The sequence below is a fragment of the Poromitra crassiceps genome (genome assembly GCF_964638095.1).
Source record: "Poromitra crassiceps genome assembly, chromosome: 4".
Classification (NCBI taxonomy): Eukaryota; Metazoa; Chordata; class Actinopteri; order Beryciformes; family Melamphaidae; genus Poromitra; species Poromitra crassiceps.
In genome coordinates, this window is record NC_139626.1 from 34,973,663 (window position 1) to 35,045,751 (window position 72,089).

General features: G+C 43.7%; 2 protein-coding genes across 2 annotated transcripts in view; one reads left to right on the forward strand and one right to left on the reverse strand.

Annotated features, from left to right (window-relative positions):
* Positions 1 to 3,724: 3,724 nt before the first annotated feature.
* Positions 3,725 to 51,674, forward strand: LOC310774404 (Na(+)/H(+) exchange regulatory cofactor NHE-RF1-like). The gene is made up of 6 exons (XM_083634471.1): positions 3,725 to 4,359; positions 41,161 to 41,331; positions 41,619 to 41,772; positions 44,514 to 44,548; positions 48,695 to 48,820; positions 49,160 to 51,674. The coding sequence occupies exons 1-6, from the start codon at positions 3,901 to 3,903 to the stop codon at positions 49,316 to 49,318; spliced, it is 1,104 nt and encodes a 367-aa protein (XP_083490597.1). The 5' UTR covers positions 3,725 to 3,900; the 3' UTR covers positions 49,319 to 51,674.
* Positions 51,675 to 59,130: 7,456 nt separating this feature from the next.
* LOC310775758 (protocadherin-15-like) overlaps positions 59,131 to 72,089 on the reverse strand; it is a gene marked incomplete at both ends in the record, with an annotated part of 239,416 nt that continues 226,457 nt past the window's right edge. The window contains 2 exons of the mRNA XM_083635894.1: positions 59,131 to 59,919; positions 67,075 to 67,204. Coding sequence (XP_083492020.1) covers positions 59,131 to 59,919; positions 67,075 to 67,204 — 919 coding nt within the window. The remainder of the gene's footprint in view (positions 59,920 to 67,074; positions 67,205 to 72,089) is intronic.

Here is a 72,089-nt window from a genome sequence, read left to right on the forward strand (position 1 = left end):
TCTCAAAGCGGTTGTTGTTTATTCCAGAGTTTTCCCTACCTGTAGTTGCCGGGGCGTGGCACCTCACATTTCACTCTTGAATCGGTTAGCCAATCAGAACAGAGGAGTCGTTAATATTAATCCTTAAAGCCCCAATCAGTAACTTTTTCACTTTAATATAATATATACATATAATATATATGATTGGCTCTGAGAGGCTATTTACAAATGAGCTGCTAAACCCCAGCAACTTGTCTGAGCTGCAGACGGAGTATTTCCATCTCTAAATACCTTAGATTCTGTTTATTTAACATGGCATAATGTAGAAAATGATTGTTCAAACAAATCTATGTTTAATGTATTTATTTATATTGTTTATTCCTAAAACCACAGATTAGTTGACTCTAGTGCAGTGTTGACTATAGTGGTTTTGGTACTCGACTAGTCTGTGAAACCCCATGTCTCTGTTGTGTCGTTTTGAAGTATGCACTGTTTCCTGAAGGATCTGAAAGTGGATTTCCATAAGCTTGGAAAAAAATCTGCTGCTGCAAAACTCAAGTATCATGCAATGTACCAACCGCATCCAGACAAAGGCCGTACGTACACTGTGTGATGATGCGTTCCACTCAGAGCCAAGTAAACATAGTTTCTCAACTTATGGAGGAATGGGGAATGCATTCCACCGTAAATTCATCATAGATCTTTTTTGAAGTGAAGGTTTCTAGTTGTTTTGACATGTTTCATTTTTGTTTGTTTATTTGTTTTTGTTTTTTATCCCAATAGTTTCGATTTTGCTGTATTTATAGACTTTTCCGGGGTGATTGTGAGCTTTATTTTGAAGGTCAGTTGCATGTTTTCCACATGGCATGGTATCAAATCTGTAGTACCTCCATAACCTATGAAACCCCTTTATATGCATCGATATAAATTAAAATGCAGGACTAAATTCTAATTTGGATTTTGTAATTATATTTGAACTCAGTGCTCAGGGTTTAATTTTACTTTTTCTAATATGGTTAATATCTAATATGAGTCTTGTCTTGTGTCGCTCAACTGGCTGCTATATACTATTAATACTATAACACATTGACATTGAAAATTACATGAGGCACTAATGATGTCAATGCAACAGCTCCATGTTCAGGTCTGACTGTATTATGTCTGTTTTCTAGTAAGCAAGTTTATGAATACCATTTGACAATGGTATGCAATTACAGAAGGGAAAAAAAAGCTCCTCTACAAATATTTTAACTGGGATTTTTTTTAAATGTGTTGAGTCAGTTCAGATTGCTGCCTGCTGCAACAGTTTGTATTAATCTAACTGTATTCAGATTGCAGCCATTTAGACATTGTATACAGTGAGCTTTTATTTGTTGTCAGAATACCATTGCCAAAAGTGATCTTTGTTGTACTGTATGCATAAATAAACTATTTTTTCAAAGTCAGAACCCTTTGTATGAACATTTGTTTCTTTTTCTTTTTCTTTCCCAGTTTTTTCACCAGAGGGCACTTGACACCTGGACCAGAGCTCATTTTTTCGGTCATTGATTGTATAAATTGTATTTGTGTGAAATGGTTTGATATGTACATGTATGATGATGTTCTCTTGCTGTATATTCACACAAATTGTTACATTTTTTTGTGGTTCATTATAACGTATGACCGAAAATAAACCATTCATTCATTCATTCATTTAGATCAGCTGCATATTATGCTTAGATTTGATTGGTTTAGGCTGAATCAACTCACAAACACACATTTCCACTGGAAAAAGTGATGATGTGGAAAGAAACAAGCTTTTTTATTATTTTTTCTCAAATCAGATCACTGATTGGTCCTGTCACCAAGGAAATCCATCAGTAAACTAGACTGAACCATGGATGTGAACTAAACGTGAGGCAATATTACCTTCAAAATAAAAGCACAATACATTACTTAGTGGAACAAATACATTAATTGTGTAGTGAAACCAAAGCTGTAAAACAAATATTGGAAGGATCATATTGCATTATGTTGCGTACAATTTCGTAATGAATGAGTGCCGTATAGACTGGCAGACTTAGGGAGGGTTAAAACATAAGTCTTTTGATCCCATATTATAAGTGCCACACGTGCAAAATAAACGTGCAAATAAATGTACTGATATCTGTCTAATATCATTTGAATCAATGTCAACTGACTTGTAACAAATTGTGTGAATACTTTGTTTATTAGTGGGGCGGCATAGCTAACCTATCATTCATTTTGTAAGAAAAACGCCAAATTTGGCACAGATATGACAGGGTGCGAATTAAGCTTAATACTATATACCCTGCAACAGGAAGTGAGCTGGGGTTCAATTTAGAATGTTTTTGTTGTCAAGTTAAAATCATCTAGCCTAGACCAGGGATTGGGGTGTCAAACTCTTTTTAGTCCATGGGCCACATGCGACCCAATTTAGTCTCAAGTCGGCCAGACAAAGGAAATCAATGAACAATAACCTATAAATGAGAAGACCTCCAAATGTTCCAGTTTATTTTTAGTGCATTAAGAATTACAGATATTTTAAGAACAAACAAATGATGATGATGATGATCAAATCTACTGTCTGTGTTCTTGGGAAGAGAGAGAGGGAGGAGGTTTCTCTGATCTCCTCAGAAGGGATAAACACTGAGTTCTCCTGTCTTAGCTGAGCTCAGGTCAGGCTAAACTATGACACTGCAAAACATTGTGAACAAGGGGCCTCTACAGCAGTGGAGCAGACAGAAACTAAATAGGAAAATAGGAAGGTAAAAGTAAAGTGTTCAGACCAGTAATAATTAATAATCATGTTCTGATAGAACTTTCATGGTTATTCTATTAGTTGAGACATTGAGAAGCTAGCTGCTGACCAACACTGCACGCTTGTAACAGAAAGAGACACATTCTGTGTATGCTGCTGATCATGCAACAATGAAAGACATTCGCACCCTGTCATATTTGCACATTTCCTCATGCTCTTTCAGTCTTATATAATCTTATACGTTTAAACACAACAGAGAGTGAGACCATCTGAATAGTATAGTCCCACTTGCTCTCTCCTGCTCTGTCTCTGCCTACACTGATGTGCAGCAGCTGCTGTTATACTACTACAGAACAAGTTGTTTGTGTAAAAAAAGATGTTTCCTCTTTTCAGCTGGTGGAGGCTATCAGGGTTAGTTGGGTGAAACTTCCCCCAATGTTTGGTCCGTCTGGCTGTCAGAGAAGCTCTGTTCTGCTGAAAGGCCTCATATGGGCCTAATAACTAAAAAGGCGTAGAGGCTGCTGAAGGACATAGAACATGCTGCCAAGAGAGAATGCCAGTAAGCCGCTCTTCTTATAAGGTCAAACCGCTTTCAGAGATTGTCTTCTGAAATGTCATGAGCCTGCCCTTGACATTTCAATATAGGCTATATATTTTTTGGCTTTATTTTTGGACATAAAATGCCAAATGCGTCGCTGCATGCTACTGTATGGTAGTAAGAATGACCTAAAAACAAGAAGCCGAGCTGACAGAATCCAAATAATCATCAGAGGAGCAGCATGGGACAAGAATGTGAATCCTTGAAAAATGTTTAGTTTTATTGTGAAAACCCCACCGGAAATGTTGTGTTCTTCTCATTCTGGCTAACTTGACAGTGGTGCTTATGCTTTTGAACGATTAGAGCTGTGACTGTGTGAGTGTGAAAAACAGAAGATTGCAACATAGTTTCGGGGAGGATCTGTGAACCGGGCGGTACGAGTAAAAACCATAACGCAACTTTCGCAGCGGAGAGAGTCGAGTCAGTTCTGCGGAAGTGGAGGCTTTCTCCCAGTAACAAGACAGCTGTCACTGTTTCTGCATGGTTGTTGTCTCGACTATTTGGAAGTTTTGACACAGTTTGGACAGTGGAAATAGTCTGCTAAAACAGCGCCGCAACCAACATGTCAAACCTCCGACCCAGACTGTGTCTCCTGGATAAGGGCACCAACGGCTACGGCTTCCACCTGCACGGGGAAAAGGGCAAAGCCGGGCAGTTCATCCGGCTCGTGGAGCCCGACTCTCCCGCAGAGTCCGCGGGGCTGCGCGCCGGGGACCGGCTGGCTTTCGTCAACGGGGAGAGCGTGGAGGGCGAGAGTCACCAGCAGGTGGTGGCCCGGATACGAGCCACGTCCGGGGCTCTGGAGCTCGTAGTGGTGGACGACGAGACGGCGGAGCTGCTGAAGAAATACAACCTGCCGTGCCAGAGAGAGTACGCCACGGAGGGCATCCCTCTGCCCGGGGAAGACTTCGAGGAGGACCGCGTGGTTGACGCACAGAGCAACGGTACGCCGAGGGAGGCGAGCCCTGCCCCGGGAGAGAATGGAGAGGTCCCCATGGAGAGGCTGAGTGTCAGCTCCAAGGTAAACTACAACTCAGTCATGTTTAAAGTCACTTCAAACTCCCACTATGTGACGTCGTCGTGAGTAAAGTGATGTAATTTTCTGAACTTACCAAACTGTTAGCTGTTCTATTTGCCTTTGACCCACTTATATCCACATTAGCTATTGCTGATGTTTATTTAGGCTCAAACATTGAATTGTGTAAATATTTTTGTGAAAGTACCAATAGTCATGGAAGGAAACCCTTTGCATTTTATTTTGATACGTGCATTTTTTAATAAAAGAGCTTGTGACATGACATCTGGCTTTGACTGACAACTGAACATTTAGCCCACTTCTAGAAAATACGAGATAACCATTGGGCCTTTTTTGTGTCTTAAAGGCAGGGCAAACACAGCTACAACCAAAACATTAAAGTCGAGCTGAAATGAAAAAAATACTTTTCTATTTTAGATCACATCCCACATTATACCAGTACACCTATAATTTATGCAAAGAAATCACACAAATCCGATTTCTTGGGGTTTTCCACATTTCACATGAAAAGCTAATTAATCAAGAATGAATTCATAACATAGTAGTGATGTCACGGTACCAATAATTCAGTAGTCGGTACAGTACTAGTGCATTTCCACGGTACTCGGTAGTTTCGGTACCACGGTAAAGAAAACACTGATATTTCTTCAAAATATTATTCTCCTTTATTAAAGTATGCAACCATTTCCAATGAACAAATGCCATGTAGCCTTCAACTTTAAAACAAAACAATGTGCTTCTGCTTACTTCTTACATTCAACTCTGTATGGCAGTGAGTGCAGACAGTGCAACACCAGTGGCATGTAGCCCTCAAGTATTGTTTATTGAAAAAAAAAAACAGATACCCTCTGTACCATGCAAAAACAGGTACCGAAGTACTGAAAACAATGTAGTGCCGACTAAGTACCGAAGTACCGAAAACCGTGACAACACTAACACACACACACACACACACACACACACACACACACACACATGCGCGCATGCAGGAGTCAGACTGGACATGGAGAGATGTCTGAGCCAAAACAGCAGTGCGTCCGGCTTATATTTTCCCATCTAATCTGTAGCCATCTGTGCCTGTGAGCTGCAAAGGTTATGTGGAAAAAGATCCCCTATTAAGCAGCCACTTTTGGTGGCAGAGCCAATGGAAAGCTATAAGCTAGGACTGAGTGGTGACACGGCATAGTGAAGTGCCTCTACCCATTCCTGTTCAACAGAGTCTTTGTGATATAAATGGCTGTCAGACTCGCTGTCCCCCCCCCCTCTTAAGTTCCTGCTCAGGTTTGGCTTGTCGGACTAGAATCTTCACTGCTTTGATGCATGTCAACGAGACAGAACATCTTCATTATCGGTTAGGATTTGTAGTGATTATATGAGTTGATACAGAATAGCTCTCCTAAGTGTCTTTTTGAAGAAACAGTGTTTGTTTCAGGTCCCAGGTGTTTGGACGAAGGTGCATCACTCTATCTGCCGTTCATGTTCACCCACCAAATATGCATCCAGCTCCTCAGGCATCAGGAACATTTTGGATGCTCCTGCGAAGGGCCTTCCCCCTCCTCGAAATCGAAAACTTTTTTCCAGACAATTTCTTTCCTTGGTTAAAACAGCTGTTTTCCCGTCTCCTCCTTTAAAATACGTGGCTCTCCTCTTGCTGCTGCTTATGAAATCATCTTTATCAGGTTATTGTAGCGTGGGTGTGCAGGGGTCACAAGACACACCAAGGTTTTTCCAGGCGATGTAACTGTGCAAAGTGCAAAGTCTGATTTATGTTGTGCAACAGCAGTGGAAAATAGCTTTATTCTGGAAGGTGCTTTGCTGTGTGAGGCTCTTAGAACTGGAAGTTGTTTTTATTCCTTGCTTATAATATGGCTGTATTAATATGATATATATTATATATATATATATTAATATTAGTTAGAGAAATCTGCTTTTCTCATGCCCCCCTCCTCCCTCTCACACAGCTGAAGCAGATCCACCAGTCGATTTCCCGCTCAGTGCCTTTTCTCAATGCTCTTCTCTCATCTGACCATAGATGTGACTGACAGGTTGGTCAATGCTCTTCTCTCATCTGACCATAGATGTGACTGACAGGTTGGTCAATGCTTGTCTCTCATCTGACCATATATGTGACTGACAGGTTGGTCAATGCTCTTCTCTCACCTGACCATAGATGTGACTGACAGGTTGGTCAATGCTCTTCTCTCACCTGACCATAGATGTGACTGACAGGTTGGTCAATGCTCTTCTCTCACCTGACCATAGATGTGACTGACAGGTTGGTCAATGCTTTTCTCTCACCTGACCATAGATGTGACTCACATGTTGGTCAATGCTTTTCTCTCACCTGACCATAGATGTGACTCACATGTTGGTCAATGCTTTTCTCTCACCTGACCATAGATGTGACTGACAGGTTGGTCAATGCTCTTCTCTCATCTGACCATAGATGTGACTGACAGGTTGGTCAATGCTTTTCTCTCACCTGACCATAGATGTGACTGACAGGTTGGTCAATGCTCTTCTCTCACCTGACCATAGATGTGACTGACAGGTTGGTCAATGCTCTTCTCTCACCTGACCATAGATGTGACTGACAGGTTGGTCAATGCTCTTCTCTCACCTGACCATAGATGTGACTGACAGGTTGGTCAATGCTCTTCTCTCACCTGACCATAGATGTGACTGACAGGTTGGTCAATGCTCTTCTCTCATCTGACCATAGATGTGACTGACAGGTTGGTCAATGCTCTTCTCTCACCTGACCATAGATGTGACTGACAGGTTGGTCAATGCTTGTCTCTCACCTGACCATAGATGTGACTGACAGGTTGGTCAATGCTTTTCTATCACCTGACCATAGATGTGACTGACAGGTTGGTCAATGCTTTTCTCTCACCTGACCATAGATGTGACTGACAGTTTGGTCAATGCTTTTCTCTCACCTGACCATAGATGTGACTGACAGTTTGGTCAATGCTCGTCTCTCACCTGACCATAGATGTGACTGACAGGTTGGTCAATGCTTTTCTCTCACCTGACCATAGATGTGACTGACAGGTTGGTCAATGCTTTTCTCTCATCTGACCATAGATGTGACTGACAGGTTGGTCAATGCTTTTCTATCACCTGACCATAGATGTGATGTGACTGACAGGTGACTGAGGATTGGCCTACCCTAGTCCCTAAATCAAACACACCTACTGTACACTTTCCTCAGTGTCAGTTCAATTGTACCTCCATGTAACAAGATTCCAGACACAGATTGTGATCATTTACTGTGATGTGGTTTGGCAAGTAGATAGTAGTTTCAATTTGGGAAAGTACTTTAAAACTGTAGTTTGCTTATACCCACTGTATGTGTAGCTCAGCTGGGCATTTGGCCATGTGTTGCTAGTTGAAATGGTGCTGGGCAATATATCGATAATCGTTATGGTGATATGAGACTAGGTATTGTCTTGGATTTTGGATATATCGTAATATGGGGATATGGTGGTGATATGGTATTAATGTTGTATTTTCCTTTTAAAGGCTGCATTACAGTAATGTCATTTTCTGAACGTACCAGACTATTTTAGCTGTTCTATTATTTGCCTTTACCCACTTAGTCGTTATATCCACATTACTGATGATTATTTATCAAAAATCTCACTGTGTAAAGATTTTGTGAAAGCACCAAGTTACAGGACAACTGAACATTTAGCCCACTTTGTAGAAAATATATTGTGTATCGCCATTCAGCCTGAAAATATTGAGATATGATTTTTTTTGGCCCATTATCGCCCAGCCCTATGCCCAAGCCTCTGTCTCTCTTGACTTGTTGACTCTTTTCTCTTCACTGCTGCTCTGGCCTAGCCTGATATTCAGACTGAATCTACTGCTCTGGCCTAGCATTATATTCAGACTGAATCTACTGTCTGGCCTATCCTGATATTCAGACTGAATCTACTGCTCTGGCCTAGCCTTATATTCAGACTGAATCTACTGTCTGGCCTATCCTGATATTCAGACTGAATCTACTGCTCTGGTCTAGCCTTATATTCAGACTGAATCTACTGCTCTGGCCTAGCCTGATATTCAGACTGAGATCTACTGCTCTGGCCTAGCCTGGTATTCAGACTGAGATCTACTGCTCTGGCCTAGCCTGATATTCAGACTGAATCTACTGCTCTGGCCTAGCCTGATATTCAGACTGAATCTACTGCTCTGGCCTAGCCTGATATTCAGACTGAATCTACTGCTCTGGCCTAGCCTGATATTCAGACTGAATCTACTGCTCTGGCCTAGCCTTATATTCAGACTGAATCTACTGTCTGGCCTAGCCTGATATTCAGACTGAGATCTACTGCTCTGGCCTAGCCTGATATTCAGACTGAATCTACTGCTCTGGCCTAGCCTGATATTCAGACTGAATCTACTGCTCTGGCCTAGCCTGATATTCAGACTGAATCTACTGCTCTGGCCTAGCCTGATATTCAGACTGAATCTACTGCTCTGGCCTAGCCTTATATTCAGACTGAATCTACTGCTCTGGCCTAGCCTGATATTCAGACTGAGATCTACTGCTCTGGCCTAGCTTGGTATTCAGACTGAGATCTACTGCTCTGGCCTAGCCTGATATTCAGACTGAAACTACTGCTCTGGCCTAGCCTGATATTCAGACTGAATCTACTGCTCTGGCCTAGCCTGATATTCAGACTGAATCTACTGCTCTGGCCTAGCCTTATATTCAGACTGAATCTACTGCTCTGGCCTAGCCTTATATTCAGACTGAATCTACTGCTCTGGCCTAGCCTGATATTCAGACTGAGATCTACTGCTCTGGCCTAGCCTTATATTCAGACTGAATCTACTGCTCTGACCTCCAGTGAGTGAGAAGTCCTGGCTGGCTGGCTAGGATGCTGCCAACCTCCAGCTACATTCCTCCCTGATGGGAGACTTGGCAGAGCTGGGCTCATGTCCTGATACTGGCCTCCGATACTAGCCTCCCACAGGGCTACACTTGAATGGGCTGGCTGATGATGACGTGAAACTAGCCCAACTGGGCTCAACTGTGATTACCCTTCAAATAATAGCTCCTTTCACGCACCTCTCTTTAATTTGACTGGCTTCAGCTTCCCGGGCAAAGTCCCCAAAGGGCGAATAATGCGTGCATCTCACCCAAAGTATTTGAAAGGAAGGCCACTGAACTTTTCCCCACACTAAATTAACCAAAATGGTCATAGTCACATTCTTCAGAAGGACTTCTTATTCCAAAGATGTTGCTTTCCCCTGTAGATGAAAGCATGTCATCATATTATAACATCCTGGCCAGCAGCGACTCGGTCCCTTCACCACCCAGAGGGCCGTCTGTTGGTCACCATAGCGACCCCCAGCAGCAGAAAGAAGCAGTGTTTGCATGGGGGGAACGGAGAGAGGCCTCTCTCCCCGCCCTCAACAAGGAGGCCACACCCACCCTGAAATACCTGCACCCCCTCTTAACACACACTGTCCATACGGTGTGTGTGTGTGTGTGTGTGTGTGTGTGTGTGTGTGTGTGTGTGTGTGTGTGTGTGTGTGTGTGAGGTCGCCGGCAATTTTGATCCAATCAGAGAAAAGTTGAAATTTTCTGGGAAACGGAAGGTCGGATCGCGATGCCTCTAAAGGACTATGTATCTTTAAAGGACCTCTAAAGGACCTATAAAGGACTACCGGTATGTATCTTTTCACCCTGAATCCAACACCCCCAACCGTGAGTCTCTACGACTTACGGTTGTGGAGATACGTCCGCCCTGCATGCAGGACTACAGGAGAGAGATAGAGGACAGCGGGGGGTCGGGGTTTCAAGTTACTGACCAAACACTCTATTTCAGTGATTGCTGTCAGAATATAGAGCCATTTAACACTTATTTGAACACAAAAACAGCTGAGGTTAGATGTTAAAAGCGCTGAGATTAGATGTAATTTAGGTCCACGACTAAGGATGCACAATGATATCTGCACATCATCGAGGCTTTAAAATGAAATATCAGCATCGGCCTGATACAGATATTTCTGCCGATATGACAGGCCGATATTGGGCTGGGTATTTCTGCTGTCTAAATTGATGATGACAAGCACATTTAGCTTAAAAACCCATGAAATTTAAGTATGGTCGGACATTTCATATTAATAGTTCTGTTTTGTTTGAATCACCCCTAACTTTACCATTCGGTTCAAAGAGATGAACATTAATTTGATTATTTAACGTGACGTGAACCATATTGTGATAGAATTTATATTCATATCGAGAAAAATCCTTATGATTATTTTCATATTGATTTCAACCATATCGCCCAGCCCTACGCCGGTGAAATTACACTTTAATAATCATTCTGCCCAAATATGGCATGTTTTACATAACTGAAGTAGTTGTCTTATTTTGTCCAGTACATGTGTACATTTTGAAAAGCATTGTATTTATGTTTGCCTCTGGCAGTGGTAGAGATGTAATGATACTAGAATTTCTACTTCCATACCGATACCCAGGAAAATATTGATACTCGATACCATTTTCGATACCACAATATCACAGCAGATTACCCCTGCTCTAGTCATTAGCCTATCAGAACACTTTTAGCTTGTTGAAGCAACAGATACCCACCAATGATATGGACCGAAAAAAACAGTAGTTTGATTGATTTTTTTTTCATTAAAAGAAAGTACTGCTGGTATCATACTCTTGTAAATGAGTATTGTATCTATTTCAAATGTTTAGTATTGATAGTTATCGATACTATCGATGTTGCAAATGAGTATTTTATCCGTTTCAAAGTTTTAGTATTGATACTTATCGATACTGTATCAATACAATAGTTGACAACTATAGCCAGTGGGCCATCACGATAAGCGTAGGCATAATAATGTGTCAATTCCACTACAGGAGAGACTTGATGCTCTCTGAAATTAGGTGGGGAAAAATGCACACATGGTATCGCAATCAGCCAAGTTGGAAAATATATATGTAAAGTGATTGCACTGCTGCTGTTTGCATGGCAGAGAAAGTGATCGTTGTCACCGTAACTTGAAACCTCCCATGGACAGTGCTGTTACAGAAGACATTCACTCGTTATACAGGGACAGTGCTGTTACAGAAGACATTCACTCGTTATACATGGACAGTGCAGTTACAGAAGACATTCACTCGTTATACAGGGACAGTGCAGTTACAGAAGACATTCACTCGTTATACATGGACAGTGCAGTTACAGAAGACATTCACTCGTTATACATGGACAGTGCAGTTACAGAAGACATTCACTCGTTATACATGGACAGTGCTGTTACAGAAGACATTCACTCGTTATACATGGACACGTTTCACCCTGTGCCCTCCTTGCGTCCACTGCCTCCCATTTCCAGGAGAACTTTCGACCTCAGAGTCACGGAGTCACCAAGGCCTTGAGGCAGCTCTCATCATTCCAAGGGTTCATTCTCTTGGTTTCACAACATCTCTTTATGTGAGCCTGGCTGATAAGAGCTTCTCTTATCAGCCAGGCTCAGGCTCACATAGTGCTGGAAAAGAACAATTGATCTGGCACTTTATTGGATGGGGGGTAGGCGATGGATGCAAGCTATAAATCAAAGATTACTTTGGTGTTACTCAATACAGCTGCACCACTTTTGCTCAGGTTCACTTGCGATTCAGTCGACAAAACACCTTTACCTAAAGTACTGCGTTTATAGATTAGAGACAGTCGGTACTTAAGTAACACGCTACAGTACATTTAGAAGTTTCTTCTAAAGTGCTCTCAATGCCATTACTATTATTCAGTGGACTTGATCTTGGTGGCCTTTGCCCGTGCCAACTAGTTTCTATGGAGATCTTTATAAGGGCTGCCATCCAAAACAAACTCAATAAAATGCTGTTTTTTTCCATGACATACTGTGTAGGCCTACTCAAAATCCATACACTCCCACAGCGTCCGTCAGTAGTCCAGCTTCCCATACCTCTTATTCATCATTGAAGTCCATTCATTGATATGCACTGAACAAAGCACATGCAGCAATCGTTAGGGTTGTGCTACAACCCGGGTTTTACGAGTGAGAACGAGAGCTCTCACTCTAGTGCCATCTTCGCTGCATTGTTGGCATGCTTAGAGTGCCCTTGTGTCATGCTTAGAGTGCCCTTGTGTCATGTTTAGAGTGCCCTTGTGGCATGCTTAGAGTGCCCTTGTGTCATGCTTAGAGTGCCCTTGTGTCATGCTTAGAGTGCCCTTGTGTCATGCTTAGAGTGCCCTTGTGTCATGCTTATAGAGTGGTGCCCTTGTGTCATGCTTATAGAGTGGTGCCCTTGTGTCATGCTTATAGAGTGGTGCCCTTGTGTCATGCTTATAGAGTGGTGCCCTTGTGTCATGCTTATAGAGTGGTGCCCTAGTGTCATGCTTAGAGTGCCCTTGTGTCATGCTTATAGAGTGGTGCCCTTGTGTCATGCTTAGAGTGCCCTTGTGTCATGCTTAGAGTGCCCTTGTGGCATGCTTAGAGTGCCCTTGTGTCATGCTTATAGAGTGGTGCCCTTGTGTCATGCTTAGAGTGCCCTTGTGTCATGCTTATAGAGTGGTGCCCTTGTGTCATGCTTAGAGTGCCCTTGTGTCATGCTTAGAGTGCCCTTGTGTCATGCTTAGAGTGCCCTTGTGTCATGCTTAGAGTGCCCTTGTGGCATACTTATAGAGTGGTGCCCTTGTGTCATGCTTAGAGTGCCCTTGTGTCATGCTTAGACTGCCCTTGTGTCATGCTTAGAGTGCCCTTGTGGCATACTTATAGAGTGGTGCCCTTGTGTCATGCTTAGAGTGCCCTTGTGGCATGCTTATAGAGTGGTGCCCTTGTGTCATGCTTAGAGTGCCCCTGTTTACAGTAGATGCCAGGAGGGTTTTAGCCATCACTCCCACAGTCATTTCTCTGCCTTCAGCTTAAGACCAGACCGAGAAGGTAAGCTGTCTAAAAAGACTTCTAATTGCCATTTTGGTGCAAGTAATTATGGAAATGTCTTTGAAGCCCCCCCCCCCCCCGGGGGTCTCTCTCTCTAAAAACCGGTTAGCGAATGCTTTAATGTTATATGCAGGGTTTTGTCTTTAAGGGCCTAGAGATCTGATGTGACGTCATCAGACACTTGTGATGGCTAAAGCTGCGTTCACACCGACCTATTCAAGTTTTTCGCTGGCATCGAGTTTACATACAAAGTCAATGCAAACGAGCGATTGAGCGTATATTCGTCCGGGAGAAAAATCGCTGGGCGTCCGAGCGACAGAGACAGAACGATAGGGAGAAAATACGCTCGTCGCTCGAGATGAAATATCTCAACTCGAGCGAAATTACGCTGGCATCAGTCGCTCGCTGTTCAACGCTGATTGGCTGCCGTGTGAGAGTGAGTCAAGGATCACACTGGCTTGGAGCAAACCGCTGGTTTATTGTGTGGCAACAAACCACATTGACAGGCTGACAGCTGACATGAAGTGACATCTGTACTACCGGTATGGAGCTCGCGTTAGGAGCACGCTGATAGGCTTAGCTTGTAAACATCTACGGTGGCTCGTAGTGGACAAACATCATGACATTGCATAACGTTATAGCCCCCACATGTCCGTCAATTCGTGTGCCTGTTGATGAGCGATTTAAACAGAGCGACAGAGCGATTCCAAAGGGTTGAATCAAGCGACAGAGCGAAAAATAAATATCTCGGTGTGAACACAGCTTTAGTGGGTGGGACTCAGTGATGTCATCAGACACTTGTGATGGCTAAGTGGGTGGGACTCAGTGATGTCATCAGACACTTGTGATGGCTAAGTGGGTGGGTGGGCCTAGAGGTCTCGCGCACGCGTAGTCTGCCGTGGACGTCCAGTGATATAGGACAAAAGCTGGCTATGACAACTATGATGTCACTCAGTATTGAGTGCAAGCAGAGGGAGGATAGGGGGTGCGAGCAGGGTGACTACTTTCCTTGGAAAAGAGTTGGCAACACCGTGCGTCAGCTATAGACGGTTTTAACTTGACAACAAAACATTCTAAATTGAACCCCCGCTCACTTCCTGTTGCAGTGTTTGCTATGGACATAAAAGGAAAAAAAACATTCAAGTGCAGGACTGACCATTCCATGAAAACCGTCTATACAGCTGAGCGGCGAAAACAAAAGTAACGATGTCGAGTGAATATTTCTGCAGTTTGCCGAATGCTAAGAAAAAGGTGTGTGGGGTTGCGCTCTGGTGAAAACCGTCTATATATTTTTATATTTTATATATCTATTTTTACCTTGTTTTGTAATTGAAGCGTGTAGCACTGTTATTAAGGAGATTATCGAGATAATGTTGGCAAAGGTAATCATACTATTAACATTTCATATCTATCTGTACATGCATCAGCCCGTACTTGACACCCCGTTGAATCATATATCCTCTCTTCCTAGTTTGCACTAATGCACTCTCATCAAAATCTAAAGAAAATACCCTTTTTCTCGTGTTCGTGTTCTATTTCTTTTCGTAGCCCCTCCCTGTTACATCATCACAAGGTGGTCACATGACCCCTGTTCCATCATCACAAGGTGGTCACATGAATATTGTCTGGACTCTGACCCTTGATCTTCTTACTGTTCATTCTTTGTTCGTATGGTTATCTAGGAAGTGAGGGCTTTACTACTGCTACTTTACTACTGCTACTTTACTACTGCTGCTTTACTACTGCTGCACTCACCGCAAGTCACCCTGGATAACAAGTCACCCTGATAACAGCATCATCTCAATCTAAATGATTCAAATGTCAGCCTGCCAGAACACTTCAGTGCAGGCTTTAGGCCGAGCCCAGAAAACAGAAGGTAGTGACATCAGACTCTTGCATCAACTTTGCAGAATGTGTGTGGGTAAAGACACACACACACACACACACACACACACACACACACACACACACACACACACACACACACACACGAGCTCTCGGGTGGAGTGCACTCAGCCTAGATGAGGAAACCACTTCCTGTCCTCTCTAGCTTGTTGCTAGTGTCCTCTAGTAAGAGAGTGGCGTCAGCGGAGGACCAAAATGCGAGACTCATTAGCCCATGAACAGCCAGGAATGGGTCTCGCGCTACTTTTGCATGCTAAAATTAAAGCTGATAATGTACAATTTGATTCAACGGATGAAAAACCCTTTCAGAGTACAACACAAACTGTCTATTTTGCTGCAACTCGACAGTGCTGCTTTTTTTACTCAAGAGTTCCACTTTCTACTTCCTGGAAAAAAACGGGTCCATTGGAGTGAATGGAGATGTCGGAACTCTTCTATTATACGGCTCTGCTTGTTGCTATATAGAGCCAAAGTCCCTCCCCTTCCGGTCAGACCCTATGCGAGCTCCAGCTGCAGCCATGGGTTTGTTTTTGTTCTAGACACACAATGATAACAATAATACTACATGTGATGATGTGTCTATGTAGTCTCTGTGTTGTTGACTGTGTAGCTGATAACATCCTCTACATGTGATGATGTGTCTATGTAGTCTCTGTGTTGTTCACTGTCAAGTCAAGTCAAGTCAAGTTTATTTGTATAGCACATTTCATACACAGAGGCAATTCAAAGTGCTTCACATCAAATGGTTGACAGGAAAAGAAAAGAAAAGAAGAGAATATTATAAAATGGACATTTAAAAGCATCACAACAAAACTTTAAAAAAGAGTATAAAAAGTGCATTAACTCATTGAGTGCCAGCCACTTTTGGAGAACGGAAGCTCCCAGTGCCAGAGTTTCAGAGCATTTTCAGTGATTTCTCGAGGCCCACAGAATATTGTGTGATATTACTATGTAAACACCGAACACGCACAAATAACGAGGAGACTCTCTTCTATCATCTGCAAAAAAAGGTTTATTGATCCCATTTTCCGTTCTTTAGTTATGAGCCGGAGAAGATAGGCTGTTTTGAGCAAAAAGACAGTTTTCAAATTATAAGCTGAGATATTCAGCCTTTTGTGAAATGCAGCATTTCAAGCACATTCACTGACGCTAGCTAATATTTTCTGATGTAGTGACGTGGTGTAGTTCTGTGGAGCCTGCGTGCCCCACCCCCCTCTCCCCGCCTCAGCTGCAAACTCCTCCCCACACGCACCCAGTCTATTTTCGGAGCCTCCGTTTTTGCGCCGGGCGGCTCCCGGCCGTCTCCCAGCGCGACAAGGAAATGCCAAACGGGACTGCAGGGATAGGTTTGGCCCTTCGGCGTCGGGTGCTGCCTTTCTGGCGGGTAATCGTGTGGAGAAACTATATGCAGACAGACAGAGGCAGAGGAGCTCAGTTGTGTGCGTGGATTGACTGATGTTCGCAGCCCGACGTCAGCTGCAGACAGAGCAATCTATATGGCTCTGGCTGCAGCATGCATCGGCTTCTCTTTGATCACGGCTTTTTGCTGCAGTTTGCGGGACCTTTCTGTAATCTGGAGAGCACTGTCGCCACCTAATGAGTCCGTAAAATAGGTTATACACCTTCAATAGCTCCCATATTTGTACAGGAGATGCCTGATGCTTTGATCCACGTCCCACCGTCAAAAAACGCAATTGACGAACATGTTCGTCCTTGGCACTCTACGTTACTAAACCAATTGACGAACATGTTCGTCCATGGCACTCAATGAGTTAAGCAACAGGCGCAGCAGTTGCAGAAAGAGCTAAAAACTTATAGAGGACTCATTGGGTTTGCATAGTAGCTGTCAGCAGTTAAAAGCGACGGTAAACATAAAAGTCTTTAGTCTATTTTTAAAAGTAAGTAAGGTTGGGGCAGATCTGAGGTCTTCAGACAATTTGTTCCAGCTAGCAGAAGCATAGTGGGTAAATGCAGCCTTCCCATGATTTGATTTGATCCTAGGGACAGTTAATAAGCTGGACCCTGTTGACCTAAGAGTTCTAGACGGTTCGTAGCGTGGGAGCAATTCAGCTATGTATTTTGGGCCTAGGCCATTAAGTGATTTATAGACTAATAACAGTATTTTAAAATCTATTCTATGACACACTGGCAACCAGTGTAAGGACTTAAGAACTGGAGTGATATGATCAGCTTTCTTAGTCTTCGTCTCTTCTTCGACTCTAGCAGCAGCATTCTGAATGAGTTGAAGTTGCCTAAGTTCTTTTTTGGAGAGACCAGAAAAAAGGCTATTGCAATAGTCTAACCTACTATAAATGAAGGCGTGAATTAGTTTTTCTAGATCCTGTCTGGACATGTATCCCCTAATTCTTGCTATATTTTTAAGATGATAAAAAGCTGATTTTCTAATTGACTTAATGTGGGAGTTAAAGTTGAGATCGGAATCAATAATAACGCCAAGATTTTTGACTTGATCCTTAGGCTTCAGGGATAGAGACTCAAGGCGTACAGTGATTTTAAGCCTTTGTTCTTTGGGGCCAAAGACGATCACCTCTGTTTTGTGACTGACTGTGTAAGCTGATAACATCCTCTACATGTGATGATGTGTCTATGTAGTCTCTGTGTTGTTGACTGTGTAGCTGATAACATCCTCTACATGTGATGATGTGTCTATGTAGTCTCTGTGTTGTTGACTGTGTAGCTGATAACATCCTCTACATGTGATGATGTGTCTATGTAGTCTCTGTGTTGTTGACTGTGTAGCTGATAACATCCTCTACATGTGATGATGTGTCTATGTAGTCTCTGTGTTGTTGACTGTGTAGCTGATAACATCCTCTACATGTGATGATGTGTCTATGTAGTCTCTGTGTTGTTGACTGTGTAAGCGGATAACATCCTCGGGCAATAAACACAAAGCTAAATGTTATCACGTTCATCAGACAGGCACACAAGTCAATCAGAGACCCACTATATCTGCCGGTCTGATTAGGCTAGACACACTAAATCAGTGGTTCTCAACTGATCTACCCTCACAAACCACATTTTTCCTTTGTCATTAAGTTGCGACCCAGATTTCAGATTTGATATGGCCAGTCGCCTTCAGATATCTTGAGGTGAGAGGTCTGGTCAAGCGACCCCTTTGAAAATAGCCATGCCAGGTTTTCTCTCGCCAAAATGTAGCCTAACTTTGGAGTGTTAAGTTAGCCTTTCTGACAAGATAGCATGACATTTTTGATATACCAATGGCCGGGTGCCCTCTTAGTTTCAGGAGATACCAGTATATTCACTCTGGCTTTAATAATGGGCCTGCTACAGCCTCTGAAAGACAGTCATGTTGGGCACGGACGCCGAGATCCTTAACTCATTCTCTGCCAAAGACGTACCCGGACGTACTTTTAACAATGGCGTTCTGTGCCAAAGACGTACTCGGACGTACTTTCATGTTTTGGCTGTTTACATTACATCAGACACTTTCCCAGCCTGTGACATTGTTTCAAGTCAAACTGATAAAAGGAACCCGCTAGTTTAGTATTTATGGGTGGAGCCTGTGGTCGAAACAGAGTCCGATCCAGAGTTCTCGGCTGGCGACGATGGCGAGGAAGACGCCAGCGTTTTTGTTATTGCTCCACGACGGAGCGCCATGGCGACGAAGGCTCCCCTTCACAGCGTTCTGGTCTGACACAGATGAATCGGAGGAGGAGAAATGAGTGCCACTTGGAGAGAGCGATGACGATGGTAAAAAGTAGCCTATTTTTTGTATCGCGTTTGAGATGAAATGATCACACACACAACATTCGAGTATAATTGTCACGCATTGTTTATAACTTATGCCGCCGGCATGACTCGCTTCACGTTTCCTCTTGCCAAGGGAGAGCTCCCTTCACACTCAAGGGAGGGGGAATCACATGGATACGTCAAACGCGTCAAACCGCGTCACACACCCGTCCCCAGCAACCAAGGCGAAACATGTGTCACATAAACATTTCAAAGTTTACAGCACTAACGTAGCTATTGTGTGATCTTCTGTGCTAACGTTAGTTATGAGAGGTAACGTGACAGCAGGTAACGTTACAGCACTCGTTATTCCTGTGTGTGTGTGTGTGTGTGTGTGTGTGTGTGTGTGTGTGTGAGAGAGAGAGAGAGTGTGTGTGAGTGTGACCACATAAGGGTTCGTTCCATTTGTTTATGCTTTTATCAAGCTAAGCTAAAAATCCACATGGCAACTGTAAAATACATTCTCTTATTTTTTATTTTTTATTTATTTATTTGGGAAAACAAATACTGTATATGTCTGATGTGTCACTGAGGCAAAAAATAAAAGGCTCAAAAGAGAGTTCTGCTTGAAATGGTGTCCTTCACTAAAAACCTATTTTTCTCATATTTCTGTCCAAAGGAGGGCATTTTTAGTGAAAACAAGCTAACTTCCACTGCTTGTAACTAAACAAGGAAACATGGGAGAGTTTCAGTTTTTTACAAGGGGTAAGAAGAGAGTCTCTGCTTTATTGTGAGATTTGTTGTGTAATTTTATTCCTAGCACAGAATATTCTGTGGGTCCTGGAAGATCAGGAAATATGCTCAAAATCCTGGCACTGGGAGCACACAGACCGAAATGACCCTGGCAGAGAATGAGTTAAGGAGTAGAAGAACTTTTTCTTTCATCCACACATTCAAAACGGCCCCGCGACCCACTTTTGGGTCCAGACACACCAGTTGAGAACTGCTGCACTAGACGACTGAGTCAGACTGTGACTAAATTGAACATCACACACAGGTGACTGGCTATTGTTGATTTCTGTCTTTGTGTTGTTGAAGCACAAACACTTTGAAATAAGTTTTTAATTTATATTAGATTTTATGATCATACTTTCTCAGTGGTCACTGTTGGAGCTTTAGTCCATAGTGCACCAATGCTGTTGTTATGTCCCAAAGTTATTGTGATTACAGGTGCACCGATTGCAATTACGGTATCTTGGCCAATTTCTGGCTTTTTAAAACTCTGACCTGCCAATTCCGATTTTGTCAGATTTTCTTTCTTTCCAAGAACTATAATTGACAGCATACACAAAGGTGTTTGTAAATTTTTCTTGAATGTCAAATTAAAATTCAGTTGTATGTTCATAATAGTTCCTCCAGGGCATTCCTGCCTGCCTGCATTGGCTGTCAGATTGGTGGGTTTACCTAACCACGAAGCCGGGGGAAGTTTGAAAGAGAACAGGTGTAGGGATTCCGCTTTTTCGGCGTGTCATGACGGAAACGGTTTTCCCCTATCCTAATAGAGTTTTGTTGAAGTATTAAGTACGTGTTACATGTCTATCCTAATAGAGTTTTGTTTAAGTATTGTCCGCGTGTGCTGTGCTGTGGGGCAGTAAGGTTCAAGAGTGTCATAACACATGCTGCACTCAGAGGAAGCTATGTGGCTGATTCTACACTAATGGTTGTAGCCTGCCCCTTCTCATTAGATTAGCTGTAGATACGTAGATCTAATGGATATACAGTACAGTAGATGTGTTAGATGTGTTTTCTTCCTGTGCCACTGGGATCACACCTACATACAATCCGACATTGGTCTTGAAGCAATATCAAATTGTGTCGTCTGCGTAAAAGTGGACGTTACTGAGCCCAGAGGGATTTTTTTTTTATTAATGTAAAGAGTAAATAAAATTGGACCGGAAATGGACCCTTGAGGCACGCCCTTACCGATCAACAGAGGGCTGGATTTGATGTTGCCAGCGACAATGGATTGTTTTCTCCTGGTTAGGTAGTTGGCGAACCACCTGACTGAGTCGCTGGCAACATCAAATCCAGCCCTCTGTTGATCGGTAAGGGCGTGCCTCAAGGGTCCATTTCCGGTCCAATTTTATTTTTACTCTTTACATTACTACTAGTAAAGTCCACTTTTACGCAGACGACACAATTTTATATTGCTTCGGGGCCACTCCGGCTCAAGCCGCTACAAGTCTGCAGGTCGCCTTTGACGCCTTTCAACGGTCCCTTTTCAAACTAAAATTAGTCCTGAATTCAAATAAAACCAAGTGGATGATGTTCTCTAGATCTACTTACAACAACCTTGGTATCCGCACACTTCAGGGTGAGGAAATTGAATGTGTGGACTCATACAAGTACCTTGGTATCTGGCTGGACACTAAACTTTCCTTCCACTCACATGTTGAACACCTTACCAAGAAATTGAGGAGGAAGATTGGCTTCCTGTACAGGAACAAATCCTGCTTCTCTTTTTATTCTCGAAAATCTATTGCTCAATCGTTAATTCTATCTGTTTTTGATTATGGAGATGTTATATGCATGCCTCACCCACCATCTTGAAGCCGCTTGATGCTGTGTATCATAATGCTCTGCGTTTCATAACAGGTGACCGTTTTCTTACACATCACTGTATTGTATGAAAATGTGGGCTGGCCCTCCCTGACGGTTCGCAGAGAGCAACATTGTCTCTTATTTATTTATAAAGCTTTGATTGGGAAGCTGCCACTTTATCTGTCCTCAACTCTCACTGTAGAAAAGGGTCCATAATGGCCCACCGTCAGGCCTGTTCTTGGGGCAGTCGATGCCCACCAACCGGCGCGCCAACGACGTAATGACGATGACATCATCAACGATGACAATGATGTCATAGCATAGAGTTCACCTGTGAGGTCATCGGCGATGTCAGAGATAACACCGATGATGTCATAGCTCCCTCGAACGTTGTGACATCACCAATGACGTGATGTCATACACCAAAACGCGGGGATATAAACAAAGTGTTCTGTGACGCTATTCACATCCGCGAGATTCCTTCTACTTCCATACTTCTTCAGGTATTCTTACTCCCTGCTATCCCTAATAATGTCAACCATTAGCACAACCAAATCCGGAGTCCGGACACGAGCTGAGTCATGGCTATCTTACAAACAGCCAGGCCCTGATGACCGACTGCCTTACACCCAGCCAGGACACCAGTGGAATCTCAACCGCGTCCCAGGACCGACATCTCGGTCCCTATCTCCATCCCCGTGATTCTGATCGATCACAGCTCGTGAGTCCTCATCCACGATCCAGCACACTTCACGAGGCAAGCCCCAAAGCTTCGCCCCCCAGCAAGCTCACAAGCTTCGCTACAAGTTGATTGCGATTCTGACCGATCACTCTTGGTCACTGGCTGCCTTACACCCAGCCAGGCCAGGCCCAGGCCACTTCACGCATCACCCGAGGCAAGCCCACAAGCTTCGCTACACTCACTCATAAATAACAGTATAAGTTATCAAACACGCTCGCGGTCTTATGTCAGACTGTCTGTCCCACGTGTGAGGACTGAGCAGGGAAAGACTGCTTTTTCTTTTTATGCTCCTAACAAATGGAATGAGCTCCAGGACAATTTAAAATTGGAGCGATTGATCCTTCTTAATTCTTTCAGAATGCTCCTAGAGAGCGCCCTACACGAGGAGTGTTCGTGTTTTACATGAAATATTTTGACTTGTTCTTATTGTTTGTAAACTTGTAACCTCTTTGTATATGTTTTCTGTACCCAGGGCACTCTTGCAAATGAGAGCTTGCTCTCAAGAGAGCTCCCCTGTATAAATAAATGCTAAAAAAAAATAAAAAAAAATGTAATGGAGCGGAGCAAACAGGCAGGGAACAACTGTCTGAGATCAGTGTAAAACACATGTTTGATGCTTTCATATCTCATTAATTTACAACACTTTCACTAATGTTCATTTAGACACCTAATTGACCTCTTGGGCCACAAAATAAAAACACTGACAGCTTGAGTTCACCCAAAACCAGCAGCTGGTCCGACCAGCGGTGACATGTCACATTGGGTAGATTTGGTTTATCAACAGTACATAAAATAAGCACAACCAAACGTCAGATAGGTCGGCCCACCATGATTAACTAGGGTATATATCTTTAACTTTACAGTTATGGCTGAAAATGACAACAGAAATAAGCAATAAACAAGTTTGTGATATCTCCACAATTCACATCAATCGGCAAGTGTCTACCTGGAAGTGACTTTTGTTGTTAACGCGACGTCGAGAAACGAGTGTTTCAGCCATAGTTCAAGGTCCTCCCAACAAGTCTGAGATCATTATGGGACACCAGGGTAGAGCATAAGATCTCATGTTGAGCCACAATGAGCTGTAAAAGCATTAACCTTTGATATTCAGCAGGCTGAGGGGATGTTTACAATGGCTGCCAGCTGCCTCTTGGACCAGCATAATAACTCAACTACAGTCAGCCTGCAGGGTGTTGTAGACAGCAACCCGGATGCTCATTGTTTTCAACAGGACAATGGGAAACTCCAATGCCAATATTGGCATAAAGTACCATCTACCACACCTGCAGGCAGATATTGGTAACAAAAGTTTAATTTGATCAAATTTTGCCATCTAGCTTGACAGCAAAGATAAGTTGGATGCTGAAAAGTCTAGCAAAACTGATGCATGCACATATGTTTGTGCATGTTCTTGCATTCTCTTCCAATGAAGATCAAGTATAGGGAACCAGCAAGTTTTTATTTTATTTCTGCTTGTACATCTTGGAGTCCAGAAAAATACTTTTCTCTACAAGAGACAAATCTCTACTGCCAGCATATTGTAGTTTGGCCTAGCTAATTCCAATTCCTTCTTCGCCCACATATCGGGAAGCGTCCATCCTCTTGAGCAAGACACGGATTATCAACTGGGGGTTGCTGTTCTGCAGTTGACCCTGACCTCTGTGTGGCAGGGTGTATCACACTATTAAAGGGCGCAGGTTTAAAAATAAAATAAAAAATGTACAGTTCGGACTCAAGATTCTTATGAAAATACCCCCCAAAAACAAAATTAAAATATGCCCCCAGGGCAGAAAAAACGCCATCTGGACAGATGACACCTGTGACGTCACTCCTACTGTACTTACTGTAATAATAATAATATATAGTCAATGTGTACAGCAGAAAACTTTCCACAACACCCAGAATTAGTGTTGCCAGACGTACGCTAATTATTGTATTTGTACGATAATTTACCTCCAAAAATGACCCTCTGGTACGATAACAATGCCCAGAATGCATTTCTGCATTGCAGCGAGCAGGAGAAAAATATGAATTGACGCCATTTTATCCCCAAGGCAGCGGTCTAGCTTAGTTATTCTAGTCTATTAGTCTATGGCACTTTATGACGTTTTAATAGTTTCAGTCAGTAGTCAAATGTAACTAGTACTGAAACTAGTTGCCCCCCAATATGCAATCGGTTTTTCAAAATAACGCCTATTTGGAAATATAATTTTGGAGAACTAGAGACCATCTCAGCTCATGTAACCCGACTCCAGGCTGGTCTCAGGCGGATAAGAGATGCAAAAATCCTTGTTTTAACCCATTGATACCTGATGCAGGCCTCATTTATCCCTCATTTGTGTGCGTATCCCTTTAAGACCGCGAACCGCGTTAACGCGGTCTTACAGGGATACACACACAAATGCTGCATCAGGTATCAATGGGTTAAACAAAGACGAAAGAGAATTATAATTGCTACATAAAAGTCCCATTCACTTTAATATAACATAATATAAAAGTCCCATTCACTTTCCCCCTGAAGATACAACATGCCACTTCCGGACTCATTCCTGCGGTGCTCTATAATCGAGCTCCACACTGTGCTGTCTCAAGCTGCTTCAATGCTGCTTATTGTTGCACCTAAGCTGTGGTTTTCCTGTGTGTAGACCAACTGAGAGACAGATGTGTCTCTGATAAAGAGAGAAGATGAGGAACTAGAATTCAATAGTCAATTGTAGTGAAAGAACATGCGATGATTAACACACATGATTAACATAAATGCTGAGGACACCTCTCTCTGAGACACACACACTGCTGACGACACCTCTCTCTGAGACACACACACTGCTGAGGACACCTCTCTCTCAGACACACACACTGCTGAGGATACCTCTCTCTGAGACACACACACTGCTGAGGACACCTCTCTCAGACACACACACACTGCTGAGGACACCTCTCTCTCAGACACACACACTGCTGAGGACACCTCTCTCTCAGACACACACACTGCTGAGGACACCTCTCTCTCAGATACACACACTGCTGAGGACACCTCTCTGAGACACACACACACTGCTGAGGACACCTCTCTCTGAGACACACACACCGCTGAGGACACCTCTCTCTCAGACACACACACTGCTGAGGACACCTCTCTCAGACACACACACTGCTGAGGACACCTCTCTCTCTCAGACACACACACTGCTGAGGACACCTCTCTCTCTCAGACACACACACTGCTGAGCTGAGGACACCTCTCTCTCTCAGACACACACACTGCTGAGCCAGATGGCGATTCTTTCCTCCTATGTCTTTGTGGTGTGGAGCTCATAGAGTGGTAGAGACGTGTTGACTTTTTTCTTTTTCTTTTTTACACTCGATGTTGTTTCAGTTCTCGGCTTCGGCAAACAGCACAGAGCTTTTCTCACAGTGGCCTGCAGGCTATCGTAGACTGCCAGAGAGATGCCTGCTCTTTATAATGTAAAAGAGGTCATATTAACAATTAGGCTGGAGATAAGTCAAGTTAACAAATATAATAAAGTGCTCTTGTATCAGACTGTAGGATGAATGGGATGATTCTTCTGGACTTGCTCTTCAGAGAAGATTTAATCTCACTCTTTCCAGGCAGAAATGACCACTTCAAAGGTTCGTTATAGAAGTGCACTGATGGAGAAGAAACTTAGCCTGGCATCCTTCACTCAAGTCCCGCTTGCTGCTCCCTGTCACGATGCCCAGCCCCCCGGCCCCTCAGGGGGTCCCGGAGCCCACAGTGGCCCACAATAACAGCTTCTGTCTCGGGGAGAGGGAGAGGCCTGAGCCCCCTCATCTCCAGCCAGCCCTGACACCCCTTCACACCCAGCCAAGGCTCTGTTTGTATGTATCTGAGAGACGGGAGATATCTGTCTCCACAGCCAGGTCGAAAGAGAAAGCGAGATAAGAATAAAGCAAAGCTGTCCGAGAGAGAGATTTATGCTGACGGTAAACGAGGGAGACGTCTCTGTCGTGTCCTCCACTTCTCTGGCACATGCTCTCAAGGTCTTCCTCAGATTGCCTGTAGATTGACTTGGATTGGCAGGACAGAAAGAGAGAGAGATAGACGTGGCAATCTATCTCTGTTCACCCAGATGCTCTCCCCATGTGGCGAGGTAAATGGATGATATGGTTCTCATTCACCTCGCCTGACCGACTCAAATGCCTGTCCAGAGAGACCTACGCTGTTTAGATATGTGTGTCAGAACGCACCAGGACCTGTGGGTAGTGATGCACAGATATGTGTGTCAGGAAGCACCAGGACCTGTGGGTAGTGATGCACAGATATGTGTGTCAGGAAGCACCAGGACCTGTGGGTAGTGATGCACAGATATCAGTGTTTCCCACAGGATTTTGAGTATTTGTGGTGGGGGACTGCAGACCCCCTAGGGGGGTGCGGTGAGATTTTTTAAAAACATTTTAAAGTAAAATGCATGAATTTGGTGTACTTTGAGAAAGCTTAAGAGCTAAATTAAAAGGCTAGATCTATGAAGAACATGTCATCATTACTGTGCTGTGGGTTTACAATGACAAACTAAATTTCTCCCTATAGGTCAGGGATACTCAACTTGCTTTGCCACTTTCGTGAAATGATAGAAGGCGAGGGGCCAGTTAATAAACAAACAATATACATTTTTCTGTAGCGGATTGTAGGTTTTTGGGGTGTCAGGGCTGACAATGTTGTGATAGTTAGTTAGGTTAAGTTAGTTTGAACACAGGGACCCCGCATTGATAATTATTTCTTAAGAAGTTTATCAAGTCAGTCGGGTGAAGTCCAGCGACAGGAAGTAACCCACAGCTCGCAGGACATCAGCACCCCTGATGTTGAGGCAGGTCCTAGCACCGAGGAAAGCAGAGAGGCCAGCCAGCCAAAAAGGGAGAAGATTAGCGGTCAGAAGCCTAGAGTTAAGTGGCCAGGTGCAGCGGAAAGTAGGAAGTGGGAAGATATCAATAGTGATTTGGTTAGGATGTTAGAGAAGCTTAAAGGAACTGCTGAGAGTAAGTTGGAGAAAATGGGAGATTGTATTTATGATTATGGTAAGGAAAGGTTTGGCGTCTTTGAGAAAAGGAAGAAACTAGAGGGTGAGGTAGTTAAATCTAGGTGCCAACAAGAGATAGATAGACTTATCCAGGAGAGAAGACAGCTTAAGAGGCAGTGGAGGAAAGCTACAGAGGTTGAGAAGGAAGGCATTGATTGCTTGCAGTCAGATGTGAGGGATCGGTTGGCAGTTTTAAGAAGAGCAGAGAGCATTAGGAAAAATAGGAAAAAGAAAGAGATAGCTAGAATAGCATTCTATAAGGATCCATTTAGATTTGTGAAGTCATTGTTTAGTAAGGAAAATAATGGTAGCCTTATGGTACCTAAGCAGAAGCTTGAGGAATATTTGGAGGAGGTTCACAAAGATAGGGAAAGGTTTAGAGAGATGACAGTCCCAGCTGATATTCCACCTATTGGTGAAATAGAGAGCCAGTGTGATGATAGCCCACCAAGGTGGAAAGAAGTTCAAGAAGTAGTGAGACGTGCAAGGGCCTCTTCAGCCCCGGGTCCTAATGGAGTCCCCTACCGGCTGTATAAGAGTGCTCCAGATGTGTTGCAGTTTCTATGGAAGCTGATGAAGGTAGTCTGGAAGAAGCAGGTTATTCCTAAGGCGTGGCGTAGAGCAGGGGGAATCTTCATTCCTAAAGAAAGGGACTTGTTAGAGATAAGTCAGTTTAGACCTATCAGTCTACTTAATGTTGAAGGGAAGGTTTTCTTTAGTGTTGTGGCACAGAGGCTGTCTAGTTATCTAGAAAAGAATAGGCTAATAGATACTTCGGGGCAAAAGGCTGGAATTCCCGGCTCCTCCGGGTGCTTAGAGCACACCAGCATGATCTGGCACCAAATCCAGTCAGCTAGGCGTGAGAAGAGAGACCTGCATGTAGTATTCTTGGACCTGGCTAATGCTTTCGGGTCAGTGCCGCATAGTCTGTTATGGGAGGCCTTTGATTTCTTTAGAGTGCCAGGTAGTATAAAGAGCTTAGTTAAAGCCTACTTCTTAGATATTCAACTCTGCTTTACCACAGCAGAGTACACTACAGCTTGGCAGCAGCTGGAGATAGGCATTATGGCAGGGTGTACAATTTCCCCATTAGCTTTTACCATGGCAATGGAGATCATTATTAGGGCTTCAAAATGGGTAGTGGGTGGAGAAAGGCTGCAGGGAGGGCTGCGGCTCCCTCCAATTAGGGCATACATGGATGACATGACGACTATGACGTCAACCGCTCCATGTACTAGCAGATTGTTGGATAAGTTAAATAGTAATCTGCAGTGGGCTAGAATGAAAGTGAAGCCAAGTAAGTCCAGGAGTATTTCAATCATTAAAGGGAGGGTAGTAGGTAAGAAGTTTGTTATAAATGATGAGGTGGTGCCTACAGTGTTAGAGAAACCAGTCAAGAGTTTGGGAAGATGGTATGATGCAAGTCTCAGTGATAAGGGACAGTTTGAGGAGGTGAGGCAGGAAATGATTCAAGGTATTTCAAGTATAGACAAGTCAGGGCTCCCAGGAAAGTTAAAGTTGTGGTGTTTGCAGTTTGGATTGTTGCCTCGGTTGATGTGGCCACTGACAGTGTATGAGGTTCCCCTTTCAAAGGTAGAAAAGCTAGAAAGGATGATTAACTCATTCATTAGAAAATGGCTCGGAGTCCCACGCTGCCTAAGCAGTGTAGCCTTATATGGGAAAGGCATATTGGAATTGCCATTATCTAGCCTGACAGAGGAGTTCAAGTGTGCTAAGGTTAGACTGGAAATGACTCTGACTCAGTCAAAGGATCCAGTGGTTAGGAGTGTAGCGCCCACAGTTAAAACAGGGAGGAAGTGGAACCCAAAGGAGGCAGTACAGCAAGCACAGTCAGCTCTTAGACACAGGGATATCATAGGTCAGGTGCAGCATGGGCGTGGAGGCTTAGGGTTGTGCATAGGGAAACCTGTGTGGAACAAGGCATCAGTAATAGAAAAGAGGAAGATGGTAGTTGAAGAAGTACATAGGCAAGAGGAGGCAGTAAGATGTACTAAGGCAGTGTCGCAGGCAAAGCAAGGGCAGTGGGTGAACTGGGAGAGTGTAGAGAAGAGAAAGTTGAAGTGGAGAGAGTTGTGGAGCATGGAGGCCAGCAGAATTAGATTTATTCTAGGGGCTACTTATGATGTGCTGCCATCTCCCCAGAACTTAAATCAGTGGTTGGGCGAGGATGGTGCCTGCCCGTTGTGTTCTAGTGTATGTACATTGAGGCATATACTGTCAGGGTGTAAGGTCAGTCTCTCCCAGGGGCGATACACCTGGCGTCACAACCAGGTGTTGAAATGTTTGGCAGCTGCAGTTGAGGAAAAGCGGCTAGAAGTAAATTCTCTAGTTGCTAGCAAAGAGACTAGACAGATCAAATTTGTACGTGAGGGAGAAAAGATTAGACCAATTAAGGTCAGGCACAAGTTAGGGCAGCTAAGTGTAGGTGGAGCCTGGGAAATGAGGGTTGACTTGAATGAACAGCTAGTCATCCCAGCATATATAGTTAGCACCCGGCTACGTCCGGACTTGTTACTGTGGTCTGAGGTAGAGAAGAGAGTTTATTTTATCGAACTCACAGTCCCGTGGGAAGATCGAGTTGAGGAGGCTTATGAGCGCAAGAAAGCTAGGTATGCTGAACTGGCAGCAGAGGCAGAGCAGCGAGGTTGGAGGGCTCGAGTGCGGCCTGTAGAGGTGGGCTGCCGTGGTTTTGTGGCAAAGTCCGTTATTGCCTTACTAACTGAGTTGGGCATTCGGGGACGGAGCCTGAAACTTGCGGTTAGCAACATGTCTCAGGCAGCAGAACGAGCAAGTGAATGGCTGTGGATAAGGAGGAAACATGCTAGCTGGGGAGCTCGCTAAGGGACCGTTCGTTATTTAGGGAAGGGGCCACTGGAGGAAAATAGGGGAGGGTAATCTTGTTTTGAATTTAGTTTGAGGGAGGGTACATTCTCTTTAATTTGAGTCCAGGGGAGGGGTATACAATTTTGATTAGATAAAAATATATAAACTTTTTGTTTGTGTGTAATGTTTGCTTTTCGGACTTCAACAACTACTGAGTTGCTTCATTTACACCCCTCCTGTCCAAACTGTTTGGTATGTCCCGGTGCATTGTTTCTCTTTGGCGGTCTGATCTGTCGATCTTTGTGCTTGGCCTATCCAGACAGTAGGCGTGTACAGTATCTGGCCAATCAGTGGGCTCTGTTTGCCTCGACGGAGGGCTGGGGTCTTGTACGCACTGCTGGGGTAACCTATACGTTCATATCAGCGAGGCTGCGACAGGCTGGTGTGCTGTTGCTGCTTTCTTTCGGGAGCGCGAGTGGCTGACTCATTGTGATACTAATAGTTTGATTTGATTGTATAATTTAGTGTAAGACCACCATCCTGCGGGAGCCCTTACACGTAATTATTGTTGCTGCGTGCTATCATGACGTGGTGATATGTAACAAGTGTCAACCAACCTGTGCTGTGATGCTATGAGCTGTTTTAATTAAAACATATATATATATTTTTGTCGATAATAAAGATTCCTATTTTAATATTAAGCTGCTTCTTGGTGTGTGTGCCTTAACGGCGTTGGAGCCTGTGGCTGTGGTCTCTAGGTGCCACAATATGGAAGTAGGCTACATTTCCAGCACGAAAAGTCGAGCAAACAAACAGACATGGCATCACAAAATATATATGGGCTCTATCGTTACGCCAGATAAGTCTAGGAAGTCACAGTAGAACCGAGTTACGGCTCGAGTTACGGCTCACTCATCTCCTAAATTACGTAAAGTCTACAAGGGATATTTATACCACCAGGATGACATATATGTTTCACATAGGGTTGTGTTTTGATTTCGAGATTTTATTTTGTCCAATATTGAAATGTTCGACAATTGCATGTTGTGTTAACATTATTTCTATCTACCTTTCTATCTATTTAGGCTAATTTGGATGCTATTTGTTATCGAAATGTACCTCAATGGATGCTGGGAGATTTTACATGTGTGGCTTTGTGCCTGTCTGCTGAGGGAGTGAGAGAGAGAAAGAGAGGGGGGACAGAGAGTGGAGAGTCTGCCACATAGAACCGGCTAACTTTTTTCCATCAGTCATTCACTGCTATTTAAACACAAATATATTTTGATCAGGGAAGGGGCACAGCTTTTTATTTCAGAGCACACCAAATTCCTCCAGTGACCCCCTTTCTAAATAACGAACGGTCCCTAAGGTCAGATTGATTGTTGTTGGTCATGATTAACGGTCCGCATCAACAGGGCTGAATCATTGACGGTGGTGGTGTAGTTAGGGATTGTTTGTTGTTGGTCATGATTAACGGTCCGCATCAACAGGGCTGAATCATTGACAGTGGTGGTGTAGTTAGGGATTGTTTGTTGTTGGTCATGATTAACGGTCCGCATCAACAGGGCTGAATCATTGACAGTGGTGGTGTAGTCAGGAATGTCATACCGAACCGACCTGGATAGCTAGGCTTAGATAGTGAGGTAATATGCAGTTGTGCGGTGGTAGCATGGAGGGGGGTGTTTCCAGGACGCTGGATTACACCGTTAAGCCTTCTTGAGGTGTCGTGGGCCTAACTTAACGAAACGTCGGTGAAGGAAGGTGCCCACTTGAAAACCCCAATGACATGCTTCATACTGCTGTTGGCTAGGGTAGGTAACTGGTGATTTGTGTCTTGTCTTGTATTAGTTTGTTAGCCTGTTAGCTTGTTTTATTCTGGATTGGGCTTCTAAATGTGTTTTTCCTCGGATTTTGGCACAAGGGATAGTAACATCTTGTCCTGTGTATTAATTAATAGTTAGGTTAAGTACATACATAAGTGCCTGGGTAGCGAGCAGATGGCGGTATTTGACAATTTAGCAGCTAAATCATAGATTATTGAAAGATATTCCATATTCCAGACTGAATTTTTTTTTGGTCAAAATCTTTTTGTTGCGGTCAAAATCCTTTTGTGGTGGTGCGCCATAAATTCCTTTATGTATGGGAAACACTGGATATCTGTGTGTCAGAAAGCACCAGGACCTGTGGGTAGTGATGCACCGATATCTGTGTGTCAGAAGACCTGTGGGTACTGGGTAGTGATGCACACAGATATCTGTGTGTCAGAACGCACCAGGACCTGTGGGTAGTGATGCACAGATATCTGTGTGTCAGAACGCACCAGGACCTGTGGGTAGTGATGCACCGATATCTGTGTCTCAGAAAGCACCAGGGCCTGTGGGTAGTGATGCACAGATATCTGTGTGTCAGAACGCACCAGGACCTGTGGGTAGTGATGCACAGATATCTGTGTGTCAGAACGCACCAGGACCTGTGGGTAGTGATGCACAGATATCTGTGTCAGAACGCACCAGGACCTGTGTGGTAGTGATGCACATATATCTGTGTGTCAGAACGCACCAGGACCTGTGCGTAGTGATGCACAGATATCTGTGTGTCAGAACGCACCAGGACCTGTGGGTAGTGATGCATTGTGGGTAGTGATGCACAGATATATTCGTTGAATATCGGAAGTGGAGGATTTTTGCATTGTTGACTACATACATACATCACGGCTCATCGACCGATGAGATTAAATCCACCGATGGAAGTGGCCGATATGTTAAATACTGTATTACTAATTACTATTACTAATTTGTTCTAAAGATGTTCAAGTTTGAATGGAGCATGGAAGGACAGCCTATCAGCGTGAGCTAGCAATGTTATTTGTCTATTTTAATTTAAAATAAATATATATTATTATTCTTGGTTATGTGAAAGAATGTTACCATAAAAGAACATTGTGTAAGTTGGAGCAATGTTGCAGCTGCATTCGCAAGATCACCATCGCGCGACAAATCCATCTTGCCACACTGCCAGATATTGTATGTATTTTAATACATCCCAGAGGTGGGCAGGACCAATCAGCATGGTCCCAGCGGTGGGCAGGACCAATCAGCATTTCAGCAGTTACGGGCGAGATTTAGGTGTGAGAACGGCGAAACGCGAGCCCATGCTAGACGGTGATAGACAGATCGTTCATATAATCACCTCACCTGCAAGGTATTTTTCCAAAGTGCCTACCCTTTTCCCTTTCCAGTGCCAGGTTAGTTTCTTACAAATGCAATGCTGTTTACCAGCTGACTTGGAAGTCCTGGATTTTGGACTTTCCAAAAAGCACATGAATACACAAACAATAAAGGTGAAAAATTCTAGCAGTACTTTTATCATAACTGTTACAGCTTGTAAAATGAGATAGCATTAGGCTACTCAAAGCATTCCAATGCTGTACTTTGCACCTCAACTGTAATATTGTTGTTCTGATCTTCATTAACAGCCACAGGTTATGTAGGCTTTGTCATTAATGAACATTCCATCAAAAAGTTCAGTTTGTCCATGGCCTCAGCTCTCCTGCTAAGCACACCATTCACTCATTCAAGAGGTTTCAGCAATCATAAACCAGAAACCTCCTGATCAATAGAGCTGAACAGTCACGTGACATCTCTTGCCCCGGAAGTGAGTTTCCCATTCATTTTCTCCATAGACATTTTGAAAAATCCTTATATAACGAGTTTTAAGGCTGGAAGCAAGCCAGCATGTGATCTGCTGTAGTGACTGATGGAGAAAATTTACATCACATTAGCCTTTATTTGGACAATCACTAAAAAATGTGTGTGCGTCCACTTGAGTCTGACAGGGAAACTGTTATCCGTTGTTATTGGACACGATGCACTGCCCAAGGTTTCAGCAAAGAGGAGAAGTCCTCTCTATGGGGCTGGGTGAGATGAGATGTCAGTGTGCTATGGGTCTATGGGTCAAATGGCATGGAACTTATAGCATAATTAGGCCTATAGCTTATTGATTTAATGTGTCAGATGTAATTAGGCCTATAGCTTATTGATAGAGAATAAAATCTATTCTTTCCGCTAAATGTATATGTAAATGTATATCACAGCTTATCTAATACATTTAGCGGAAAGAATAGATTTTATTCTCTATCAGTGACCATTAAACATTTCACTTGGAGCAAAAACAAAAAATAACAAGCTGGGGGTGGGGGTGGGTGGAAATCTAATTTTCGACCCCCTTCCCCCGTCTTTATTTTTGTATTTGATCCAACTGAAATGTTTTTTGGTCACTCACGATTCAGTAGGTCATGGGTTGGCTTGGTTCCAGCCTTAAAACTAGTTATATAATGATTTTTCAATATGTCTATGGAGAAGATTAATGAGAAACTCACTTCCGGGGCAAGAGACATCACATGACTGTTCAGCTCTATACAGAGCCCATTCCCTCAATGTTTAAAGTGAGTGAATGGGTCTGAGTCCTGAAGAGATGCTGAGGTTGCAGCAACTGATCTTAAATGATGGAGCAGCAGGCAATCATTAACGAATGGCTGGAGATAGCCCAGGCTGTTCTGGAGATAGCCCAGGCTGTTCTGGAGATAGCGGTGGTTTTATCAGGCAATGGAAGGGCCATGAGGGGGTGAGGGACACTTTTTATTAGGGCATCAGATGTTCTGCCTGATCTTCTATTCTGGCTGTAAAAGGTTATAGAGTTACTTGTCACTTATGCATGTATGCTAGCACATCGATGTAAACAGTTACAGGTCGGGTACTCTGTTAAAAATAATGCAAATGAATATCTAATTGCTTAATAAGTTCAAACTCGTTATTTACATCTAAGGTTGTCAAAAGTATCGATAGTATTGATAGGTATCAATACTAAAAATTTGAAAAGGATACAGTACTCATTTGCAACAGGTATCGGTAGTAAACATTTGAATTGGATACAATACTCATGTAATAGTATGGACATCAGCAGTACTTTAAATCATACTACTGATTTTTCCCTCCCTATCATTGGTCGGTATCTGTTGCTTCAATAAGCTATTTCCCCCCTCCTGATAGGCTGATAACTAGAGCAGGTAACCTGCTGTGTAAGTACAAAGTTTCTAATGAGGTTTATCTGTCCCTCCATCTATTGGCTTATTTCCACCGCAGGTAGTAGCGCGGTCCCGCTCCGCTCGACTCGATAAATGGTCTCATTCCACCGGTAAAAACCGTCCCAGCCCGGGTTGATTTGGGGTTGAGTCGTGCTACTTTTCGTCCCTGCTTCGGTGGGGTTCTAGGGCTGTGAACCCGGTACCATACGGTGACGTGAAAACATTATAGACGACTGATTGGTCAGGCAGAATCGTGTTTACTCTGTCTATCTACTGACTGTCAATGCAATGCTGCATACCAGTTTAGTGGGCTTACCTTCTCTTCTGTTGTGTTATTTCCATCAGTCTTTTGTGTTGCTGCCTTCGCCTCTGGTGAAATAAAATCGTCAGAATCAGAATCAGAATCAGATATAATTTATTCACCATTATGTTATGTAACATATAGGAACTTGTTTTGGCATTAAAGTGCTTAAACTTTTTTCACATAAAAGGGACAGTGCAAAACAAGGCAAATACAGTGGAACAACAGGACAAGAAAGTGCAATATCTGGTGATGGCAGTGCAAATATTTGGATAAGGGTTCAGGCCCGAGGCAGCTCCCCTTAGGGGGGGGGGGGCAGGGGGATACCTGACTGGTTTACGAGACGTGCTGCTGAGGGGAAGAAGCTGAGTCTGGCGGTTTTTTAGAGTCACTGGCAGGCGTAGCTGCCTACCGTGAGGAAGCATGGAGAAGAGGGCGTGACCCGGGTGGGATGGGTCAGCCATAATCTTTCTGGCCCTCTTCAAGGCCCTGGTGTCATGTAGGGACTCGAGAGAGGGGAGGGGGCAGCCGATCACATTCTCCGCTGATCGAATCACCCGCTGCAGCTTGGTCTTGTCCTTGACCGTAGCCGCAGGGAACCAGGTGATGATGGAGAAGGTGAGGATGGACTCGATGATGGAGGTGTAAAACTGAGTCAGCATAGACCTCAGCAGCCGGAACTTCTTTAGCTGCCGCAGGAAGAACATCCTCTTCCGGGCCTTCTTCATGAGAGCGTCGATGTTCAGCTCCCACTTCAGGTCCCGGGAGATCGTCATGCCAAGGAAGCGGCAAGACTCAACAGAGGCCACTGGGGTGCCTCCCAAGTTGAGCGTGGCGTGGCGGTGGTTTCAATTGTTTTGAGAGAGAAAAAGTGCTGCTGCTCAGGAAGCCCTTGTAGTTGAGTGCAGCGCTCCTCTAGGCCGCAGGCGCTTTGGTGAAGCCGCGGTCTTGCTTGGTGAGAGGCCGCCGGGGTGGAGGCTTCACACTCTGTAGCGCCTCTCCCGTCCCCGCGCAGCGCATGCATGTGAGTTTGACTAACAACAAAGTGATATCCATTCTCCTGGCCGATTATCACATTTGCCCATGTACACTGTAGGTCATTTAGAGGCACCAGTATTTCATAAACAGTTTAAAAGTTCTGTGGATGGATTTAATTGTAACGTTATGTTATAGCCTACTTCGGCTATAGGCGGAGGACAGATATGCGGTCGCTATGACGACCAGCTGTGGGCGGGGGTGGGCGGGGGCAGATTATCGGCGGTCGAAGCAGAACATCCATCGGGCCGAAACGAGTAGAGCCGACTGGTGACGAGCTGTGCAGGGCTGTAAAATGTGGTGGAATGAAAAAGCCTGGGTCTCTCTTAACCTTTACCTGGAAGATGTCACTCGGTTCCTGAGAAAGTGTACCCCAAAATCTTTTAATCATTAAGTTAGAAATTCGAGTCATCAATACATATACATATAATGTAGATGGCCCGTGCACAGCACTGTCAGCCATTACTTCCTGGTGCAGGTGATGCCAGGGAACATCAGATGAGTCGTTGAACAAGGAGACACAAGAAGGCAGAATTTCTTCACTTTAATTCATCTTATTAAAACATGTACGAAAAGGCATGCGAACAAGGTGTTTTGCCTACTGGCTTCTTCAGGTTCGCTCTAAACACTAGAATGACCCAGGTGTGTTCGAGAAATTCTAGTATCGTGACAACCAGGGGCGGTTTTAGCATCAGAGCTTTGGGTGGGCTCAGCCCACCCAAAGGTCCTGGACCACTGAACCCCTAGGGGAGTCCGGGGACATGCCCCCCCGGAAGAGAATTTTGTACAGTTTCAAGTAAAAATGGATCAAACTGGCGCACTTTGAGATCAAAATGAAGAGACTAGATCTATGAAAAACTACACACATCAATATCTTCTTTACCGTTCTGTGGTTTTACAGCGATGAAAAAATAATTGTTTCCCTATATATACTATATATATTCTGCATACAGGTTACTATATGGCAGAATTATGCTTGCATAAATAATACCAAAATCACTTCAGGGGAGTTTCAAGTAAAGTAACATTTTGCTTTGTAGGCAAAACAAAAGTAAAATTAAATCAAAAGGGAACTTCCTAACTTATGGGGTCAAAATCTATGTAGGGTGTACCACCACAAATAGATCAGTGTATGGGAAACACTGACTATTAAATTGTGTGACTAGAAAGACACCAATAAAATGTACTTTAATTTTGAACAACAGCACTACAACGGTGGCATTACAAATGGTATGAAATTATTGTGGGGAAAAAACAAGAATGCCACTTTTTTTCATGAACTTTAAGCAGAAAATTAAAAAATTGTTTTAAAGCAAAAATAAATAATAAATAAAGATCATTTTAACATTGGCTCAACCAGCCCATCTTACTGACCACCAGGGGTCCTGGTCCTTAATCCCTTTTTATTACTACCATGCCACTGGTACTGTACACAAACAAGGCTGTTTAAATATCTGCCTTGCACCATGGATTTGGAGAGAAAAAAGAAAGAAAAAAAAACTTTTTTTTTGCGTCTATTTTTTTGGGTGGGCTGAGACTATTTTGGGGTGGGCTAAAGCCCACCCAAAAAAGGGCTTAGAACCGCCCCTGGTGACAACCCTATTTACATCCCACAGCAGCAGTAAGTCCAGATGATGGCTTTCAATGGTAACCTAAATGAAGATGCTGTAATGCTTCACCTACAGTAGAGAGGAAGTGAAGTCAGCAGCAGCATGCTACCCACGCTCTCTCACTCTCTCTCTCTCTCACACACACACACACACACACACACACACACACACACACACACACACACACACACACACACACACACATTGCATGCATACATACATACAGTATATACATACATAGAAACAAACACACACTAGATTGTGTCCCGTTGCTACTATCCTATGAAGTATGAATATACCAACTAGAGTCCCACATACATAATGATCTGAGTCTTTTGCCCAGGCATTTCTTGAGCACTTTTTATAACCTTGTCCCTCCTGTTCTGCTTGTTTGAAACTGACTTGAGGTTTTTGTCTAGACAAGCACAGTACATGAAGAGGGAAGTTGTTCCCTGACATGTCCCTTGCATAACTGTCAGGTGTGTAGCATTATGGTGTGTGGCACTAGATTCAAGATTCAAGATTCAAGATTTTTATTGTCACTCCATAGTACAAGTATCACGTGTGAAATTCTTGTGCTGTAGACTCCGTTACATAGTGCAAAAAATAAAAATAAATAAATAAAAACAAGAGGCAACAAGCAATAAAGCAGTAAGACACGCCACAGACAGTGGCGTATTCACTGCACATATGTGCAAATGGCATGAACATACTTTAAACATAATTAAACATAATAACATTCTGTTAGGTGCAAATAGCATATACCTAATTAAACATACTATTGAACATTAGTCATACGTGATGGTAGCAGCTGTAGTGCGGTACAGTACGGCTACTACACTATTTGTATATGTTAAGGAGTCTCGTGGCCTGCGAGAAGAAACTGTCCCTCAAGCGATTTGTGCGTGCTCTTGGGACCCTGTATCTCCTCCCTGAGGGTAGCAGGGAGAACAGACTCTTGTGGGGGTGGTTTGTGTCTTTGATGATCTTCAGGGACCTCCTGAGGCACCGTTGGTTGTACAGATCTTGCAGTTCTGGCAGCTCACATCCTGTTACGTGCTGGGCCGTGCGCCTCACCCTTCTTAGCGCCCTGCGGTCCATGGTGGTGCAGTTCCCGTACCAGGTGGTGAAGCAGCCAGTCAGCAGGCTTTCAATGGTGCCTCTGTAGAAGTCCCTGAGAATTTTTGGCCTTAGCCCGAATTTCTTCAGGCGCCTGAGTCCGTGTAGTCGCTGTTGGGCCTTTTTGACAACAGTGGCGGTGTGGTTGGCCCATGTCAGGTCCTGGTGGATATTGACTCCCAGGTACTTGAAGCTGTCCACCCTTTCCACCACTGTGCCGTTGATGGTGATTGGGGTGTGTGCGCCCCCCCCCCTTCTGTAGTCTACAATGATCTCCTTTGTCTTGGAGACGTTCAGAGAGAGGTGGTTGTCCTGGCACCATTGTTCCAGTGTTGTTCCACTAACACTGCATCATAACTGTCAGGTGTGCAGCATTATGGTGTGTGACACTAACACTGCATCCACCAAAGGGCGCCTTTCTCTTTAAATGTGAAAATCATCACCCGGTTATTGAGCTCTCTCCCTGCTCAAGCACAGTTTGTTTTGTGGGATGTATTTGTTGCATTTTATGATAAGCCACACAAGGCTGGCATTTGACTGCCTATTATTAGACCGTTATTATGTGTTATATAGCTGTTCTAAAATCACTGTAAACTACTGTGTTCATTGTTTTTATAAATAATCATGCACCAGTGAAGCTGAAAGAGTAAAATGGACAATAATTAATTAAATGCTATTCAAGTGCCGCCAGACAATATAGTTGTTGTACATAATTAGCGATATTAATGGTGATTTTTGGTCAACTTTTACGTGGTCTAGGGTGTGTGTCTTTGTACTATATATATACTTTTTAAATTACTACTACAGATGGTACTCATCTCATTTGGCCAGCTTACTGCTGGGTTGCCAAGGTGCTGCCACAGTGGTAAAAGTGGGGCTTTTTGTTATTTAAGTTTTCTTTGTTCATTACAAAAGATCCCCCTCACTGCTGCCACGCCCCCCTCACTGCTGCCACACACCCCTCACTGCTGCCACGCCCCCCTCACTGCTGCCACGCCCCCCCCACTGCTGCCACGCCCCCCTCACTGCTGCCACGCCCCCCCCCTCACTGCTACCAGGCCCCCCTCACTGCTACCACGCCCCCCTCACTGCTACCAGGCCCCCCTCACTGCTGCCACGCCCCCCCTCACTGCTGCCACGCCCCCCTCACTGCTACCAGGCCCCCCTCACTGCTGCCACGCCCCCCTCACTGCTGCCACGCCCACCTCACTGCTGCCACGCCCCCTCACTGCTGCGCACCGACCCGTGTGCAGTGTTTTGCTTCCTTCTACCGCCTTCTACTCATGATGCACTGCCTTTCCTATATTTGCTCTTGTGTTTGGTTCGGTTTGCTTTCACACCACAAATGAACCGCGCTAGAGTTAACTTGCAAACGAATCGAGACCCACGTTTTCAAGCGGACCAGAGTTCGCTTGTTTGTTCCGCAACAGAGTTCGTTTGCGCTTTCACACCACCCTAAACAAAGCGCACTATCCGTGGAAATGAACTCTGGCGCGGTTAAAGCGGGCCAAACAGCATATATGTGAGAGCGACCTAAGTGAAATCCTTATTCTAAAAAACCCATCCACTTTTCCCCTGAAGCTCCCACATGTCGGGGACTTCCGCCTTCAAACTACAAAAATATGTCATCCCTGCGGTACTCTATAAAGGCACTGCTGCAGCAAAGTGGCCAACTAAATGAGTAACAACTGTATGTGCTCACAGGTATGTTCTAGTAAGTATTGTACCATCTTTATCACTGAAATGAACTGTCACACTGTCAAAGATGTGCACAAACTGAGATGAACTGTCACACTGTCAAAGATGTATGTCTTCCTCTCTGTGTGTCTCTGCAGGATGGAAAAGCAGAGTTGCGGCCTCGCCTTTGCCACGTGAAGAAGGGCTCGAGTGGCTACGGCTTCAACTTGCACAGCGACAAGAACAAACCGGGCCAGTACATAAGAGCCGTGGACCAAGACTCCCCCGCACAGAGGGCTGGCCTCAAGCCACAGGACAAGATCATCCAGGTACACACACACACATACACACACACACACACACACACACACACAGGACAAGATCATCCAGGTACACACACACACATACACACACACACACACACACACACACACACACACACACACACACACACATACACACACACACACACACACACACACACACACAGGACAAGATCATCCAGGTACACACACACACACACTAGGGGTTGCATGACTCCAGATTTGTTCAAGTCCTATGTGGAAGTGGGTGAGAGAGATTCCTGATGCTGCGCCCGCCCGGGCTCTGCTCTCAGGTGAACAGCATGTCGGTGCTGGGTATGCAGCACTCAGAGGTGGTGGCAGCCATCAAGGCAGGAGGAGACCAGACCTGCCTGCTGGTCATCGACCCCAACACAGAGGACTTCTTCAAGAGCTGCAACACTGTGCCCACAGAGGAGCACCTCAACGGTACGCAGGCACGCACGCACTCACACTCATGTACACACACACGCACGCACTCAAACTCATGTGCACACACACGCACGCACTCACACTCATGTGCACACACACGCACGCACTCATGCACACACACACACATGCCAGCGTTCACACAGTTTTTGAAATCCTTGACAGGTTGTGAATTTGATAATTTCTTTTATTATCAAGGCATTGAAAGTGCTTGAATTTATATATTTTGTGCAAGAAAGTGTTTAAACACTTAGGGCCCTATCTTCGCAACGGCGGGAATTTTGCGTTAGCGCCCGTTTTGCGTTGGAATAGCGCCGCGCAAAGCCCTAATTGTGGGCGTGTCAGCCCGCTGCGCTTCACGTCATCTCGGCGCAAACCTCCATAGGCGTGTTTATGCCCATAAAGGATTCACAAGGTTCTCACCTTGTGAATCATCACTCCCCTTAAAAGCCACAGCGTCACCACCTTCTTTCTTGCTGAGAGCAAGCAGAGAAACAGAGAGAGAGAGAAAAGAGAGGGGGAGAGAGAGAGAGAGCGAGAGAGGGGGGGGAGAACGAGAGAGGGAAGAGAGAGAGTGCCGCCGTGCAATTACCCAGTGATGTCCCAAAGCGTGCGCTTACTGTAATTAGACGTTTCGTTCATATAGGCTATAACATAGGCCTACACATCTACAAATATTTGTTTCTTTAATAGGATAGGAATGTGTGAGATTTTACTTCTAGCCTATTTCAATAGCCTGTGTCAGAATTGTCCACTCTGGTTAAGCCATTGACTGCGGTCACGCCATCCGCGCTGTGGAGAAGCTGGTCTTGCATGCGTGCAAATGCAGGGAAAGAGGTTACTGTACTGGCCGGACACTACCGGTCGGTGCCCTGGGTGTTTTGGGGAGAGGCAGCTTGGCACAACACCATCTCAACTTTCTCAAAAGTAATCTACTGTTAACTCACACAACAAACCTGTATGGTCAGTAATTATGTAGCCTAATAAAACCATGACAAACGAATTCTCATTTTTAAATCAAGGTGTGTTTTTTCTGCAATGTAGGCTATAGTTGAAAATCAACGTGGCATTCCGAGGAGAGAAGAGTGTGTGCAGGCGCGAGGTGTTAGAGAGTGACATCCATGCCGTGCGTAAACAAGGATTTCCTGCACTGCCCGGAGAATACTGTCTGTGCTCAGGCGTACGCCTGGCGTAGTTTTTTTTGCGCTAAGACCAGCTATTTGATGGCGGTAAAATTGAGAGCACCCAAAGCCATTTTTTCTAACACATTGCGCTGGAACGCCTATTTTGGCACGGTCAACGCCCAAACCTCTCTTTGCGCTCAGAACATACCGACGGTATCTTCGCCAGAGTGCAAAATGACACTGGGCCACGTCTACACCTGTGTCTGCGCTTAGATCCCAGCGCAAAACTGGACGGTGGAGGCAGACGATAGCTTAAGACGCAGGGAAGATAGCAATAAGAGGCGCGCAAACGGCAGCGCAAACGATAGCGCCGTACGACGATAGGGCGCATAGTCTCCCATCACACATTCAAGACTCTTTATAATTGTTGTCTGTGAGCTTCTGTAAAGCTGCTAGTACTCGTTATAAAAACTCTCAGTGTTGTAACAGTAATGAACCTTGATCCATGTCTCAAACTATGCCCTGCTGGGTCCTTGAATTTGAGGCAATGGGGCCTGGAAAGTCCTTGAAAAGTCTTTGAATTTGATGTTTAAGAAGGTGTGTGAAGTACATGCACACGGTACTGTCTTATCTGATCCAGTTCAGCTACACTAAGGGTCTGTTCTATCATCTATCAGTATGAACCATGGGTTTGGTGTGGCAGGGTGTGGCCCTTAGGATGAATCCAGGTTCACTTTAATCTCCTAGTTATCATTAGAATAGAGTGCAAAGGGGGGTACGGTGGTGCAGTGGTAAGTGTTGTCGCCTCACAGCTCGAAGGTCCTGGGTTCGATTCCCACCTGGGACGCTGTGAGCGCTGAAGGAATGCGTGCCCGTCCGCATGTCCTCGAGTGCCCACCGCCCGGGTGGGGTTGTCAAAAGGGCCTTTCTGTGTGGAGTTTGCATGTTCTCCCCGTGCCTCCCGGGGGTTTCCTTCATATAGGAACCCCCTTCACCAAAAACATGCAATATCTGGTTGCTAATGTGGTTCCTCCTCTGGTCGTTAAGGGCGCCTGTTCAGAGGGAGGGGAACTGGTTGGAATAGCGTGAACCTCCCACGTGCTATGTCCTACCGGTGAAGCTTCCCCTGTCAGGTGAAAAGAAGCGGCTGGCTAACTGCCCATGTCTCGGAGGAAGCATGGAGCCAGTTTCGGCTCTCCCCAGATCGGCAGAGGGTGGAGTAGCAACCAGAATAAATAAATTAAATTAGCACTAATGGGGGATAAAAATGGGATAAAAAATCGGGAGAATAGAGTGCAAAGATCAAGCAAAAATCAGCAGAACTCCATGTGGAAGCCATTTCTAAACGAGCACATAATTCATGATAAACTGCAGCCAGATTGGTGCAGGTTTCCTTATTAGGCCTTAGTTACTAATAAGGGTGTTCATGAATAGGCTTAATCAATGACTCTTAATTGGGTCTATGCTTGACTGTATGTACATATATATATATATTACATACATTACATACATATAGTATATATATGCAATATACATCAAAGTAAAGGACATCAAACACAATTTGACCAAATTGTAAAGTTAATGAGCCTTTTCTGTCTTCTTTGTCCCTTCTTGTAGGACCTCTTCCTGAGCCTGCATCAGAGGAGGACGAGGTGAGGACTTGTGTGTGTGTGTGTGTGTGTGTGTGTGTGTGTTTTTTAATCCATTGTAACAAAAATACTGTAAAACTACATTACACATTGAAATTACGATACAAAGTTTTATTTTTTGAAAGCATCTTGCGCATAACGTTATTAATTAAACGATCTACAACTCAATAGATTATTTATAGGGCTTTACTGCGTTATTGCATCGCACGGTATTGGCATGAAGCTTTAAATAGAGCCACACGTGGGAGTGAGTCCACACGCACACACACACACACACACACACACACACGACTCAGTGGTGGCTGGTCCATTGAGGCACAGGGGGAGCAACCTCCTCTATTTTTGGGAAAAGAAGCGTCTGTCATAATGATATCATATGTACTGTATGTATAGAAATGGGTGATGTTATGCATCACTCAATGATGATGTAATTGGTGATGTCACTCGAGCAATTGTGATGTCATCAGTGATTTATCACAGACACGTGGAGCACCGTGGCCCGTCAGAGGGCTGCGGACCTCATGTTGAATGCCCTGTGCGTATCCGTGTGAGTGTGCTAGTTTTTTCACACAATATTAAAACATATTCATATGTGTGGATTGGAATCTGATGGAAATGTCTCATAAGTCAGGTTAGTGGTGTCTCGTAGACAGTCACTATAGTGTAGATCAATTCTGCATTAAACAAATAGGCCAATGTTGGCTCCTTTTATCAGTCTAAGGAGGGAGTTTATCAAAAATAAACACTCCTCTAGGAAGGAACAGCATCTCCCTTCCCACACACACACACACACACACTAGTGACACCATGGGAAATGTGGATTGGCCCCCATAACATTGCTGCTGACCCCTCACCATGGCAACGGGAGCAATAGACAGTGGGCCAGTGTCTCTCTCTTTCTCCCTCTCTCTCTCCCCCTCTCTCTCTTCCCCTTTCTGTGGCCTGGAGGATCATGGGATTGAGGTGGCTGTAATTCCCTGTGTGTGTGTGTGTGTGTGTGTGTGTGTGTGTGTGTGTGTGTGTGTGTGTGTGTGTGTGTGTGTGTGTGTGTGTGTGTGTGTGTGTGTGTGTGTGTGTGTGTGTGTGTGTGTGTGTGTGTGTGTAGGATTATGCTAATGGGTGGACTAATGAGGGCCTATTTGCGTTCTCTCTGCACATGCAGACACGCTCGGCACGGCGGCGAGCGCAATCACACACTTTAGTTCTTCATTCACAATGACATCACATTCACAGGGACAATGACATCACATTCACAGGGACAATGACATCACATTCACAGGGACAATGACATCACATTCACAGGGACAATGACATCACATTCACAGGGGCAATGACATCACATTCACAGGGACAATGACATAACATTCACAGACCTCTGACCCTGTGTGTGTGCGTGTGTGTGACGTGTGTGTGTGTGTGTGTGTGTGTGTGTGTGTGTGTGTGTGTGCTCTCTTATCAGCTGACCACACCATCGAAGCATGCTAGAAACTATAAAAAATAGCCATGTCATTTTCTATAGAGAGCAGCTCACATGACACACATTTGATGATAAACGGTTTGATGATCAAGTGTGATAAAATTCCCGGCGGTTGGCATTACTGTTTCAAATTTTAATTTGATTATCATTCTTTCTTGATACTCACGGCATCCTGAATCCTATGCAGTCCGGTTTCAGAACCAAGCATAGTACTGTGACCGCGTGCCTGAAAGTCTTAGACGACATTAAGGCCGCTACTGACAAAAAGTTATTTTGTGTTGCTTTGTTTATTGACCTGTCTAAAGCATTCGACACGGTTGACCACCACATTCTGCTCAATGCCCTCTCAAAGGTAGGTTTTGGTCAAAATGTGGTTGCTTGGTTTAGGAGCTATCTTCTCGAACGCACACAGTGTGTCAGGTTTGGTGATATAATTTCTGATCCAATTACTTTAGAAAAGGGGGTCCCACAGGGTTCGATTTTGGGACCGCTTCTTTTTCTTTTGTATATAAATAATATCTGCGATCATCTGTCTAACCACTCCCTGTATCACATATATGCAGATGACACCATTCTATATTCCTGTGCTCCTTCTCTTGATGCTGCTGTTGCAACTCTACAGTCTGATTTTGACTCTCTGCAGCATGCTCTCCTTAGATCTAAACTGTTGTTGAACGGAAGTAAAACTAAGGGTATTGTATTTGCTCCAATTAAGTCTTCGGTTGTTGCTTCTCCTTCTATTTCCACCCTTGAAGGTACCCCCATTGAGTTTATTGAGACCTATAAGTATCTCGGCATCTGGCTGGACAAGAACCTGGATTTCAAACACCATATCGATGTCCTAGTCAAGAAACTCAAATTCACAATTGGTTTCTTTTACAGAGTAAAAGCGTGTTTTTCTCCCTCCTCCCGCCAACAGCTGGTTACGGCCTTATTTCTGTCACAGCTGGACTATGGTGACATAGTTTATAGATTTGCTTGTCCCACTGCCCTGGCTAAGCTTGACCCTCTCTACCATGCTGCTCTGAGATTTATTACTAACTCAGCATATAGGACGCACCACTGCACGCTCTACTCTTTGGTTGCTTGGTCCTCACTTGCTACACGCAGGTTGCAACACTGGTACATCTTTATTTATAAGGCTATTCTTGGCAAGCTTCCACCTTACATCTGCTCTAAGTTCGTACTGATTCAGAGTTCTGTGAATCTCAGATCCAGCGCTTGGGTGCGCTTTAGAGTGCCACCCGCGCGGACTGATGTAAGCAGGAGATCTCTTTTTTACTTTGGCCCTTGGTCTTGGAATGACCTTCAAACCCGCCTTAAACTTGCCTCTCTGGTCTCTTTATATAGTTTTAAACAAAAACTAGCTGAGGTCCTTGCCACCTGCTGTTCCTGCTTTGAGGTGTAGCACTCTTCTTCTTGACTTTTTACTAGCTGTCTCTCATGTTGATGAGGCATGCTTTTGATTGTACTGTTTTATGGCATTGGTCTTTTAGATCATTTCTATTTGTCTTAAATTTTCTCCATTTTGAGTTGATGGTGGTCAAATGACAGAAATTTTTGTATATGTATTTGTACTTGTGTATTTTGTACGACGTGAAACGTGCTTTTGCCTTCTTGGCCAGATCACCCTTGTAAAAGAGACCTCGGTCTCAATGGGTTTTTATTTTCTGGTTAAATAAAGGTTTGATTGATTGATTGATTAAAACTACATTTGATTACTGGGCTTTGAAAAACATGGTAAATCCTGTCCATCAACAACCAAAGTTAGCAACAGTTTCCCAACAGTGTCTGAGTTTTGGTGAAATTATTTCAAAATCAGTAGTTTTTGAACATTTTGAGCACATTTTAACAATAATACTGACCCTGATCATTTTTGTAATAATTTTGCTCACTATAATCGCGATATGAAATTTTCATACGATTTCATCTCTAGTTCTGTCATGTGCAAACAAGCTCAACTGTGCAACAGACCTGTGTCAAGCCACAGGTCTAACCCTAACTCTGTCAAACCAGCCACAATAACAAATAGCACTTCTATAAAAGCCTTATTGAGGATCCTACTGTAAGTGAGTAAGTTTTGTGTACAGAGCAACTAAAGAATGTAGGAATCGGTAGTAAACAAAAATAAATGTCCTTTTCACAGTGTTAAAGTGTTAATGGCCCATCGCAAAGCAGCTCGCAAATGTTGCTGGAGGGCTTTTCTGTTGTGAGGGTGCAGCATACAGCGCTGGTCCAAAGCCACTTAGAGCCATGAGGTTATTTTTAGAACAAGCATCAGCTGCTTAGGGAACCGGTCGTGGATTGCGTATAGTTTGTATAGTCACGCCGGGACATATAGACATAATGGACATATGTACATGGTCATATGGACACGGCGGTGCAGGAATGTGGAAATGATCAGGAATTACTTTTTATCTATCTATTTTTAGCTCCATCTCAATGTTTCTACATTTTTTACCGATTAGTGCCGATGCTGTTAATAATAGCATTAATGAGTGAGTGATGAGAGTAACTCTATTCTCAATCACCCTTTTTTCCCCAGTTGCAAACTGCTGCAAAGTGCTGAGTGAATCTGCCGGTCAGATCACAAACTGAGAGGAGAGGCTTTATACTGGTGTCTCTTGCCCCCTAGTGGACAATTGAAAGGTGTGTGTTTTGGTGTGTTGCAGGTGTGTTGTAAGGCCGCAGTAGAGGTGCAGCCCAAAGTGTCCAAAGTGAGCCCGTCGCCTTCCAATGCCTCGTCCAAGTCCAACGCATCGCTCCCAAGAGCAACCGCTAGCACCCCACCACCAGAGGTACACCATTTATACACCACATCTTTTTTACTTGCCACACGTTTTCAGGAAGAAGCAGTTGCGGCGACCAATCAAATGAGTTTGGGGCGTGGCTTTCTTACAGAAAGGTCTTCTTCCAGAAAGGCTTCAGGGCTAACTTGTCCCATGTGCGTGGAGCACCATGGGCAAAACCCACGTGACAAAATTACAGGAAGTGAGTTGAAGTTGGGGTGTCTTGCTTGAAATCCCATCGTCTTTGCTCCGACTTAGTCATGATGGGAAGTCGTAGAAAACTCCAGAAAGTTTGCCACAGTACCGTACATTTTGCGTGTGTGTGTGTGTGTGTGTGTGTGTGTCCAGATGGAGCGGGCTCCAGAACCGTCCCGGGACGTGGACTCTGGCCTGGCTTTGGGCCTGTCTCTGGCCCAGGTCCGGGAGAGGGCCCACCAGAAGAGAGTGGCCAAGAAAGCCCCGCCCATGGACTGGAGCAAGAGGAACGAACTGTTCAGCAACTTATAAACAACATCAGCAAACAACAACAGCATCTTCTCCCTCCAGCAGAGAGGAGAGGAGGGTCCACCTCTCTCTCTCCTCTGTCTGTTTCGTGTCTACTCTTCAGTTTCCGCTTCTGACACCACATGTTCGATTCATTCAGAACGTCTAATGTGAAACGGTGTTATTTTGCGGATTTTAATTCCATTGTTTTCATTTAGGATTCAACCACTGTTCCTAATTGTTTTTAAGAACGTTTGAAATGCCACTCGACCACTAGAAATGAGTGCTAATATATGAAGAATGTTTGAAGTAAAGATGGGGAAAAAAGGAGAAATATAGCGATGTACACAGTTTCTCATAGGAAAAGGACAATGCAAGGAATAACAGGGAATAATTAGTTATTGGCAGATTTTTGATAATAAAATTTGTAACAATCCTATAATTATCATTCTTATTATAGGATACTAGTGGACCCATGGGAGTTAGACCTCCCCCTGGGAGTTAGACCCCCTCTGGGAGTTAGACCCCCTCTAGTCTGGAACACAGTGGTCACCAAAGCCTCTGGGACACTCAAATTATTTTTCTTTTTCTCTTTTGCTCCTTTATTTATACACACAACTGATTATCCCTATCACTGATGACATCACATCATTAGGTAATTAGGGCAATTACATATTTTACGTGCGATCGGGCTGAAACCTTCAGGAAGTGTAAAGAGCACCCGGGTTGATGTGATGTCATATGTCGCCATCAGTGATGTCATCCTTCCTGGCTGAGACTGTTCCAGACCAGGTGGTGCGGAGGGGTCTAACTCCCACGGGTCCACTAGTGTCTTTAAATACAGTGAGCTTTTGATTTGTGCAGTCGAAGTGATTGCTTGCAACAGCAACTCGTTTTAAGAAATATGTATTTGCTTCTATAGTCAGCATCTATGAACGAACAATCCAGCCTGTGATTTAAGCTGCAGTACAGATTACAGAATAATCATCATAGCTCCTGAGCCTTCACTGCCAACACATCAATCCATGACAATCTTTTTTTTTCTTTTTCTTTCTGAAATAGAAAAGAGGAATTCTGGAGCAGACGGTCAATGTAGTAATTTTGCACCTAACAACAAATAGTTAAATTAAGAATTATTATGACGTGCAAACGTCCCGTTTCATTCCGTTTTATACTCCTTGGTTATTAAGGCGCCGCCTCGCCCGCAGCCTTTCCTGCCTCGTCCTCATTGCTCATTTCTACCCTACCTCGTTGGTTTCCCCTCAACGTTTCGCCCGGTTCATCATGAGGTTCATCATGGGCTTGCAGACGCAGCTCGCGGGCTCACATACGCAGCCGCCGAACCCGCAACTCAGCCACTAAATGTCACGTGTGTGATTTTTCATTTAGAAAGTGATTTAAAATCTGAATTTCAACATTCATTTTAAACAAATTATGAATTTGTCAACAATTCGATTCCTTCATCTGTGAACGATCCGATGCATCTTATAAACGATAAATTTTTAGACCCTAAATTGCTAAATTGACCATGTGCTCCAGAATCCATCTTTTCTTTGAGATCACTCAGTCCCTCTTCTGAGACGCAGCGGTTCTTACAGGGTTCGTCAGCTGACATCTTTTTTCTCTCTTCTGTAAACAAACCCTCAGACAGAGCGTGTCCTCATGATTTATCTGTTTTAAGAAAAATTTGAGATTATTTTTTTCATGATGTATCTTTTGCTAGATTTGTACATACAGTAAATGATTTGAGAGAAAATTGTATTTTGACTGACGTGAGAAAAAGTGTAAATCCTTGTTTTGATCGTGTTGTTGACGGACGCAAAGTTGCACTGGTTAATCCGATCGTCATCTGGATTTATATGGAAACCTAAGGTGTACTGTCGTTGGCTTTGTGTTGTAGTGTATTGATGAGGAATATAACATTTGGATCAAATTAAGTTAATGTGTGGAGAGTCTGTTTTGTAATATCCAGCAACAACGTCACAACTTTCTCATCTTTCCAGTCCCAGAAGACCAACAATACTACTTGGTATCAATTCTCCTTTTAATGATTTGCAGGATGATACAGAATGGACATGTCAATCATTAATGAAAGGAATGGGCATGCATCAAAACAGAACAGAGGAATCAGTAGTGCTAAAATGTCACTTTTGATGTCAAAATGCCTCATAAGGATAAATAAAGAATATGGATGTTATTGTGCTGCAGATAATGGCCTTTCTGGTTCAGAAGTAGAGCTGCAATGATTAATCGATTAGTTGTCAACTATTAAATTAATCGCCAACTATTTTGAAAACCGATAAATTGGTTTGAGCAATTTTTAAGACAAAAAACTCAAAATTCTCTGATTCCAGCTTCTTAAACGTGAATATTTTCTGGTTTCTTTACTCCCGACAGTAAACTGAATATATTTGGCTTGTGGACAATACAAGACATTTGAGGACGCCATCTTGGGCTTGAGAAACACTGATAGATATTTTCACCATTTTCTGACATTTTATAGACCAAACAACTAGTCATTGAATCGAGAAAATAATCAACAATGATGAAAATAATAATTTGTTGCAGCCCTATTCAGAAGTAAAACCTCTGATAAACAAAACAGAACAGTACATAAGCATCAAGTGTATGGCATTACCTGAGTGAGTGGAATGGGATGAATTAATGATCAAAGCTTTACATCTTTGTTGAGTTCACGATAAGGTGCAAACAGAGGACTGAGAGGACAGTACAGCAAACAAACATGAGTCTATGCAGAATGTAACAAAACGTCATTGAAATAGATTGTAGCATTGCATGACTGGAGAGTCAGTCCAGAACAACAGGTCCTGCTTGGGGAGTGTAGATCGAAACAAGGACATCAATGTAGATAGGAATACTCTTTTCAATTTCTCAAATTGGAATAATCAATCAATATAGCATGCCATTTCCCATTATTGGGGGGAAAGGGGAGGTCACCCATTGACACACTAAAGTTTACTTTACTTCATAGCACCCTGAGGCGAGCGGTAAAAACCCTCTGCAATAACTGACCTGACAATAGATTCGCATAAAAGATTGACTTTGGTAAAAAAAAAAAAAAAACGCACACACGAAAACACACCAAATCACTATCCATATGGAATACTGCTTGTAATGCAATACAATAAACAGTGTATTTTATTAATATTTCCCCTGTGTTATAGACTATATAATAATTGTATTAATAAAAACATATCTATATATATCTATATCAGTGCAATGCTCTAATATACAATAGAACTATCTCAGTCAATAGGAAGGAACTAGGAATTTGTAAAAACAGACATGAGTAGTACAAATATAGCCATAACTCAATGTACAGTAGTTTGAGAGATATTTGACTACACCTGAACATGGAGGTACACAGTGCCAACAGTCTTGTCTCTACATTTACACGTTACAAATAAAATTGGCCCTTATTCCCCTTTAGTGGTTCTCTCTCTCTCTCTCTCTCTGGTCTTGCACAGGCGCAATGCAGCTCTCCTCCCGCCTGTTGTCGCTCCAATAACATTCCCAGGTGTGTGTCCCAAGGCCAAGTGCTCGTGTTGAAGAGTCGGGTCGGTATCTCCAGAGACGTGGGCAGGACATCCTCAAGAGCCCCCTCTTTGGAGGTGGGAGGCTCCCTAGTCCTCCCTGAGCCCTGATAACTCCACTGTCTCTCTTTCTTCACCAATATCAAAGTTACTCCAACATGGCGTCCAGCTGATCGGCCAGGTCGTCGAACATGTTGTCATTCAGGATGTTCCTCGTGGCCTTCGCTGTGCTGCTGCTGGGAGGACAGATGACAATGTTGGAACCATGGCCATTATTATTATGTACGGGTGTTCTGCTCCTAACAGTGATGCTGAAAAATGAACCATGGCCATATCTACGGGTGTTCTGCTCCTAACAGTGATGCTGAAAAATGATGAATACTGCAAGCCATTGGCAAATTCTCTTAGATGAAACTAAGTCAACTAAGTGTCTAAGCATTTTCATCTCATCTTAGTCAAAGAAAACCGTAACTATTCATTCGAATTTCCAAACTTATTGTAAAGATATATTCATCTGTTATTCTGGAATTGTTTTAAGGTTTGAATGTGCAATACAGACACAGATGTTTAACTTCTTCTCTTCTGATTGGATCTCTTCCCAATTCCCTAACATTTTTAGTCTAGTTTTCACTAGTGAAAATAGGTAGTCGACTAACATTTTTCCTCATAGTTTTCGTCTACGAAATCAACACTGCTATGGATGCATGTCTCCACCTAGTGGTGCACTCCTCTTCCAAACTCACACACACTTTTCCACAACTACACCATGTATCTGAAACAATGTTTACTTACTGTCAAGGTCAATCTCATCAAAGTTTCTGAAGACCATCTCCACGTGATCCCACTCTATAAAGCTGCATTTCCCAATGAAGGGCTGGGCAAACACCACATACTGATACATATTTCAATTCAAATACATGTCACTCTTGTGTTAGAATGGGCATTGACACTAGTCTGTTTTTATATAACCCTTGATCAATTCTCATTAATCTTTTATCTTCTCTTTTTTATTTGTCTGTAGGCTACACACGTGCACTGCCAAGAGTAGCGGCAGCATTCTAAACCAGAGACCAGACTATATCAAAAACATAAAAACACAGCTGAACAATCACACCCAGGTGGTGCTAATTAAGTGTCTTAAAGTGGTAATCAACAACGCTGATTACCATGGAATTCATGAGGGAGAGAAGTCTTCCTCAGGAAACCTGGGTTACATCGTAACCATTCGTTCATCTCTATGCAATCTAAATCCCATAGAGATAGGCACAGTGCTTATCTCTATGGGATTTAGATTGCATAGAGATGAACGGATGGTTACGATGTAACCCAGGTTTCCTGAGGAAGACTTCTCTCGCCTGCTCTATTGGCATGCACAGAACACAATTGCTCAACTTCGCATCACTGATGACATCACAATTGCTCGAGTGACATCGCTGATGATGTCATGGACCTTATGACATCATTACTGACCAAAATCATCAGAAATCTCACAATGCGGAACCAAAAACATGTCCAAAATCGCACACAGCCAATCAGAAACAATCCTCCAACAACAGACAGGCAGGTCTGTGGGTTTGTCTGTATGGTCAGTGCAGTCGTCTGTGTTCTGTTAGACCAGAGGTCAAAACCTGCTGTGCATGGGAACCCTCCTTTGCAGTATAGTTTATTGAAGAATATTTATTAAAAAAATATATATCTTCAATTAATTAGAAATTTAATAAAAACAAAAAATGGGTTGTTACTGTATGCCTATTGCCACTTTTAAATACAAATCTTTTTGCTACCCAAAGATGTGTGGACATCCTGGACTTGACTTCACAAACCTTACCTCAGTAGGCAACTGACATACACAGTGTGCCACCAAGGCACTGCCACTGCTGCTGTGTTTCTCTTCTGTTGTTGGACAGTTTGAGCAATTCATCACCAGAAATGGCTGTAATATAATTGAGCTTCTAGTTAACTTAGTAAGCTGATCTAAGAGTCTAAGGCAGGGGTGGGCAATTATTTTTCATGGGGGGCCACATGAGAAACCCAGATTGTTGCCGGGGGCCGAACAAATATTGTTATGCCGTAACCCATGGATGGGTAACTTTGATGATAGAGAGGGCCACAAAAAATGTCCTCGCTACCAGGTTTTGCTGAGGGCCGAACGGCGCCAGCGTGAAAAATTTGGTGCATTTGAAGCCACGTTTAGAGGAATAACTAATTTTAAATTAACAGTTGTGATGTCATTATTCAGTCTTAACCACCAATATTTCATCCTTTTCTCACTCACTCCTATGTCACCACCTGCTCTCAGGGCTTGAAAATAACTTTTTTGACCACCTGCCAATATGGCTGCTAGATTTTAAAGTTACTAGCCAATTAGAATTTCCACTAGCCAAAATGTTTTTCTTGAAATAAATAAAATCAGTGGGTTAATTTAAGCATAAGTATCAGTAAGTGGCCCGGGATGATCAAAGCCTGTGTTGAGGGTCACACGAACAAAAATGCAGTCTTCAAGCTAAATAAATCCAAAACCAATGAGTTAATTATTTAAATTTCTAATTCAATGTAGCCTTTTAGTCATAAAGATTATTGAAAGATATTCCATATTCCAGACTGAAATGCTATAACAGAAGTGGAGTATTAGCCAGAATGACATGAACATTTGGACACTTATTCAGCGGGTATCTTGCATGTTGCGTTCAGGTGCACTGTGTAAAAAAAAAAAAAAAATTGCAATTCCATCGTGGGCCACACAGGTGGCGCCCGCGGGCCGCGTCTGGCCCGCGGGCCGTAGTTTGCCCATGTATGGTGTAAGGCCCAATTCCAATCCGCCCCCTTACTGACTCAAGCCCTTATTAGAGGCGCGTTCACGTGAAGGGAGCGAGGGCTTAGGGATTTCCCATGGTGAAATTGCAAAGTGAATGAGGGAAAGGAAATCTGGAATAAGAAAGGGAGTGAGCCCTTTCTGCCCCCATACCGTTAGGGAGCAGCTGTGGCCACTTACGGAAAGGGAATTGCCCACAATGCATAGCATTGTGACGTATAAAACGGGGTTACCGGGGTAGGGCGCAAATATCTCTAAAAAAAACAAGAAAAACGCGCGAAATGAACGAGGAGACCGAGGAGCCGCGTGTACGGGGTGCGCTGGAATGCGTAAATTGACAATGAAACATTACATTAATAGGGATTTTATATTAGACAAAAATATTATATCAGCGGAATGCAAGTAGTTATATTACACAATCCTAGTATAATCATCTATCATTTCTATTACAATTGCAATCCACAACGTTTTTGATTAATGAGAAATAGTTTTACCGAATCTGTATTGTACAGTATTGACATTGTGTATAATGTTGGGTGACGTGTCATTATTAAGCTTATTTTAATTATAATTAGCCTACACATTTATCAATTGCAGATTTTGCAGTAGGCTATATTTATTATTTTTAAATTACCTGTTGTCCGCTCTGTAGAGCCAGAGCCTGGATGAGAACAGACTCATCAGGGATCCCTCAAACACTTTAGGTGTCTTGACAATAAACAATATATAGCGAGCCCCAAACCTGCCAGAGTCAACATCATGTCAAGTGCAAAGGGCTCTGCTGTCCCAATCCTCTTATTTATCCAATGTGGATCCCTTCCACACTTGATGACTCAACCACTTTCCACTGGCGGCCATTAGAGGGAGTGAGGGAACAGGGCTTGAGTCTTTAGGGGGCGGATTGGAATTGGGCCTAAGTCTAAGTCCATGTGTGTGATGTTCATGGTTCATACTCACAACTCTTCTCTGGGCACTTTTGTCTTTCCTCTGGCTGTCACCATTCAAAATGACTGAGGCTCGAACCCACGACCTCAAGGGTGACTGAGGCTTCAATGATGCAGAGCAACAGGCCAAGTCTCTGTACCACCTGCCCTGTTAATGCAGGTTTTCTCAGGGCTTTAAATGACTCTTTCCTCTGGCTGTCGACATTCAAAAGTGGACTGAGTATCGAACCCACAACCTCAAACGTGACTGAGGCTTCAATAATACTAGACAGCAAGCCAACTTTCTGTGCCACCAGGCCATACTTCTGAAGATAGGTTTTCTCAGGGCTTTAAATCACTCTTTCCTCTGCTCTGGCTGTTGCCATTCAAAACTGACAGAGACTCGAACCCACGACTTCAAAATTGACTCAGCTTTCACGCATTATGTCTATGTATGTGCACCTTTTTTGTGGGGGGAAAACATACACAAATTATTAATCAAAGTATAGTCTTTAAAATATGTTTTGAAGGGATCTTTTAAGTTGAATACTATTTGAATTATATGAGTTTCTATTCACCTTGCACAGAAAATACTTTTTACTTTTATACATTTCAGAGCCTGTACTTTTTTACTTTTACTTGAGTAATTTAGTTGAATCAGTACTTTTACCAGAATCTTTTTTACACAATTAACTACTTAAGTAAAGAAAGTGTGTACTTTTCCCAACTCTGCTGTAATATGTCTCCTCCATCGGGAATATAACCTATAATCCACCTGTCAGGTAGTGACAGACACAGTGACTCATCCTGGCGAGCTATGAACTGTTAAGAGTTCACCTTCTGAATTCTACACACTGTGTTCACACTGACAACACAAAGCATAAAGAGTGAGATAGGTTGGAATTGGACGAGTGAGCAGCTGTTTATCTGACTGAGCTAGAGTCAGCGACTGATTAGACTCCTACATCAGCTTATTTCTATCAGTGTTCAAACTACTGATGATAAAAAAATAGCATCACAGGTGTTGCCTGAGGCAGGGATTGAACAAACAACCTTTGAACATCACATAACATCCACGTTTGTCTGAGTGAGCTCACTCAGACTTCCTCTTGCAATGCTTTCATATTGTAGCTGTAAACCTTGATCTGTGACTGTTGCAGCAGGTCTGACAAGGAGATAAGAGAGGAACATGAGTGTGTGATTTGAAAAAGAAAGTTGCGCTTCAGAATTAGGACGTTTTTTACCGGACTTAAGAGCCTGAGAATCTTCAGTAAATATCCTGCAGTCTTCTTTTTTTAAGATGATTTTTTGGGGGGCATTTCTGCCTTTATTTAGATAGGACAGTAGGCAGACAGGAAAGGGAGAGGGGATGACATGCGGCAAAGGACCTCGGGTCAGATTCGGACCTGAGCCACCGTTGTATGTGCTACCAGGTGAGCACGGTATCCTGCAGTCTTTGATATGTCACCTGGACCAGATCTTTCCAGGTACTAAATCGGCTGGGATCCAGTAGATCTGTATGCTGATTGATCTGTGTGAGGCCACTGTCGAATGTTCAATGAATAGCAACGTGAGACATATAGCCTACTGTGTGAACTGATCAGCTGTATTTATTAGCGTAGCAACAATCCTAACTTCCACCTGGAGGCCTCTGGTCAGTCGATTTGATTGAGGACTGGTAAATACGCAAGTGGTGCATATGACCTGAAGCGGTCACAATGTTCAACATTTCAATGTGGTCGAGATCGGATCACAAAACTAAATGCAGGCTACACAACTGATAGGACAGTCTTTTATTTGGATAAAGGCTGCCAAGCAACTTGAGAAGGATCAAAAGGCGAGTTATAACAATACAAGACTGCATGTGTCGATGTGACGAGTCAGGCAAATTCAAGATGAGTTGTACCAATAGCCATATATACTGTATATATATATATATATATATATATATATATATATATATATATATATATATATATATATATATATATATATATATATATAGTAATACTGAATGAAACCATTGCAGTTGCACAGTCATTTAAAGGGCAATATAAAGTTCAATATTTTTTTCTCCAATTAAATTCATGATATTTAAAGTAGAAATATAAAGTCCTCTAGACTCTTCTCAAGGTCCGGTTTCTTCAAGTTATTTGAGTACTAAGATCAGTTGGATTTAAGAGATACCCAATATAGCCTGCAGCCATGTTGAATTCGGAATGTATTTTTGCCCCCAGTAAATCATTCTTGGTGCAGAATTTAAATATAAATAGGACTAAATAGGTCCTTTAAATTGATATGAAATATAACGCCATATGTACTGCAGACAATAGAATATTTTAATCAAATTGAGCTTGAATAGCAGAGTAGGCTGATTCACCAGTAAACTACAGTAATTACCCATCTGCTAATTAGATATCTGTTAATTGGATTGGAGCATCACCATTAGTCCCGACTCCCACTATAAGTTAATGGGTGAGTAATGTCTTAATGCTTAAATGATCTTGGCCATAAGGAGCTACAGTAGCACAGTGGGGCCCAGATCAGTCAGAGTTTGGTCATGGGTATGTGAAGATTGTTCCATGGTCCCATCCACAGTTCCTCCTCGTCCGACTGCGTTCTGTCACTCGGACACTCCAGCAGCTCTCTCATGACGAACCCAGTGTCCTCTTCGTTGTTACCACCGTCTACCTTCGTCTCCCTGTCCTCTTCCTCCTCCACTGCCTCTTCTCTCTCGTCCTTGCTCCCTCTGTCCGGCAGCTCTGTGCCGCCCTGCGCCGATTCTTTGAGCACTTTCGATTGGGACGCCGCACTTTCGGGGCCCGTGTTGTTGGTGCTCGAGGGACCTAAAGAAACGCCGGAATATCGAGTGTTAAACGTGTTCAGCGTCTTAGTGTTGTCCGTGTTCGACAAAGAGGAAGTAGTGGTCGCGGAGGGGGCCAAGCCGCACGAGGTGTTGCCGCTGCCATCCGCTTCTGTCCCAGGGTTGTTGAGGGGCGTTCTTTCCTCTAGCGTGGCCGCCATTTTGTCCAATTTCTTAAAGTGCTTGGTCAGCCGTGAGCTGAGGATGGGGGAGTTGAGTTTGAGGTTGTTGGCGGTGGCGTGTGGTGGAACGGGACCGGTTGCTGAGCAGCGGGTGCGGATGATGGAGCCGTTCTGGGCGACATAGATGCTGCCGTTGACGTGGGCGTGGCTGCTGTGGGCGGAGGGGGCATGGCTGCTGTGGGCGGAGGGCAAGCGGGTGCGTTGGGTTTCTGGCACGCTGTCCTCGCCGGTGGAGCTGGTCTCATACTCCCGGTCCAACACCAGCTTGATGCGACGCTTTCTACTGCCATACTGGGGAAAAGAACACGCACATGCGCATACACACGCACACACACACACACATACCATGTCAATAAACTTCAGACTTCACGTTCTACCACAAACTAATAACCAGACACAGTCAGATACTCGTATTGCACTGCAAACACATGCACGTGCAGCAGTGTTTCCTCATCACTCATCTTTAAAAGCAATACCGATGCCATTCAAACGCTTCTCTTGGAACCAGTCCTGAGTACTAGGTGAAAACACTGCTGTGCCCGTACTGTCCATTAGAAAGAGAAGAAGAAGCTGTGCACGTACTGTCCATTAGAGAGAGAAGAAGAAGCTGTGCACGTACTGTCCATTAGAAAGAGAAGAACTCTGCAGTCACACATTACAGATGCTGCCTATTTCAAAGTACCCTATTGCCGCTGCCTGTCACAGCAGTAAGTGTTTTTCTTTGGCTGAACCCTGAACCCTAGTTCAGGGGTTTTTCATCCTAAGTATAAGGTTCAAGGGGTTTTGATCCTAGGTGATAAGGTTCAGGGGTTTTTGATCCTAAGTGATAAGGTTCAGGGGTTTTTGATCCTAAGTGATAAGGTTCAGGGGGTTTTGATCCTAAGTGATAAGGTTCAGGGGTTTTTGATCCTAAGTGATAAGGTTCAGGGGGTTTTGATCCTAAGTGATAAGGTTCAGGGGTTTTTGATCCTAAGTGATAAGGTTCAGGGGGTTTTGATCCTAAGTGATAAGGTTCAGGGGTTTTTGATCCTAAGTGATAAGGTTCAGGGGGTTTTGATCCTAAGTGATAAGGTTCAAGGGGTTTTGATCCTAAGTGATAAGGTTCAAGGGGTTTTGATCCTAAGTGATAAGGTTCAGGGGTTTTTGATCCTAAGTGATAAGGTTCAGGGGGTTTTGATCCTAAGTGATAAGGTTCAAGGGGTTTTGATCCTAAGTGATAAGGTTCAGGGGGTTTTGATCCTAAGTGATAAGGTTCAGGGGTTTTTGATCCTAAGTGATAAGGTTCAGGGGGTTTTGATCCTAAGTGATAAGGTTCAGGGGGTTTTGATCCTAAGTGATAAGGTTCAGGGGTTTTTGATCCTAAGTGATAAGGTTCAGGGGGTTTTGATCCTAAGTGATAAGGTTCAGGGGGTTTTGATCCTAAGTGATAAGGTTCAAGGGGTTTTGATCCTAAGTGATAAGGTTCAGGGGGTTTTGATCCTAAGTGATAAGGTTCAAGGGGTTTTGATCCTAAGTGATAAGGTTCAAGGGGTTTTGATCCTAAGTGATAAGGTTCAAGGGGTTTTGATCCTAAGTGATAAGGTTCAAGGGGTTTTTGATCCTAAGTGATAAGGTTCAGGGGGTTTTGATCCTAAGTGATAAGGTTCAGGGGGTTTTGATCCTAAGTGATAAGGTTCAAGGGGTTTTGATCCTAAGTGATAAGGTTCAGGGGGTTTTGATCCTAAGTGATAAGGTTCAGGGGGTTTTGATCCTAAGTGATAAGGTTCAGGGGGTTTTGATCCTAAGTGATAAGGTTCAAGGGGTTTTGATCCTAAGTGATAAGGTTCAAGGGGTTTTGATCCTAAGTGATAAGGTTCAGGGGGTTTTGATCCTAAGTGATAAGGTTCAAGGGGTTTTGATCCTAAGTGATAAGGTTCAAGGGGTTTTGATCCTAAGTGATAAGGTTCAAGGGGTTTTGATCCTAAGTGATAAGGTTCAAGGGGTTTTGATCCTAAGTGATAAGGTTCAAGGGGTTTTGATCCTAAGTGATAAGGTTCAGGGGGTTTTGATCCTAAGTGATAAGGTTCAAGGGGTTTTGATCCTAAGTGATAAGGTTCAAGGGGTTTTGATCCTAAGTGATAAGGTTCAGGGGGTTTTGATCCTAAGTGATAAGGTTCAAGGGGTTTTGATCCTAAGTGATAAGGTTCAAGGGGTTTTGATCCTAAGTGATAAGGTTCAAGGGGTTTTGATCCTAAGTGATAAGGTTCAAGGGGTTTTTGATCCTAAGTGATAAGGTTCAGGGGGTTTTGATCCTAAGTGATAAGGTTCAGGGGTTTTTGATCCTAAGTGATAAGGTTCAGGGGTTTTTGATCCTAAGTGATAAGGTTCAGGGGGTTTTGATCCTAAGTGATAAGGTTCAAGGGGTTTTGATCCTAAGTGATAAGGTTCAGGGGGTTTTGATCCTAAGTGATAAGGTTCAGGGGGTTTTGATCCTAAGTGATAAGGTTCAAGGGGTTTTGATCCTAAGTGATAAGGTTCAAGGGGTTTTGATCCTAAGCGATAAGGTTCAGGTTTTTTTTTTTTATCCTAAGTGATAAGGTTCAGGGGGGTTTTGATCCTAAGTGATAAGGTTCAAGGTTTTGTTTATCCTAAATGATTCAGTTTTTTTTTTATCCTAAATGATAAGAGACCTATGTGGGATTCGAAATAACGAAGGTTATGCCAAACCCCACATAGGTTACGCTAAAACCACCACCGCAAAGCGTCCTACCTGTAGTTGGCCAGTCGGCAGGAAAGTATCGCGGGACTTCACGAGACTTGGTGACCAAGATCACGTTTGAGGTAATTTGATCCCTGTGAGAGTCCAGGAAATGGCCTGGGGCGAAATATCACTCTGGTGGATGTTGAGGGATCACATTATTACGATATGTGGCGAAAACGGGAATAAAAATAGCTATTTAGATGCAGGAAAGACAGGCTCACACTTGGCCCCAAATCAGCTCCATTTTACAACTGACTTGGACGCTATTGATCTCAAAACAACGCTAGGACGGCCAGAAACGCCGCGGACATCGCTGGGTGAGTGGCCAAATTTAGGTTAAAGGTTAAAATTCTCCTTTAAGGCTAATGCCAATGGAATATGTGGATTCTCAGCTTTCAGTTGACATCTTGTTAGACTCTTCCCAGCGAGCATTTTTCGGTTGAAAAGACGTTTAAAAAACGTTTAGGGTCAACGTTGAAAAAACGTGCAAGGAAGGTTTGAAAGTGAAAGTTTTTTCACCCACTATTTGCAGACGTTTATTGAACGTTCAGATTTAGACCATATTTCACCAGGAAATTAAATTAAAAATTCAGCAGCGCACACGGGATTCGAACCCCGCTTTCCCACATTCAAGCCAGTCCGCTCTACGCGCTGAGCTATATATTTTCTTATACTCTGTAGAGAGCTGGGCACATATATACTCTATCTCGCACACAACTTGTAGACTACATGATTGTCGACATCGGAGGACAAGTTATTTTATGTGATGTGTGTACGAGACTATTATATTAATGTAACAGACTAAAATTATGTTGTGTGTGTGTGTTGTCTATAGGCTGTAGCCTATGGCTTCAGAGGTTAACTTCATTTAACACCAGAGACTGAGGAGGTACACAGAGCCTTGTATACAGTCTGTACAATAACATAGCGTGCCCAGAGCACCTCGTTCCGCACTTGGTGCAGACCGGTGCAGACTTGCTTTGGTCTAGTCTAGTCAGTCACGGTTAGTATAGCTAGCAAGTAAGTACTTGCGTTACTGCGTTGCTGCAGGAACTGAATTCATTATTTTATAGTATTGCGCTAAACTATTAACCATAGTTGTGTCCTGGAAGCTTTTTGCTGGCACCACATAGCCTATATAGTCCCATATTTATGATATTTCATGTGACATAAAATGCGTTGAAATGTAGTTTTCGTATAGACCAGATTTCAACTCTCAGTTACACAATAAAATGGACAAATGCCAATTCACACACTATCAATATTGCCTCTATTCCAAGCTACAACAAATGTTTTAACAATATGATGCACCAAATTGTGTTTTTTTACACGTTGACGTTGTAACCGCATTTTAGCCGGTTGAAAAGAGGGTGAAATTAGGTCTTAGACGTTCAAACCCAATATCACCCAGATTTCAACTAAAAATCAACGTTGAAAAAACGTTTTGTGCTCGCTGGGTTACTGCTGCAAACAAACAGAGAAAAATCCAACCATTACCACAACCACACGCCAGTACTTGTGCGGCAATAGGGTATTTCAAAACAGGTACCATTAACATCTGTAAATAAGGACAGTATATGAATCAGAAAGAATATGTTCACCACTGCAAAGAAAACCTTTTCTCCAGTTAACTGGTAGGCTACCGGAACGTTATACGGATACGGAATGATGGACACAGAAAACGAAGTGACTAATGAGAAAAAAGATGAAACAGAAAGAGGTTAGTACACCCAGAATAACGAGCATTGAGCCACGGCGGCAGGGAGAGGAGACGCATGAAGGAGAACTTTCACAAAGGGAGAAACTTTACTTCATTTGTCTCAGACAGAGACAAGCTATGGAGGGTGGGGGGTGGGGGGGGCGAGACTACCACTCCAGAGAGCCTAGACGCTGTTATAAGACACGGAGAGACAGACTGCGGGACAGAGACAGACAGAGAGCAGAGAGCGGAGAGGGAAAGGCTGATTGAAAAAGAAAGATAGAAGAAGAAGAGAGAGCAGAAGTAAAGAAGCCAAGAACCCCAGAAAGAGTTATAGAGGGCATGCAGGCAATTTAAACTGCAATGTAAATCACACACCCAACACGGAAACAGAACGAGAGATCACAGTAATACATTCCACTCAGGTAATGACTGCAAACCCAATACACGGGGGTTTTCATTTTCAGGAAGATCTTACTTCGCAGCAAAGAGTTTAATCTCGGGCGTTAAGTCCTCATCTGCATTTCACTCAGACAAATCTCCATCCTCCTCTCCTCTGTCCGTGGTTTCTGAGTTGTCATTGCGGCTGCTGCTCTTCTCTTCTTCCTCCTCCGTTTCCTCGAAGATGGGCGACAGGTCGTCCGGGGTGTTTCGTGATCGCGACCCAACACTTTTCAGCTCCTCCTCTTCCTCGCTCTCTCCCTCACTCTCTTCCTCTATAGGACCACGCGACCTACAGGTTTTGGGCCTAGCACTAGAAATTCTAGAACTTGAATATCTAGAACTGTAGCTGTCATGGCTATCTGTGTTGGCACTGCTTTTACGACTAATACTGTCAGAACTTTTAATGCTATTACTGACACTTTGACTTCGACTCGCTCTCTCCTTTCCCTCTTTGCTCGATTTTGAACTCTCAGAACTTTTCCTACTCGACTCTTCCGCGCTCCTCCTCTGGCTCTCCTCCTCCTCTTCCTCACTCTCTGATCCCGACTCTTGCTCAGACCCTGACCCCTCCCTCTCAGACCCTGAATCCTCCCTCTCTCCATCCTGGCTCCCACTCTCTGTGTCGGATGTTCCCTCTCCCTTCTCCGTTTCCGGCTCAGACTCCGTTCCGTTTTTTTCTGTGTCGTCAGTGTCAGAATCGGTCTCGGTTTTAGACCGGGTCTCTTCGGAATCCGAATCTTCCACGCTGCCTCCTTGGTCTTGGTCTGTATCCGGGTCGGTGTCGTGCTTGGCTAGAATAGATGAGGAGGGGCTGCTCGTCTCTGAGAGGCTAAATTCTAAGGGACTTCCAATCTCTGAGTCGCTTTGATCGGCGGCGTTGTCCCGGAACCCGGACCCACTTTTCTCTCCCTCCCTCCATCCTTCATGAGACCTATCTTCCTCCCCTTCCCCCCTCACCCATCTCCCCCTGTCCCCTCCTCTGGCGTCCCAGGGTTTCCGAGACACCAACGCAGAAACGCTCATATCTCCCACAGTGCCGTACGCCCCCCTGCCGTTCTCTTCTTCTCTCTCCTGCCAGCTCTCACCTACCCTCGCGGGCCCCTGGAGCCTCCTGGTGAGAGAGATAAGGCTGAGGGCCTGGCTCAGCTTTTGTTTCACCGCCGGGGGTTTGTTGGCGCCCGACGTCGACGTCTGGAAATAGCTCCCGTCGATGACCATGCCGCCGTTCAGGCCAGCCGAGCGGAGAGATGATGACAAACCATTTCTCATTCCATTGTTGGTCACGGCACTTCTGTCGCTTCTGCCCCACGTTTCCATTTCTCTTGTTCCCTCTCCTCCTCTCACTCCTCCTCTTTCGACGTCTTCACCTCTCCCTCGCCATCTTTCTCGGCCTTCTTCTTCTTCTCCACTCCCTTGACTTTCTTTGGTCCCTGCGTCTCCCTTCTTTAGGCCCCGTCCTGTTCCTTCTCCCTCTCTTTCTCTCCCCTGTTCCCCCTCTTCCATCGGTCCCACTCTGGCTTTGTTCCACGGCGGGTGGATGGCGGGGGGCTGCCCGCTCGTTTTACCCCCAGAGGACAGCAGTCCGCTCAGCCTCCTCAAGGCCTTGACCCCGGTGGCAGCTCTGGAGTCCTGAGACTCTGTGTTAGCGGTGATGGTGCTGTCCAGTTCTTCTTGTATTTTGTCATGGTCGGTGCTGCCGGAGGGTCCCGGGGTCTTTCTTGGGGCGGCGCGAGGAGGGGGAGCAGGGGGTTGGAGGTGGGCAGGGTAGGGGGTAACTCTGCCGCCTCGAAACGGTTTCCTCCCAGGCCCCAGCACCTGTTACCATGGTGATATTATTCCAAAGCCAAATAAGCACAGTTATGTTATGGGAGGACCAAATAAAGCACACAGCATTTTAGGGCCAGGCTGCAATTCATGTAAACATTCACTTTACTATGACACCTTTTTCAGCACTTTCTTTTTCAGAACTAGCTTATGTTTCAATATCATCACCACCATTTCTATTTTGTACATATAATCCTTTCTGTTTACAATACATTAGTCTCGCTTGCCAGACTCCCTCCCTTCTGGGAGAGGAGTCTGGCAGCGTAGATGTCCACTCTGGACTTGCAAGGGAAAATATTCTCTGTTTGGTTTAACCTATAGTCTCGCTTACCAGACTCTCTCCCTACAACAGGGATCCAATCATTTTCAGAGTATAGCAACGAGCTAGCATTGTTGACGTTTCAGAGCTGCGCAGGCATTTGAGATCGACAGATTCGACACGCACAGCGGCAGAGGCATTTTGAGATCGACAGATTTGTCACGGAGGGAGCGGAAAGGAAATCCATATGGTCGTGCCGGTCAGTCAGAGCGGGTCGGAGCCAATGGCAGAGCTTGGAGGGAGCGGAAAGGGATTTCCTTCTGCTGACGACTGAAATGGTCGCCACCAACGGCAGAGCTTATACCAGCAGCCTGTTTCCATGCAGCCAGAATTCTCTCCTGGCAGGGAGGGAAGTCTGGGAGGCGAGCATAACAATACATTTACTGCATATACACTGTTTTCTTTTTTGACTGTGTTTACCTCTCCCTCAGACTCCTGCGGGCTATAGTAGTAACTGCCATCATCATCAACGACCACTTCTCCATATTCATCATAGAGGCTGGTGGGTGAGATCAACTTCCTACGACTGCCGTACTGAGGAAGGTCATAGCTACAGAGAGAGAGAGAGGGGGGGGGGGGGGGGGGGGGGAGCGAGTCAGACAGACAAAGAAAACATAATTGAGCAATATGACAAGCAATGTAAAATGAAAGGTCATGCCATGAAAGGTGTCTTTTATCACATATTTCACAACGGCTTCCAACATTACTTCAAATGTTGCTCTCATCCAGAGACACTGAAAGCAGCAATAGACAGCTGAACTTTGCACCAACTCTGAGAAGCAGTTGAGCATTGCTACCTTCATAACGAAGGAGCATTCTGCTGACATTTTGCAGAGAAAATGACCTCTAACCCCAAGCACCCTCAGTGCACAGCCTTCCACCTGTTACCTTCCAACCCGTTACGTGGTCGGAGTGAGAACGTGTTGCACCTTCTGGACGTAGGTTTCGGCAGGCAGCCTTCTCAAAAATAGGTCAAAACAATCATTCATTAACACAGGTGATTAAATCCTTGAATGGAAAGCCCTAATACTAGAGTCACTTTAGTTTAAGTGTGTCTAGCAGCAGGGGTGTAGTCATCTCCCCAAAATTGTAAAATAGCAACGTTTTGGACCAACGTTGCTATGTTACAATTTCGGCTCCAAAATTGTAAAATGGTAACAGTATTTTATAAAGTAAGAAATAATGCTGCTGGAAGTCTGCTGGCACCGTTCCCTAACAGAGTTGCACAAAAAGCTGCTTTTGGTAATCACCACCCTTACAGTCAAGTGCAACCAACAGGATGAGTTACCATTCCTGAAAGCCATTATTGTATTGTATTGTAATTAGCCAAGGAAGAAGTGGAAGCGGCCGTGGGGTGTTTAGGGGCGATAGGCAGGAGGAAGACAGGCAGGTCAAGATTATAGTCATAATCCTTATGGTATGGGCTATGCTAGCTAATGTAATGAGTCTCCCACTAAAACCTGCTTATAGGATTTTAGTCATTAACACCCAGACTCACTCAAATGCACACACATGCCAAGAGTGTTTTAATAGTCTGGATCACAGGGTGGGGAAGGAAAGTATACTTCAGGTGCCCAAATGACAAGAATATGTTATTGTCATGTTTATCATAGGGAGCTTGAATCTATTGTTCACCTTTTGCCATTTTCAAGAGCGCATGTTTATGATGTATGTACTGTATGCTTTTTTACTGTTCTGTTAACAAAATCTGGCATTTACAGTCATTACAGTATACAGTCAAGACTGAGCAATTACAAAATTGGATCAAACATAAAAAAAGGGTAGAATTAAAACAAATTATAAATAAAATGAATAACAAAAAAGAGTGAGTTGTAATCAGAAATCCAAAGGTTTTATACACAATCAAGGCTTGTTTGGTTTTTACTTCAGTGCTTTCTTGAAGTTAATCATCTCATTCATGAAGACTAAAAACAGTGGTCTGGCATTCTTGAATCTACATCTGTGGATCAGGGCCGGCGCCAGGATGAAATGACTGAGGGGGCTGTTATAACTGGCGAGGGGGCTGATTTTTTTTTTTTTTTTTGATTTTTTTTCTTTCTATTTTTTTTTTTTTTATATGATATTTTTATATCGTAAAACATAGGTTATATACCCGCTATGCCTATTTCTGGACTTTTTAACCATAGTAACCTCTGAAAAGCGCAATAACAACACAAGAAAATCAAAGTAAAATAAAACATTTATTTCACAGCAGCAGATTAAGGCATTAATAGAGGTTCAATGGTTCATAGGTTCAAATTTAATAAATAGCTATACATCTCTGACACCTTGTGACAACCAAAGCACAGCAAATAGCGCTTCCCTGCCAATTCTGAAACAACAGAGCTATGTTTACAGGGGGTAGCCTACATCAACTTAAACTGATCAAATTTGATGAAGACTGCAGAAACAGCAGCCTAAACATGTCAGGTACAAACATTGCCTAACTGGCCTTTATAGATTAATTATTCTTAAAAAAAATAAAAAAAATACAAAAAAATTCAAGTGAGGGGGCCGAAAATTGAACTGAGGGGGCTAAGCCCCCTTAAGGTGCTCTTATACTCGAGCAAAGCTCCGTGGGGGTGGGGCCCCGCGAGTCTCCGTGAGTCACCGTGTAGACCTCGCGCTGGGGGTGATGCCATTATACTCAGAAAGTGATCAGCATGTATTGTACAATGGTGAGAACAGCCCGTGAAAAGTCGCAATGAAACGCTGTGCAGTACTGAGTGCGCTTTCACTCTCAAACGACCGCACATCAGCACATGAAGGACTCACCAAACTTGTTTTTACTGAAAGCCGTTTTTACTTCTCAGCCCTGATAGCCTACTACTCTGTGCTGCTTTTAATCTCTCTCAATAATGCTCTCAACACAACACATTTACTTGGTGAAATGACTAAAAACGAACAGTTGCAAATCAAAGTTTATAGCCTACCACATGGGTCAAGAAATGTGGCGAAAACACAGCTCAGTGTTCAGGGTTCAGTGGCTCGAAAGCGGACATGTTTGGAGAGAAGCTCGCGCTGTTAGAAAAAAAATCATGCACAACGCGAGCGCCCGACAGAGCTAGCGAATAACCACGCCCAACAAATGTACGTAATTTCGCTCCACCCCCGCGCCCTTCACGGCAGGGTGAGCATAATTCAGCCTTTAGGCCCCCTCGTGGCGCCGGGCCTGCTGTGGATACATTGTTTAGCCATAAGAATTAGAACTAAGAACTATTGTACATCATTTAATTATTTTTGTCTTCCATTATAACTCCAAATTTAATATCATGATATGCCAAGTTGGGCGATTGAGGGTCTTATTCAGATATCCAGTTTTGAAACATTCCCAAAAGGATCTAGAATAATAATAACAAACAAAAAACAAATGTTCTACAATCTCGATATCAGAATCATAAAATCTGCAATTGTTCATATAAAGGTTGAATCTTTGTCTCAGAAATTCGTTACATGGATGGGAGGCCTTAAATGTTATACATTACATGTTATTGGCCTTAAATACTGTATGATTGGACACAGCTGAACTCTTCTTTGAACTGTTTTTCTTTATCTTTTTCCATGTGTGCTTCAGGCCTTTTTACCCCTGTACCTAAGACAAGTTGGACATGTAGATTTCTACTCTTCTCCCTTCTCTCTTCCATTTTTCTTTGCAGGAACAAAAAGCAGAAAAAGACCCTGAAGATAAAAATCATCTTGACTGAGTCGCATTTTTCAGTTCTACTCTCCCCATCAGCCATGGAAACATCAGACCTGTGCCACAAATGATTTTAATTGTTTTCTGTGGCTGTATAAATCAAAATCCTGCCAATGGCAAAAGGCAATATTCCCACATAGTGAAAATTTGATTTTGATGATTTCTCTTTTCAACACAGATGAAAGGGATATGCCAACATTTTGGGAGTTTCACCTATTTGCCATATTGCCGACAGTAAATGGAGAATGCGGATACCTTTATCGTCACTGTGCTGTCTGTGCGTGCCCTACAAAGCGCGGTACAGCCCCCGCTGCTACTTAGCTTAGCGCTACAAAGGTAGGGAAACGGTATAGCTGCCTACTCTCGTTCAGTCGCCCAAAATACACATTTGCAATAGCGCCAGAAACACTCGCATGTACATGTTGTGACGTATGAAATTAAATAATAATCCAAAATGACTGGAAACGGTCATTTTCTAAGTAAATCCACACACCGAGATTTAACAAAGATTAACCAAACTAACTGAAGTTACTTCCTTGTTTGCCATGAGGCGCCGCACACAGCCGCTGAGCGCATGTGTACAGCGCCTCCATGGTCTCCGTGTAATTCCCACCCTGCCCCTTTAAACAATGAAACTGGGATATGATCAGTGTCTTCAGAATGTCCCCAACATTTCTTCAGCAGCGATGGTGGCGTCCAGAGTCATGTATATAGAAGAGTCGCGACATCTCCATTCACTCCAATGGACCAGTTTTTTACTCTCAAGAGTTCCAGGAAGTAAGATTCTGGATTAAGCAGCACTGTCGAGTTGCAGCAAAATGGACAGTTTGTGTTGGACTTTGAAAGTTTATTTTTATTTTTATAGAATCAAATTGTACATTATCAGCTTTATTTTAGCATTCAAAAGTAGCGCGAGACCCCTTCCTGGCTGTTCATTGGCTAATGAGTAGGGGTGTCACGATACACTCAGTTCACGATACGATACGTATCACGATACTGGGTTCACGATAACGATACGATACGATACGATTTTAACAATATTTTTTTAAACTTGAATAATGACAATATATGACTGGAAAAGTAGTATTTTATTTGAAATGCACAAATACAAAACATGCTGTTGTGGGAAATTGTTATTACAATAACAACTAGAAAAAACATGAGATTGGAGATAAGGCTTATCTTGAAATAGAATGAGTTACACCGTCACTTAGATTTACTTTGAACTAAAAGGTTTCTCAGCAGTATAAATTCTCATTATGCATCTTCAGTTTTTCTTCAAACTCAAACAACAAGACTTTTCTTAATCTATTTTTTATGCATCTTCAGTTTTTCCTGTCAAGTAAACAGTTTTGCCAGAAACTCAATTGAATGGTTTCTCTCCTGTATAACTTCTCATGTGTCTCTTCAGAGACTTGTTCAACTGAACTACTTTCCACACATTGAACTTCAACAAACAAAGACGTTTCTTAGTCTATTAAAAAAAAAAAAAATTTTTTTTTTTTTTTTTTTTTTTTTTTGCGATATGAGATTTCATCTCAACGATACATATCGTGACGTTTTACTATCGCGAAATTTCGTGGGACGATATATTGTGACACCCCTACTAATGAGTCATGCATTTTAGTCCTCCGCTGACGCCACTCTCTCTCTAAATTGCTCTGGTGGCGTCTGTGTTGGGAAATACTGCAAATGCTGTCAAATGTCTTGAGTGCTCAGGGGAGTGTCGTTCATTTAT

Excerpts from the sequence above, each read along its gene's own strand:
- LOC310774404 (XM_083634471.1), top strand. The coding sequence starts at position 3,901 with ATGTCAAACCTCCGACCCAGACTGTGTCTCCTGGATAAGGGCACCAAC. Across the intron at positions 4,360-41,160 it reads GGCTGAGTGTCAGCTCCAAG|GATGGAAAAGCAGAGTTGCG; the intron begins GTAAACTACAAC and ends GTGTCTCTGCAG. Across the intron at positions 41,773-44,513 it reads CACAGAGGAGCACCTCAACG|GACCTCTTCCTGAGCCTGCA; the intron begins GTACGCAGGCAC and ends CCCTTCTTGTAG.